Source organism: Phyllobates terribilis, unplaced genomic scaffold, assembly GCF_046119375.1.
Source record: "Phyllobates terribilis strain yellow unplaced genomic scaffold, ASM4611937v1 Scaffold_1__5_contigs__length_1240528914, whole genome shotgun sequence".
In the NCBI taxonomy this organism is placed as follows: domain Eukaryota; kingdom Metazoa; phylum Chordata; class Amphibia; order Anura; family Dendrobatidae; genus Phyllobates; species Phyllobates terribilis.
Window position 1 is genome coordinate 154,385,037 of NW_027362761.1, and position 72,089 is coordinate 154,457,125.

A 72,089-nucleotide genomic window follows, 5' to 3' on the forward strand; every position below is an offset into this window, starting at 1 on the left:
GTCTTGTTAAGCTACAGCGACCTCCACCATTCCTCCAAGGCGCATTAATACTGTCTTGTTAAACCACTCTGAACTCCACATCTCTTCCAAGGGGCATTGAAATGTTGCTTTTATTTAACTCTAACCTCCACGACTCTTCCAACGGGCATTGCATTTCCTCCTAATTTTAGTCCGCTTTTGCTTTTCAATGCATAGGCGAACACTAAGGGAGTCCCACTCCCCAATAATGGGTAGAAGGTTTTTAGTATGCTGTAATCCACATCTGTTTCAAGGGGCATTGCAGTTCCTCATAATTTTTGGAAAGCCTTCCATTCACTGCTTAGGCCAACAGTGTACAGGAGACCCAGTTGCTATCAATGGAAAAAACGGTTTAGTTAAGGCCCTCTGACCTCCATGTCACTTCCAAGGGGCATTGTAGTGCCTCGAAATATTTGGTAGGCATTGCACTCACTGTATGCCCTATAACTGTGTAGCCGAATCGCTCCTTTTGGTACAGAAACATATCCTACAAGACATGTGTGGTTGACTGGCCTGATATTGATGTGAATGGTCCCTGTTCCTCGTGCTCTTTCTCTTTTGCTACCACCTCATCCATCATTCATCACCTGAAGCTTTGTTTTAACGGGAGTCATATTACTGGGATAGTACCAGGAAAACATCCAGAAATTCTCGGAGGAGATAGGATATGCGCCAAAACACTGACCACTTCAGGCCTAGCCGCTACTACACACATGCACTTGCATTCCAAGGAACAGAAAGCTAAGGAGATGGATAGCCTCATGATCATGAATAATTTACTCGTTGTGTAGGAGGCCGACCACTGCTGCTGTCTACCTTCTGAACTTTGTGTTGAAGCCTGATTGACCCAGGACCCACAATCCTCTATGTCTGGAGGACGTGTTGCATCCCAGCGTCCAACTGTGTCCCGGCTTCCACAATATTAACCCAGTGTGAAAGCGTCAGTCAGATGGACCATCCTTGGCCACATTCACTTGTCCACGTGTTTGTGGTTAGGTTGTCCTTCAAATAGGGGCAGGTTGGGACCGTTTATGGACACCCGGCCGCCCCCAGGCGGCTGGGGACCGTGTGTTGGCATCCGGCTGCCGGGCGGCTGGGGACTGAGTATGGATACCAGGCCGCCGACGCAGCTATGACATGGTGGCCGGCGTCTGCCTCCACATGCCTAAAAGGCCCAATTTCAAGTGGAAGCAAGCTAGCAGTATGGTATTGCAGCCTGGGGGTGGGTGTGTGGCAGGTTGCACTCTTACGCTTGCATTCCAAGAAAACAAAGCAGATGCTAACTTCTATCATCATCATTATGCTCCTCACCTTGGCACTCTCAACTCCCCTGATAGAGAAGCCAGGGCCCACCGGAGTAGTCTGGTTATCTGGTGGGCTCGTCCAATGCTGCCCTAAAGCAGGCCAGGCTAAGAAAAGTGTGGGGGAAGTTCACAGGAGAAATAGGGGCGGCTGGGGACCGTTTATGGACACCCGGCCACGCCCAGGCGGCTGGGGACCGTGTGTGGGCACCTGGCCGCGGGGCGGCTGGTGACCGAGTATGGACACCCTGCCGCTGGGCGGCTGGGGACTGAGTATGGATACCAGGCAGCCGACACAGCCATGACATGGTGGCCGGCGTCTGCCTCCACATGCCTAAAAGGACAAATTTCAAGTGCAAGCAAACTAGCAGTATGGTATTGCAGCCTGGGGGTGGGTGGGTGGCAGGCTGCATGCTTGCGCTTGCATTGCAAGGAATGGAGGAGGTACAATTGGACACTGACCTGGGACAAGGACTTACACGGGGATAGCTGCAAGTCTGCATCTTCTGATGCAGAAAGGATCACTTCTGATGGGCACACTTTTAGGCAGTGACCTGGGTGTCAGAGATGCTTCCAGGGGTCTTCCCCATGCTGTTCCCATGTCTTTTCAGCACTGTATGCATGTGTCACACAGCACATGGCCAGATAAGGTTGTAAAATGTTAAAATGACATTTCCCGGTGAATGCATTTGTCACGGTTGAAAGCAATACAAAAGTGCAAAAATGCATAAAAAATGCTACTTGTGAACATAGCCCAAGGTGTGGAGGAGTATTTTTGTTTTTGGTTATATATTTTACTTTATACACAAGTCTTTACCCGGGAAAGGAATTTCCTTAACATATTTCATGTTTTATTGTGCGCCCGTAAAAGTGGTTTAATACTTCTGACCACGTTGTTGACAGCAGTGACCTGGGGGTCAGAAATGCTTCCTGGCGCGATTCCCATGCTGTCCCCATGTCATTTGAACACTGTCACTATCGTTTTGGGCACTTTTTAGGCTTTCTATAGACTGCCGGGGGTGCCGCCGCAAAAATGCTCGGGTCTCCCATAGACTAACATTGGGCTCATTGCTCGGGTCGAGCACCCGAGTATCATGGTGAGCTCGGCCCGAGCTATGAGCACCCGAGCATTTTAGTGCTCGCTCAACACTAGTAATATTGTAGAGTATAAACTAGATTTTAACTGGCCCCGAAGAGGTTTTTTTGGTAAGTGGCAGCACCAAAGTGTGGAGGAATGCAAGCAACCCTGCCTGCTTTGATGAATTTCTGAGTGCAGATTATATTTAAAAACATGAATCTGTCAATGATTTTTGGAAAAAAGCAATCAAGTTATAGACAGTTTAAGAGATGTATGCGACCAGAATGAACACTCATTTCCAGCAGATGTTACCACCTAGCACCTGTCCCTATTCTAAATGCAGCTAACAACAGTATTAATAGGAAGTAGAATAGTGGGTTTTTTCTTTTTTTTTTCTTGGCTGCATCAGCAAGGAGTATATGGCAATAATCCCTGGCTGGATGCATATTATACCCTATCCATAGTGCGATAGCTCACCCGTACACGAATATCAGATAAGGGAGGTAATATTTTAGAATAAAAAATAGATTTTATCTGGCCCCAAAGGAACGTGGAAGCACCAAAGTGTGGAAGAAAGCAAGCAGCCCTGCCTGCTTTGATGAATTTCTGAGTACAGATAATACTTAAAAACATAAAAGTGTCAATGATTTTCAGAAAAAAGCAACAGCGGTATCAATAGGGAATATATACACATTTTTTTTTTTGTTTGGTTGCAGCCGCAAGAAGTATAAAACAATAATCCCTGGCTGGATGCGTGTAATACGCTATCCATAGTGCGTTAGCTCACCAAATTGCAGATTAGAGAGGTAATATTCTAGAATATAGAATCAATTTGAATTGACCTTTCCATTATTAAGGAATGGGTCTCAGGGTCCGACTGGGTCCTGGCTTCCACAATATTCACCCAGTGTGCCGTCAGTGAAATGTAGCATCCCTGGCCACAAGCACTTGTCCACGTGTCTGTGGTTAGGTGGACCTTCCCAGTAACTGCTATGGTGAGGGCATGGGTAATGCTCTGGGACACGTGCTTGTGTAAGGTGGGGATGGCACACTGGGAGAAATAGTGGCAGCTGAGGACCGAGTACCAAGAGATGGCTGCTGACATGAGGTTGCGGAAAGCTTCCATCTCCAAGAGCCTAAAAGGCAACATTTCCAATGCAAGCAGTCTGAAAATGTGGCAGTTTAGTATTGTGGCCTGTGGGTGGGTGACTGCGTATTTGCGCTTGCGTTAAAAGGACTGGGGTAGGGACAACTGAATGCTGCACAGGGATAAAGATGTGGACGTGGTTGCTGACGGTGGTTGCAAGTGTGCAACAATAGGTGGGAGGCATCTTCGCCTGCGTCATGGACAGGGGATTGGTGTGCACGCAGAACAGGCAGTGGTGTCACCAGCAGACACTTTTTCTGGAGCCTGGCATTCGGCCCAACTAGTCAGGAGCTTTGCTGTCATGTGACTGAGCATGTTGGTGGTTGTCAGGCTAATAGTTTTGCTGCCCCTGCTGATGCTGGCATGGCAGATGTTGCAAAAGGCCTTTTTTGGGTTAACTTTGTAGTTTTTTAAAAAGAGCCAGACTCGGCAAGTCTTAACAGTTGCACTGGCAACTTCCTTTGTGTTGGTGTTCTAAAGTACAGTTGCCCACCTTGTGTCTGTGGCCACCCCACTGCTTATTCCTGCCTGTTGAGGTGCTACGGCCCCCTGCCCCTCGGCACTGCTGTTCTCGCTTTGCATGTCACCGTCCCAGGTTGGGTCAGTGACTTCATCGTCCACCACCTCGTCTTCGACGTGCGCACCCTGGTCCTCCTACTGACTTTCTGGCAATTGTGTCTCATCATCTTACACCTCTTGCGACAGTAATTACACTTTCCCACTATCGCCTTCTTGTGACCGTGACTTCTCAAATATTTGGGCTTCGCTACATGCGATCTCCTCATGTCCCTCTTGAAGCGGGCAGAGCGAGAGGCCCGAATCTATAAATGGAAATGTGAACAGCTCTTTGGAGTGTCCAAGTGTGGGATCACTTGTCTCTTGGCACTCGGCACGGTGGGAGGAAGGAGGATGAGGGTGAGGATTATGTGGTCCAGACTCACTGCTACTGAGACTGGACCGTGTAGAAGACAGGGTGGTGGCAGCAAACTGTCTGGAAGCATTATCTTCTATCCAACCAACAACCTTTTCACACTGGTCTTGCTTCAAGAGTGGTGTTCTGCGGCCCCCTAGAAAGTGGGACCGGAAGCTAGGTTGACATGATGTGGGTGTTTGTTGTGCTCCAGCAGCAGACACAGCTTCACCTTACCCACGGCCTTGGCCTTTGCGCGCACCATCAGCATCACGTCCACTTCCCCATTCCTTACCGTGCACCTTGCCAATTTTAAATGGAGTATGATATTTTACAGCTTCCAAAAAATTACAGGATTATTACAGCAGTAATATTTGATCACCTCTGATGACCAAGTTTTTCTGCAATAGCGGTATAGTGATACTACTGGTCATCGGCAATGTCTGGATATATGTTTTGAACACACAACTGGCACACTTTAAATGGAATATAATATTTCACAGCTTCCAAAAAATTACAGGTTAATTACCTCAGTAATATTTGACCACCTGAGATGATGGACAAGTTTCTCTGCTTGCACTATACAGAAATACTATTTAAATCAGCCAAGTCTGGCAAGTATGCTAACAAGCAAATGGACCAGTATACATGGTGTATTATATTGCTTTTCACAAAAATTATCAGGATTAAGAGCAAAAAGAATATTATTAGCCATGATATCTAGTGTTATATATGTGAGTTCCAGCAGCAGAAAGAATGTGCAATGAACCCTATTCTGTACTATACTAGCTCTTCAGAAACTCTGCCTAACTACAGTCATGGCCAAAAGTTTTGAGAATGACACCAAAATTATATTTTCACATGATCTGCTGGCCTCTGGTTTTTATTAGTGTTTGTCTGATATTTATATCACATACAGAAATATAATTGCAATCATATTATGAGTACCAATAGGTTATATTGACTGTTAGAATGAGTTAATGCAGCAAGTCAATATTTACAGTGTTGCCCCTTCTTCCTCAAGACCTCTTTAATTCTCCCTGGCATGCTCTCAATCAACTTTTGGACCAAATCCTGACTGATAGCAGTCCATTCTTGCATAATCAATGCTTGCATTTTGCCAGAATTTGTTGGTTTTTGTTTGTCCACCCGTCTCTTGATGATTGACCACAAGTTCTCAATGGGATTAAGATCTGGGGAGTTTCCAGGCCATGGACCCCAAATCTCTATGTTTTGTTCCATGAGCCATTTAGTTATCACCTTTGCTTTATGGCAAGGTGCTCCATAATACTGGAAAAGGCATTGTTGGGCACCAAACTGCTCTTGGACGGTTGGGAGAAGTTGCTCTTGGAGGACATTCTGGTACCATTCTTTATTCATGGCTGTGTTTTTAGGCAAGACTGCGAGTGAGCCGATTCCCTTGGCTGAGAAGCAACCCCACACATGAATGGCTTCAGGATGCTTTACAGTTGGCATGAGACAAGACTGGTGGTAGCGCTCACCTCTTCTTCTCCGAATAAGCTGTTTTCCAGATGTCCCAAACAATCGAAAAGGGGATTCATCAGAGAAAATGACTTTGCCCCAGTCCTCAGCAGTCCACTCCCTGTACCTTTTGCAGAATATCAGTCAGTCCCTGATGTTTTTTCTGGAGAGAAGTGGCTTCTTTGCTGCCCTCCTTGAAACCAGCCCTTGCTCAAACAGTCTCCGCCTCACAGTGCGTGCAGAAGCACTCACACCAGCCTGCTGCCATTCCTGAGCAAACTCGGCACTGCTGGTAGTCCGATCCCGCAGCTGAAACAGTTTTAAGATACGGTCCTGGCGCTTGCTGGTCTTTCTTGGGCGCCCTGGAGCCTTTTTGACAACAATGGAAGCTCTCTCCTTGAAGTTCTTGATGATGCGATAGATTGTTGACTGAGGTGCAATCTTTGTAGCTGCGATACTCTTCCCTGTTAGGCCATTTTTGTGCAGTGCAATGATGGTTGCACGTGTTTCTTTAGAGATAACCATGGTTAACTGAAGAGAAACAATGATACCAAGAACCAGCCTCCTTTTAAAGTGTCCAGTGATGTCATTCTTACGTAATCATGACTGATTGATCGCCAGCCCTGTCCTCATCAACACCCACACCTGTGTTAATGGATCAATCACTAAAACGATGTTAGCTGCTCCTTTTAAAGCAGGACTGCAGTAATGTTGAAATGTGTTTTGGGGGTTAAAGTTCATTTTCTGGGCAAATATTGACTTTGCAAGTACAGTAATTGCTGTTAAGCTGATCACTCTTTGACATTCAGGAGTATATGCAAATTGCCATTACAAAAAATGAAGCAGTAAACTTCGGAAAAATTACTATTTGTCTCATTCTCAATACTTTTGGCCATGACTGTACTGCTATCACCGGTATTAGTATTCATCAAAATGAGCCCTTACAAGGACTGCTGGTATAGATGAAATAAATAATAGTGGTGTGGAATCCCTGCCTAAATGCAGCTAAAATTCTCTCCCTCACTCAGCAGCAGCAGCTCTTCCTGCTAAGCCTGTTTGAAGGGTAGACTGTGATGAGCATAGGGTCCTGGGTCTTATATAGACCTGATGACGCTATGTGGTCAGTCAATCAATGTAATGCCACTAACAAAATGGCTACGGCATTAGAGTAACTGGCAGGCAATCCCTGCATGGTAATTGGCTGCCTAAAAAGTGTCAAACAAGAAATCTCTGCACGTGTCACATCTGTCTAACAGCCGTGACACATGCCGCCGCAGCGACAATAAAATAAATGCCGAGCACGCTCAGATGCTCGCCGAAAGGGTTAATGAGACATACTCGCTCATCACTAGTCCTGACCTCAATCCCATTGAAAATCTTTGGGGTGAGCTGAAATCTGCCATTCCGGAGAAAATTCCAGCTGAGAAGTGCAAGAAGCTTACAGTATATATGGCTGCAAGAAATGTTTGGAGGCTGTCAGCAATGCCAAAGAGTGTGCATCTAAGTATTAATTAGGGATGCCTTTATTGCTGCAGATGCTGTTTATTCTGTTTTTTCTTTGAAATTGCAACATTGAAGTTTAAAAACAAAGTTTTAATGTTGTATTACTTTGGACCACTAATTAAAAATCCTGAGGATATAACTTTGGTACATTTTCATTTATTTCTGAAGATGCAGAATACAATATAAACTCATCGCTCTCACCCACAAAGCTCTCCACAGTTCTTCACCGCCTTATATCTCCTCTCTCATCTCTGTCTATCGCACTACACGTGCCCTCCGTTCTACAAATGATCTAAGACTAACATCCCCCATAATCCGAACCTCGCACTTCCGGCTCCAAGACTTCTCTCGTGCTGCGCTAGTTCTCTGGAATGCTCTACCCCAGATGATCCGACTGATGCCTAGCCACCACGTCTTCAAGAATGCTTTAAAAACCTATCTCTTTAAAAAAGTCTACCACCTCAACTTCATAAACTAACTTTCCCCTGTTCCCTCCTTCTAAATATTATTTAGAATCTGTTCACTACTATTCATCTGTTTCCACACCCTCCATGAACATGATAACTGCACTCGATACTTGATTATTGCACTTAAACATACTTGCTGATGACCGGATTATGCAGCCTTATATGAAAATCCCTATTATAATTGCTAGACCTGAAATAACAAGCACTTTTCACCTATTGTATCCCCCCATTTCCTTGTAGATTGTAAGCTTGCGAGCAGGGACCTCACTCCTAATGTAACTGTTTAAGCTGTTTTAACTTGTTTTGAATTTGTTGTCTGTATATGTCCCTGCTTAATTGTAAAGTGCTGCGGAATATGTTGGCGCTATATAAATAAAAATTGTTATTATTATTATAGTGTACAGTCTATGAAAAAAATGAAGGGGGTACCAATAATGGTGAGCAGCACTGTATATATCTCTCAATATAAGCCTAGATTGGCTAAAACTGGTAAGTATACCTGTAGATCATATAATAGATAGCCAAAACAATGCCAAAGGCCAGTATAAATGTAGAATAACAGTGTTAAACCTTATATATATATATTTTTATAGTATGGCAATAATGCAAAAATGAGCCGATGGTATTACATTTATATCATAGTATGTATGAACATAAAGTGCCTGTGCATGGGTGTGATGCTAAAGGCAAAACAATTTAATTGTAGAAAAGCTTTAGTGCAAATAATGCCGTCAAATTATAGTTGAGCAAGTGAAGAATATTTGAGATATAATTTCATGTCAATCATTTGCATCCTATTTGGCATGGGATTATAAAACACCCTTCACTGTGCAGATGTGCTGAACACTTAGCTCAGCAGGGGGGAATGAAGCTTCCAAAGGCTGTGAGTGACAGATCTCACACCTTGAGCCAGCTAAGCTCAGAACCAAAGGCTTGATTGCCATGTGTATACCATGCAGTCTAAACTGCTTTGTTTAGTCAGCTATGATTTCATAAGAAGAGTGTGGACTTCTTGTATGTCCTGGTCACACGATTACATTTTCAAGATCTCTAGACCAGACTGAATGCCTTCCAGGGTCTTGATACATTCTAGCATCACAGGGTGGTGAGATACATAGAATAGCTAGTAGGAAACAGATAGCAAGGCTGTGTTTGGTATTAACGCGTAGCAGGGGCCAGGCTGAATCCAATAGTACTAAAGGACCGTCCATTAAGGAGTTAAGACCCATCTTAAGTTTTGAAGTTTTTAGCTGCTAGAAGCAATGGTAAGGGATTTAGGTTCAGCCAAGGTTGCAGAAAGAAGTGACCCAAAGGATAAAAGACCATGTGGTCTCTCTCTCTGATGCATGGGTTCCACTTCGAATGGGGGGGTCACATCAAGTAATGTGCTGTAAAGGACCTAGGACCCAACTTGAAGCCCATGCTCCCTGTGACCCAGCGCACACATGGTCGACACCAGTAATTGACATGATCTGTCTGCTTATATCTTTTGTCCTACCACTCTTGTATTTGCATATCTGACCATTATACAGTTGTGTTTAAAAGTTTACACACTCCGGCAGAATTTTCCCTTTCTTGGCCTTGTTTCACAGAATATGAATGATAACAAAAAAACTTTTTCTCCACTCATGGTTATTGGTTGGGTGAAGCCATTTATTGTCAAACTACTGTGTTTTCTCTTTTTAAATCTTATTGACAACCAAAAACATCCAAATGACCCTGATCAAAAGTTCACATACCCCAGTTCTTAATACCGTGTATTGCCCCTTTTAACATCAATGACAGCTTGAAGTCTTTTGTGCTAGTTGTGGATGAGGTTCTTTATTTTCTCAGATGGTAAAGCTGCCCATTCTTCTTGGCAAAAAGCCTCCAGTTCCTGTAAATTCCTGGGCTGTTTGGCATGAACTGTGCACTTGAGATCTCCCCAGAGTGGCTCCCCGAAAGTTTTGTTGGTCTACCTGACCGTGGTTTGGATTTTACAGAGCCCCTGGTTTTCCATTTATTGGAACGCTTCTGACTGGCATTATCAATAGAGATGAGCGTTGTTCTACTCGAACTGTTCGCCAATCTCAAATTCGAGCTGTTTTGGGCGGTGTTCGAGCCGTTCGGCGAACACGAACAATTTGAGAAAAATTCGGCTGTTCGAGGTTATGTTCGATAACTGTTCGTGCACCAAAATCATAACTGGATTTTTTCTCAGTAATGATGAAAATTAATGTTAATACGCAGTTTGAGTGTACAGCGGGGTGGGGGGAGGGGCAGGGGATGGATCTCTGCAGGAACAATGAAGATCTCCATTTTTTTTTCTCTTTCCCGCATTTGCAGTGGGGAGGTGCAATCTGTCAGCCTATCAGCAGCGCACACACGGAGCGAAGTGCTTTTTTTCACACAAGCAAGGGCATGTGTCATTGGCAGTGTATGTCACATGTCCTTGCCCTATAAGACCAAGCCATTTTCCCCGTCGCCACCATTTTCTCACTGCTGCAGCTGCGTGTTAGACGGCACCGCTGTTGCTGTGTGCGCTATACCTTGTTAATTTCAAGCCAATTTTCGCACAAATATACAGATAGCTTGGGAGTAGGGAATAGTTCTGATTGCAGTCCTTTTAAGGACTAGGTTACAGCATTTCCTACGACTTTTATCAGGGAGGTCTGTGCTCTTAAATAGATAGGTTGTGGGAGTAAAGACTAATTGTAATTGGAGTCCTTTTCAGGACTAGGTTACATGAGTTCCTATCAGTTTTTGCCAGGCAGGTCTGTGCCAGTGCTGTGCAAGTTTTTTTCACAGCATTTGGCTGAATCTAGCAAAGCTAATCCTTTTTGGCCTATTGCAGAGTGTGTTAGTCAGTGGAGTAGCCTATCTGTGTTGCAAGATATAACACCTGTGTATAGAATACCAATTTTTTTACTGCACCTAGTGAAGTAAAATCTTTTGGGCATAGCATCATTCTATTAGTCCATCTATACTGACCTCCATCAGGTTGCAAACTGAATATAATTTTTTTCTGCATCTAGCTCTGAAAAAATATTTGGGCTTCTAGCAGTGTGTGGGACTTGGTCTATTAGTCCATCTATACTGACCTCCATCAGGTTGCAAATTAAAAATTATTTTTTTCTGCATCTAGCTCTGAAAAAATATTTGGGCTTCTAGCAGTGTGTGGGACTTGGTCTATTAGTCCATCTATACTGACCTCCATCAGGTTGCAAATTAAAAATAATTTTTTTCTGCATCTAGCTCTGAAAAAATATTTGGGCTTCTAGCAGTGTGTGGGACTTGGTCTATTAGTCCATCTATACTGACCTCCATCAGGTTGCAAATTAAAAATAATTTTTTTCTTCATTTAGCTCTGAAAAAATATTTGGGCTTCTAGCAGTGTGTGGGACTTGTTCTATTAGTCCTTCTATACTGACCTCCAGCAGGTTGCAAATTGAATATAATTTTTTTCTGCATCTAGCTCTGAAAAAATAGTTGGGCTTCTAGCGGTGTGTGGGACTTGGTCTATTAGTCCATCTATACTGACCTCCATCAGGTTGCAAATTAAAAATAATTTTTTTCTGCATCTAGCTCTGAAAAAATATTTGGGCTTCTAGCAGTGTGTGGGACTTGGTCTATTAGTCCATCTATACTGACCTCCATCAGGTTGCAAATTAAAAATAATTTTTATCTGCATCTACAGTACCTCTGAAAAAATATTTGGGCTTCTAGCAGTGTGTGGGACTATTTGTATTAGTCCATCTATACTGACCTCCATCAGGTTGCAAATTCAAAATAATTTTTTTCTGCATCTAACCCAGCCAATAGTTTTGGCCTAATACCACAGTTTGGCCACTCAGCTCTGCTCGGTTACCATCCATTGTTTTTTTGTGCAAACAACTCCAGAGTTGTGAATTAGTTAACCACCAAAATGAGTGGAAAAAGGCCTGCTGCTGGTGGAAAGGGGAATAGGCGTGTTGGGAAGGGGAAAAAAGGTTGTGTCCGTGGGGTAGGTGTTAAAGCAACAGTAACATCTGCAGAAGAAAGACCATCTTCCAGCCAAACTAAAATGTCTACTTCTTTTAGCGGACAATGTGATAAGATCCCTTTCTTACGGCCACGCCAATCGCTACAAATTCCAGATGAGGCACAAAAACAGCAGGTGCTTCAACGGATATCAAGTGCTCCTTTAAGTGGGCTCTCCTCCACATCAACTTCAACATCACAAATACTCCAGTCCTCAAAGGTGTCACCTAAATCGCACTTGCTTCCTCACAGCTCCCAAATCTCCAGCTGCCCGTCTGAGTATGAGGTAGAACAGATGGTTGAGTCTGCAGAGCTGTTTACTCATACTATAGCCTGGGAATCAGAGGTCGACTCCAGCGCTTCTGTGAATCCAGACGAGGAAATGATCTGCACTGATGCCCAGAATCTTTATGAGTCGGATCCAGGACCAGACGCAGAAGGTTCTGACCATAATGTAGACCCTCATTCCCAAACTGTAACTCTTGTTGGTGGAGACAATGAGGAAGACGATGATAAGACTCAAATACCTGATTGGAGCGACAACTTTAGTTTTTTGTCAGGGCAGGAACAGGTTGGCTCTGAGGACGACGGGTGTGATAACGCACAGGGTGATGATGATGAGGTCGGAGATCCCACTTACTGTCAACCCACAGTCAGCCAAGAGATGAGGTCAGCAGAGGAGGTGGAGGAAGATGCTAGTGACGACGAGGTCAGGTTGCGCCTTCATGGACAGAGACGTAGTACTGGAAGCACGTCAACAACTGCATCCTCAAACACAACTCTGCCTCTCACCACAAGTCGTGGTGGCTCTTCAGGTCGCATGGGTGCTAAGCCTTGCATAGCCTGGGCATTTTTTCAGATCGATAAAGATGACCCAACTCGTGTTATCTGTAACATTTGTCAGCAAAAGCTAAGTAGAGGCCAAAAAATACATAGTTTGAGTACTTCATGCATGAACCGGCACATGGACATGAAGCATAAGTTGCAGTGGGAAGCTCAGTGTGCTACAATGCGGCCTAGCCGGCCGGGCCAATCACCGTCTGCCATATCTTGTGCATCCGCGGCCTCTTCATCCTCTGTGACTGGGGGGACAGCAGTCACACCTGTTTTGGGGCGCAGACCTGCCACCTCTTTACCCGCAACAGCCTGCGTGATTGGCAGGTCATCATTTTCTTTGGAGGTGGTAACACCAGCTGGTGTTGAGCGCTGTCCGACATCGATAGCACCACCTTTGGATCAAGGCAACCTAACATGTCCGCCTGCATCTTCCTCACAGACCGGCAGTTAGCCGGGGACACCCTTATCAACCCCGTCTAAGCACAATAGCCAGCCCTCGGTCCCTCAGATGTGGACAAGTAAAAGATCATTTCCTCCTAGCCATGAGAAAGCTAAGAGGTTGAATTTCACCATCTGCAAGCTCTTGGCTACAGAAATGCTGCCTTTCCGCCTGGTGGACACAGAGGATTTTCGAGACCTTATGTCCGTCGCAGTGCCCCAGTACCAGATGCCCAGTCGGCACTACTTCTCAAAGAAAGGTGTGCCTGCGCTCCACCAGCATGTCGCACACAACATCACCGCTTCTTTGAGAAACTCTGTGTGTGACAGGGTGCATTTCACCACAGACACTTGGACGAGTAGGCATGGACAGGGGCGTTACATGTCGCTGACTGGGCACTGGGTAACTATGGTGACAGGAGGACAAGGGGCTGCTGTCCAAGTCTTGCCGTCCCCACGAGTTGTGCGTCAATCCTCTTTATGTCAAAGTTCCTCCACTGCTTCTGCCTCCTCAACCTCCTCTCGGTCTTCCACCTGCACCCAAAGCCTGTCTGGTCATGCCACAAGCTTTCTAACTGCGCAGAAGGGATCCTGCACACCTCCTTACTATGCTGGCAGTAGGGCTCAACGTCATCAGGCGGTTTTTACATTGAAATGTCTGGGAAATGTGAGTCACACAGCTGAGGAGTTGTGGTCAGCTCTGGAGAACCAATTTCATGAATGGTTGTCTCCACTGGACCTGAAACCAGGGAAGGCCGTGTGCGACAATGCTGCAAACCTGGGTGCGGCCCTTCGCCGGGGCAATGTCACACACGTGCCTTGTATGGCTCACGTGTTGAACCTGGTTGTCCAGCAATTTTTAGCCCACTATCCCAGACTAGATGGCCTTCTGCAGAGGGCACGGTCGCTGTGTGCTCACTTCCGCCGTTCGCATCCCGCAGCTCAGCGACTTACATCTCTACAGAAGTCGTTGGGCCTGCCACTTCACCGGCTAAAATGCGATGTGCCTACCCGGTGGAATTCAACTCTGCACATGTTGCAGCGACTGTGGCAGCACCGACAAGCCCTGGTGCAATACGTTCTGACGTATAGCCTGGGCCAACGAGATTCAGAGGTGGGGCAAATCACGCTGGAGGAGTGGTCTCAGATCAGGGACCTATGCACCCTTCTGCACAGTTTTGAAATGGCGACGAAGATGTTTAGTGCTGACGATGCCATTATCAGCATGACTATTCCGATGATTTAAATGCTGGAGCACATGTTAAACAGAATTCGGAGTCAGGTGGTGGCACAAGAGGAGGTGGAGGAAGTAGAGGAGGAGGAGTTGTATGCGGAAGGGCTAACATCTGCAAGGTCCAGACGGTCGGCAGCACCAAGGCGGCAGGCATGTGAGGGTGGGGGAGATGGTTTTACCAGGGCGCATGGTAGCAGCCAAACTAGTGAGGAAGGTGCAGGAGCCCAGGAAGAAGTGGAGGACGAACTGATGGAAGACTCATCAGATGAGGGAGACCTTGATCACATTTCTGTTGTGCGAGGTTGGGGGGAGAGGACAGAGGAAGGAAGCATGATTGTTACCTCGCCACCAACACAACAGGGACTTGGTGCTCCTGGATGCGCAACACACATGAGTGCCTTCTTGCTGCACTACCTGCAACATGACCCTCGAATTGTGAGAATTAGAAATAATCCTGACTACTGGGTTGCCACACTGTTAGATCCCCGGTACAAAAGTAAATTTGCAGAAATTATTCCTGCCATAGAAAGGGATGCACGCATGCAGGAGTATCAGCAGAGACTGTTGCAGAATCTTACATGTGCTTTTCCACAAAATACCAGTGGTGCACGTAGTGAATCTCACAGTTCCAACTTGCCAACCGTGGGACCGTCAAGTGTTCAGCACTCAAACCGTAACAGAACCACAGTATCTGCTGGTAACATCAATTTTGCGGAATCATTCCACCACTTTTTTAGCCCATCCTTTGCAAGGCCACAGGAGACAAGAAGTCTGACACATAGTCAACGCCTAGAGACGATGGTACAGGAGTATCTCCAAGTAAACATTGAAGCCACGACTGTGTCACTGGACCCTTGCTCTTTTTGGGCTTCCAATCTGGATAAATGGCCGGAGCTAGCCACTTACGCCTTGGAGATCTTGTCATGCCCCGCAGCCAGCGTTCTGTCTGAACGTGTGTTCAGCGCTGCTGGTGGTGTGCTGACAGATAAGCGCACGCGGCTCTCTACTGATAATGTAGACAGACTCACGTTCATAAAGATGAACAAATCATGGATCCGAAACGACTTTTCTACCCCTGTGTCATCCTGGGGAGAGTAAAAGCTTGATGATTGGTTAAAATCACCCTACCAACCGTTTTAAGCTTTCAAATTACTAATCATGTTTACCTGTATCTTGACTGGAAAATAATTTGGGCTTTGTAGCAGTGTGCAGCACTGATCCTATTAGGCCATCTATACTAAAGCTTCACCAGATTTAAAATTAAAAATAATTTTTAGCTGCATCTAGCCCGGAAAATAATTTTGGGGCTCCGAGATGCGCAAGGCACATAAGTGCCTTCTTGCTGCACTACCTGCAGCATGACCCTCATATTGTCAGAATTCGAAGTAATCATGACTACTGGGTTGCCACACTCTTAGATCCCCCAAACTTTTCGATCAACCTTTTCATTTTAATAAAGACCAAAAAAATGGTCATTTTTGAAATTATAAGCATTAGCAGGTTGTTAGAAACTGAAATCAAACAGTTTTCAACTCAAAACTTTATTCTAGGTGATGTTACATTTTCACATAGGACCCCTTGTTCGAAAGGAGCTTCTGAACTCTCTCGTCCATTGAATTTGTCAGGTTTTGGATGCTTTCTGCTTCAATTGTTTTGCATGAGGACAGAATACCCTCCCAGAGCTGTTGCTTAGATGTGAACTGCCTCCCGCCATCATAGACACTCCTTTTAATGATGCTCCAAAGGTTCTGAATGGGGTAGAGGTCAGGGGAGCATGGGGGTCACACCATAAGTTTGTCCCCTTTTATGCCCATATCAGCCAGAGATGCAGATGTTTTATGTGCAGCATGAGATGGTGCATTATCATGCAGAAAAATGATCTTGCTGTGAAATACACGGTTCTTCTTCTTGAACCATGGCAGGAAGTGCTGTTTGAGAAAATCCACATACATTATGGAGTTCATCTTTAGCGCCTTCAGGGATCCTAAAGGGACCGACAATCTCTCTCCCCATGATTCCAGCCCAAAACATTACTCCACCTCCTCCTTTTTGGCGCTGTAGCCGTGTTTGCGTGGGGTGTCCATCAACCAGCCATCCTCCACTCCATCCATCTGGACCATCGAGCGCTGCACGGCACTCATCCGTGAACAAAACAGTTTTGAAATCAGTCTTCATGTAATGTTTGGCCCACTGGAGCCGTTTCTGCTTGTGTGAAGTGGATAGAGGAGGTCGACAGGATGGCACATGCACAGCTGCAAACCTCTGAAGGACCCTGCATCTTGTTGTTCGGGGGACGTTGGAGGCACAAGCAGCTTCAAAAACTTGTCTGCTGCTATGACAAGGCTTTTTTGCCGCTGCTCTTTCAACCTGACGTAATTGCCTGTAGGAAAGAGTCCTCAATTTGCCCTTATCAGCACGCACACGTGTGTACTGTGAATCAGCTACATACTTCTTGATTGCCAAGACACTTCATCCTGATCATCGCACAATGTTGATTGTAGTCATGCCTTGACCTAAACACTCCACAATTTGTTGCTTCTCAGCAGCCGACACATCCTTTTTCTTTCCCATTTTGGCAGAAAATGTAGGCTGCTTAATAATGTGAGAGAGCCTTCTTAAGTAGTCTTGCCTTTCATTGGACACACCTGCCAAACTAATTAGCACAGGTGTCTGCAATTGCTTACAGTGATATAAAGAGCCCTGACACACATCACCATCAATGAGTTTAACTGACAAACAAACAAATTCTTCCCTTATCACTCCTAAACACTTTTTGTATAATAATTTGGAACGCAGTGTACATGTGCTTTTCCACAAAACACCAGTGGTTCACGTAGTGAATCTTACAGTTCTAACTTGCCAACCGTGGTCTGTATGGAGTTGTTCAATAAAGGGCCCAAAATTAAGATAACATAGATGGGAGAGGTCTCTATGAATAGGAATTCCTAAGTATTTGATACCCTGTGAGGGCCAGGCAAAGGGAAAGTTGGACTGGATGGAATCCTATATGGATTTGGGGAGGGAGACATCGAGGGCCTCAGACTTCGCTGCATTGATTTTAAAATTTTACCATGTAACAAAGTGATCTATTTCAGCCATAACAGCATGGATGGATATATGTGATTGAGTGATATATACTAGGACATCATCAGCAAATAGAGAGCACTTGTACTCGGTGCCTCCCACCTCAATCCACCTAATATTGGGGTTATGGCCAATTGATGAGAGCAGGTGCTCCGTCACTAGGATGTATAAGAGAGGGGACAGAGGACATCACTGCCTTGTCCCATTGGTGATTGTGAAAGGTGATGAAAATGTTCTGACGCACCCCCTGGGCCTTGGGACACCCGGAGCCGGACCCTTTTTGGTGGATGCTGGTGGTTGTAGTCTTCGTGGCGGCGACCCAGTTCCGTGGCTCAGGGCGGTCAAACCAGTGGCGGAACTATTTATGTGGTTTTCATGTTTAAATGTCCGACTACGCCACCCGTGGATTGCGGTCAGAGTGAACCGCCGCTACAGGGCAGACCACTGAGGCTGGTGTTGTGGGTGCAGCAGAGCGTAGCATAACTCCCCACGGGAGGAGTATAGCCTCAGGGCAGTGTATGCGGAGGATGGGGGTGATGGTGCAGGGCAGCAGCAGTAACGACACGGAGTCAGTGATGCAGTTCAGGGCCTTTACTCACAGTTCTTATTATCCAGACCACGTCTGCAGGTAACGGCTGCCCACGTCGTACTGAGCTCACCAGGTGAGGGGCTCAGACAACTCCCAGATAACTTTGGAGCACTTCACAGGACCCCCTTTGTGTGTCCTTTGTCTGGCCTTTCTTACCAACACTTCTGTCCGGCTGCCTCGGTCCTCCTCTTGGTAAACTTTCGCCAGTTTCCCTGACCCTATGTGGTGCCTTCCTAGCGGGTGTAGCGAGGGGCTGCGCCACATAAAATGTCAGAGCCTCCGGTTTCTAGCTGAGGGTCGTTTCCTGCCTCCACTAGTTCGGGGACCGGTCTCCCCCTTTGACCTGACCCCTCCACGCAGGTGGATTCGGGCGTGCGGTGGCGACTCGCCCGTCCGCACCCCTGGGATCCCTTCATTCCTCGTTCCTGGAGCCTTCTCCGCTCCTCTTCCTTCCTTCTCCCTCTTCCAGGCCTGGGCCTCTGTTACTAGGCCCGCCTCCGGAGCAGAGCTCATGCAGAGCCCCTGCTCCCTGCCACTTCTGCTCAGACTTCTCTGCACTGAACTAAGATGGTGCCCACCTTTTATACTCCCTTCTCAATGCACCCAGGAACTGCTTCCTCCCTGCTCCTGCACTACAGGGTTCCCCTTCCTCAGTGTTCCCTCCCCCCACTCCAGCCAGGGACAGGGACTGTCGTGCCCATCTCAGGGGCATATTGGTCGCCCTGCCCCACGGCAATGTGGTGTAATGCATGCAGGTGTCGGGTCCTGATCCACACTCCATCCTTACCTGAGAGTGAGATATCACACCTCTGGGTGAGGTGCAATACGTCTGTAGCAACTGAGCCCTCAGGGTGCTACAGTTCCATTTATCTTCAGCCTAGGTGACGTATTGCGATACAGGGCCGTGATTTTGGCTATAAAAGGGTCCCCTAGACCCCTACCCCAAGCTTTTTAAGAGAATCATATATGGCGTGCCAGGAGACTCTATGGAATGCTTTCTCAGCATCCAACGAGAGTATCTAATTACAAATTTTTAACTGCATCTAGCCCAGGAAATACTTTGTGCCTAGTAGCAGTGTCTGCTAGTGAGCGGATTATCCCGGCTGTTAAGCAAGCTGCACCACCTGTAGTTTAGACACTTAATTTTTTCAAAGGAAATGCTTCGGGACCATGGGATACTTAGTGAAGAGCATCAGGAGGCACCCCAAGGCATAGGGGCTGGGACTGGCAGTAGGATGCCTTGCGGTGGACAGCCGAGCTCGATCCTTATAAAAGCTTTTTAACTGCAGCAGCTTTAGTGGACGCTACTGGAGCTGGAATTACCGCGGCTGCTGGCATGAGACTTGCCCTCCAATAGATCCTTGTAAATGGATTTAAAGTGTATTCATTCAAATTAGAGAGACAATTTAAATTAAAAAGCTTAGAGCTGCCTCTACCACAGGGGGGCTCGCTCGACCCACCAGCGGACAGGCACCAGTATTGGGAGAGGGGGGCTGGCCGTCAGGGTTCACCGCGGCTCTGGCACAAACCCGGCGACACGGAGGTGGCACGGGCAGGAGCGGACTGGCCGTGTCGGCTTCTCACTTTTTGGATTTTAGAAGGGCATGACATGCCTATATCTGTGTCTCCCCCTCCTTTTACTCCTCCACCTCTTTTATTTTCGCATGACTATATGTACTTGTCACTTTTCCATGTGTTAGTTATGTCTTCTGAGCAGTTTGTCAGCTTTTGGACACCTTTGAAGGTGTTTTCTATTTGTTTCTATGTGTTTTTGTTTGCCTGCCATTGGTTTTAACGGTGTTCGAAGGTGTTCGACGAACAGTTCGACGAACATTTCGGCGAACACACGGGTGTTCGACGAACCGAACCGAACTCGAACACTACGGGGGTGGCTCAACACTAATTATCAATTCCTTCAATATTTTTTTGTATGCCTTTCCTATGTTATACAGTTCTACTACCTTTTCCCGTACATCAGTTGCCAATTTTTTTGCTTTCCCCATGACTCACAATCCAGAAACGTCAGTGGCTGGATGAAAGATGCAAGAGCATTTCTGGATCCTAGAAACTCACTCAGTTTTTATGCACACACACTGATTACAAGCAAACAGGTCACAGGTGAGGATGTCACTTTTAGTAGCCATTCAAACCCATTTGTGTGAAATTCGGTGCATGTTATCAGGCCAAATCACCAGGGTATATGAACTTTTGATCAGAGTCATTTGGATGTTTTTGGTTGTCATTAATATTTAAAAAGAGAAAACACAGTAGCTTGACCATAAATGGCTTCACCCAACCAATAACCATGAGTGGAGAAAAAGTTTTTTGTTATCATTCATATTCTATGAAACAAGGCCAAAAAAGGAAAAATTCTGCCGGGGTATGTAAACTTTTGAGCACAACTGTATATGTATAACCACTGTGTATGTAGTGTATTGTCTAGTGTGCCCTTAAGGTGGTTAAATATATAATTTAACCTTGGGCTGCTCTTTTATCTTGATGCACAAATCCACGTGTCTCCGCTATCTTGGGGCTGGTTTATGAACTAAGATAATCCTGTTAATGGATCGGGCTTATCTCCAATGAGGAATTGATGGCAGTCCTAGTGGGCTTACAAGGTTCTATTTCACTGGTGCTAGTGAAAGGGGCCTTTTAGCCTGTCAGGGGTGTGAATGAGTGTGGTGCCACGTCAATGACTGCCTGGGCCAAAGCATCTCACTCCTAATGCCTTCTTGGGCCCGTGTGTACAGGGAGTGTCTGTTTAAAACTTGGCCAAGCTGATCTTACCTGTACTCAGGGGTTGCAGAATGTCACATTGGTGCAAGTGGGAAGACCGTATAACGTGATCCTTCTGATGTAATAGTGACTAAAATGCTCGGGTGCTCGATGCTCGGGTCGGGCAAATTTTTGTGCTCGGGTGCTCGACCCGAGCAATGAGCCCAATGTAAGTCTATGGGAAACTCGAGCATTTTTCAAGTGGCTCCCCCCGGCGGTCTGCAAAGTGCCTAAAAATTGCCCAAATCGAAGCATTTCTGACTCCCAGGTCACTGCTGTCAACAACGTTGTCAGAGGTACTATGCCACTTTTACGGACACAAAATAAAAACTATAAAAACTAAACCAAAATGAATTTTCCTGGGAAATATGTTAAGGAACATCCTTTCCAGGGTAATTACTTGTATATAAGGCAAAATAAATATACAAAAACAAAAATGCTTCTCCACACCTTGGGCTATGTTCACACGTAGCCTTTTTGATGCTTCTTTGCACTTTTGCATTGCTTTCAACAAAGACAAATGCATTCACTGTTAAATGTCATTTTAACATTTTACAACCTTTTCTGGCCATGTGGTGTGTGACACATCATCAGACACATCCTGTTTCATTTATGATGGAGGGACTCTGAAAGTCACAAAGCCTTTTTTTATAGGGCCATCAGGCGGCCCTTACTATTCTTAAAGGGCAGCAGTCGGCCCTCACTATTGTTAGAGAGACATCAGCCGGTTATGCTTTGTTGTTCCCATTATTAATGAGTGGGTCTCCTATACTGCAAGGGCTGTGAACAATTTGGAGGCACTCCAATGCCCCTTGGAAGAGACATAGAAGATGGAGAGCCTCCTAAAAACAATGTTGCCATTATTAGTAAGTGGGTCTCCCATAGTGTTTGCCTATGCAGTGAATGCAAAAGTTGCGAAAAAATTGGAGGCACTCTAATGCTCCATGGTAGAGACGTAGAGGTCAGAGAGCATCCTAAAAACAATGTTCCCATTATTAGGAAGTGGGTCTCCCATAGTGTTTGCTTATGCAGTGAGTGCAAAAGTTGCTAAAAATTTGGAGGCACTCCAATGCCCCTTGCAAGACACGTAGAGGAGGTGATATGGTAGATATGGTGGTGAATGATATGGTGATGGAGGATGAGGAGAAGTAGGAGGACAAGAGCAAATAGACAAAATCAGGAAGCGTATACCCATGTCTGGGTGTGAAGACAGAGGTGCCTGGGAATAGAATTAGACGTTCCAAAAAAAGACACTGTTTATGAGTTTATGCTATGCTGCTATCATTCGATGGTGTTGAGAAGTCTGGCCCAATCCAACCCTTGCTAATTTTTATAAGAGTCAGCCTGTCAGCATTTTCAGTTGACAGGCGGATGCGCCTATCGGTTATAATTCCACAGGCGGCACTAAAAACCCGCTCTTATAAAACGCTAGCGGCAGGGCAGGCCAGGACCTCCAAGGCGTAGAGAGCCAGTTCATTCCACGTGTCCAGCTTGGATACCCAGTAATTGTAAGGCACAGAGGAATCACGGAGGACTTTGGTACGGTCGGCAAGGTACTCCCTCATCATCTTCCGAAACTTTGCACTCCTTGTGAGAGTACTCCGCACCTCAGGGCCTATAAGATTGGAGGGTCTGAGAAAACTGTCCCAGAACTTTGACAGTGATCCCCTGCCTCTGCTGGATTGGAGTTGTGTCTCTCTCACTTGTACTCCTTGGTTGTCCAACGAACTGTGACCTATGCCGCCAGCATTTTCAGATGGGAAATTTTTTAATAATTCCGCAACAAGGGCCTTCTGGTACTGCCCAATTTTAGTAGACCTGTCCGTCTTGGGAATAAGAGATCCTAAGTTCTCCTTGTAGCGTGGGTCTAGAACTGTCACCAACCAGTAATGACTGTCACCCAAAATTTTGAGAACACGAGGGTCACGGGAAAGGCTGCGTAACATAAAGTCTGCATGCGTACCAGACAGCTAACAGGCAAGACTTCCGTGTCCTTACCAAGAGGACAAGTGACCATGCTCTCCTCCTCCTCCTTGTCCTCAGGCCATCCACGCTGAACAGACGGTATTACAGTTATGCAGGTAGCACCATTTATAGCGCATGAAACTAGCTCCTCCTCTTCCTCTTCCTTATTGTTACCCAATCCACGTTGGGATGAGATGAGGCTGGGCTGTATGGAATCACCCTGTATGGTTCCAAGCTCCATCTCATCGTGTTCCGCCTGCAATGCATCCTCTTTGATTGTGAGCAGAGAGCATTTCAGAAGACAGAGAAGCGGGATGGTGATGCTAATTATGGCATCATCATCGCTCAACATCTTGGTGGAGTCCTCAAAGCTTTGGAGGATGGTACATATGTCTGACATCCATGTCCACTCCTGAGGTCTTATGTGTGGAGTCTAAACTGAATACTGACGGCCTTGTTGATGCTGGTAGTCAACAACTGCCCTCTTCTGCTCACAAATCCTTTCCAACATCTGCAATATAGAGTTCCAACACGTGGAGACGTCACACACCAGTCGATGAGCCAGAAGCTGCAAATGCTGCTGAAACACAGCAAGGGCAGTGGAAGCTGTAGGTGACTTTCTAAAATGGGCACACAGGCGGCGTACTTTGACAAGCAGATCTGGCAGCTCCAGGTAGGTTTTTAGAAACCGCTGAACCACAATGTTAAAAACATGGGCCAGGCATGGTGCGTGTGTGAGCTCGCCTCGCCTCAGTGTCGCCACCCGGTTCCGACCATTGTCACACACGACCATGCCTGGCTGTAGGTTAAGCAGTGTCAGCCACAGATCTGCCTGCTCTTTCCGATCTGTCCACTACTCTTCAGCATTGTGTGGTTTGTCACGAATAAGAATATTAGCTTCAGCACAGCCTGTTGCCACTTGGCCGAGGCAGTTCTGCAGTGCTTCCAGCTTGCGAATGATTTTGGAAATGGATGCTGAAGAGGAGGAGGAGGTACAGGAGCTGTAGAATGTGTGGGCAACACTGATTGACCTAGGGCCCACAATCCTCGGCGTCGGGAGGACGTGTTCCGTCTCAAGGTGCGACTGGGTCCCGGCTTCCACTATGTTAACCCAGTGTGCCGTCAGCAAGATGTACCGTCCCTGCCCACAAGCACTTGTCCACGTGTCTGCGGTTAGGTAGACTTTCCTTGTAACTGCGTTGGTGAGGGCAAAGCTAATGTTGTGGAACACGTGCTTGTGTAATGCGGGGACGGCACACCGGAAGAAATAGCAGCGGCTGGGGACCGAATACCGAGGGCCATCAGGTTGCGGAAAGCTTCTGTCTCCACGAGCCTAAGAGGCAACTTTTCGAGTGCAAGCAGTCGCGAAATGTGTGAATTTAGTAGTGTGGCCTGTGGCCTGTGGGGCGTTGGCTGCGTATTTGCACTTGGGATCATGCTGGTGGGGGTTAGGCTAGTAGTTTTGCTACCCCTGCTGATGCAGGCCTGGCAAGTGGTGCAAATTACCTTTTTGAGGTTATCGGCAGAGTCTTTAAAAAACAACCAGACTCGGCAAGACCTAACAGTTGTACTGGAAACTTCCGTCGTGTTGATGTTATAGGGAACGGTTGCCCGCCTTCTGTCTGCGGCCACCACACTGCTTTTTCCTGCCTCTTGTGGTGCTACGCCTGCCTCCCCCTGTGAGCTGCTGTCCTCACTCTGTATATCCCCCTGCCAGGTTGGTCAGTTACTATATCATCCACCACCTCTTCTTCCACTTCCACACTCTGGTCCTCCTCCTGACTTTCTGGCAATTGTTTCTCATCATTGTCCACCTCTTGTGATAGTTTCCCACCATCACCTTCGTGTGACCGTGGCTGCTCAAATATTTGGGCATCGCTACATGCGATTTCCTCTTGCCCCGCTTCAAGTGGACCGGGCGAGAGGCCAGAATCTATAAATGGAAAAGTGAACAGCTCTTCGGAGTGTCCAAGTGTGGGATCAGTTGCCTCTGGGCACTCGGCATGGTGGGAGGAAGGAGGATCAGGGTGAAGAATATGCAGTCCAGACTCATGGCTACTGAGACTTGACCATGTGGAAGACAAGGTGGTGGTGGTGGCTAAGTGACTGGAAGCATTATCTGCTATCTAACCAATAACCTTTTGACACTGCTCTGTGTTCAGTAGTGGTGTTCTGCGGTCCCCTATTAATTGGCACAGGAAGTTCGAGTGAGAAGATGTGGGTGTGTGTTGTGGCACAATTTCAGCTTGCCCATGGCCTCGGTCTCGTCCTCTACATGCACCATCCCCATCATGTCCACTTCCCCATCCATTGCCTATTTTAAATGGAGGGCAATATTCTACACGTTCACTACAAATAGCTGGATTTGAACCCCAGTGATATGTGATACGTGTGATGGAAAACCACAGTTTTAAATAGCTGGCCTGTAGGTTACTATTTTTCACAGCGACCTGGTGTCAATAACTTCACTGACACACTGCAACAAAATTTAAATGGAGGCCAGAAATGGCTGAATTTGGAGAGAACTTATATGTGATACGTATGACAGAAAACCACAGTTTTAAATAGCTGGCCTCTAGGTTACTATTTTTCATAGCGACCTGGTGACAAGAAGTTTACTAACACACTGCAACAAAATTTACATGAAGGCCAGAAATGGCTGAATTTGGAGTGAACTTATATGTGATACGTATGACGGAAAACCACAGTTTTAAATAGCTGGCCTGTAGGTTACTATTTTTCACAGTGACTTGGTGTCAATAACTTCATTAACACACTTCAACAAAATTTACATGGAGGCCAGAAATGGCTGAATTTGAAGCGAACTTATATGTGATATGTGTGACGCAAAACCACAGTTTTAAATAGCTGGCCTGTAGGTTATTATTTCTCAAAGCGATCTGGTGTCAATAACTTAACACACTGGAACAAAATTTACATGGAGGCCAGAAATGGCTGAATTTGGAGCAAACTTATGTGTGATCCGTGTGACGGAAAACCATAGTTTTAAATAGCTGGCCTGTGGGTTACTATTTTTAACAGCAAACTGGTGTCAATAACTTTGCTAACACACTGCAACAAAATTTCAATAGAGGCCTGAAATGGCAGAATATTCAGCGCACTTATATGTGATCTGTGTGACGGACAAACCGCAGTTTTAAATAGCTAGTCTGTAGGTAACTACTTTTAACAGCGAACTGGTGTCAATAACTTCGCTAACACACTGCAACAAAATTTCAATGGAGGCCAGAAATGGCGGAATTTTCAGCTCACTTATATGTGATCTGTGTGACGAACAAACAACAATTTTAAATATCTGGACTGTAGGTAACTATTTTTAACAGCGAACTGGTGTCAATAACTTCGCTGACACCCTGCAACAAAATTTTAATGGAGGCCAGAAATGGCAGAATTTTCAGCGCCCAAATATGTGATCCGTGTGATGTGATTCCTACCCATTGGGTTTTCTCACAATGCAGTTGACTGCTTTACAGAAAAACAAAAAAAAACAATTAAACCTGTCCAGATGGTGCTATTGCCAAATTAGAAGTCACAAACAGAATATTACAGCTTATTAAAGTGACAAAAGTAATTTTAATCTCGTTTTTTGCCCTAATGGGCAAAACAGTCACATTGGTGATGTATAGCACGCCGGGCGCCCAAGACAGGAAGTGCCGCGCTTCCCGTTTCCGGACGGTGGAATACAGGGGAAGGAATGGACGCCATAGCAATGTGATGTCAGTGCGCCTGCTTGTGTGCGAGTGCTCCAGGAAAAGACTAGGAATTGCGGCGGTGAATGCACTCTGTGGCTGACGTACAAAAGGAGGGCGTTATCACTAAGAAGATCTGTAAGTGAGGGGAAGGGTGAAAGATGATGATAACACTGAGAATTAAAATACTTTGAAATCAGAGACACGAAGTGCAAAAACATGAAAGTGTATGATCACAAAATTAATTAAATTGACAGGTGTAATTAAATATACTAACTGATTAAATATGTAAGTATGCGTCTAGGAGCAGACATGGTGTGCAACTAGGAAGGACCAGATTGACATAGGGGATATAAATTGATTATAATAATAATAATAAATAACAGTGTATAGAGAAGACAATATATTCAAATATTACAATATATGGTGTATACGAATTAGATGAAATAAGGTGAAAAAAGTAAATTAAAAATAAAACTGAAACATAAAAATAAATAAAAAGAATAAATTGAAAAATAATAAAAAATAAAATGATGTGAAAAGGGAGTGAGAGGAATGTAAGTGAAGGAAGCCAAGAAAAAGTAACACTAGAATGAATTAAAAGTGATACAGATTGGAAAGTGAAAAAGTGCAAAGAAAGTGGGGATGTACCTAACTTACAACAAAAGGCCATGGACTGAGGAAAAAATAAATAAAGGGAAATAATTCTGAGCAAAGGGAAGGTTTCAGACTAATTAGTGTAAACCAATGGTAATAGAATTTGTCAAAGATAGTGGGTAACAGTCCCCTAATTTTCAGGAAAAATCATAAGGTCACTGTTGAAATACGGATAAGAAGCCCCCAAAAGATCACAGCCATATAAAGAGTGAATGAAAATGGAGCATTAAACAGGTAAGTACAGTCACATAAAATCAAATACATTTTTTACTTATCAGAACCTATAATTATATAGTAGGACATATCGTCATTGTGCTATAACATTACACATTCACTATCAAGTGTCCAGATTAAATCCCAGCACCATACCGGTTATGGCAATTTGCATATTAAATTTCCCAGAGGAGCATTGCATGGCGAATAAGCCTCCTTACCTTGATGTGCCAGAGCTGGTGTGTCACTCTCCATAAGGATAAACGTTACCCCTTAGACCTCAGTGCAGAGCCTCTCACCTAGCCAAATCAGTTCTCAAACTTTGCACTGATGAGGGCCAACAGCCCAAAACACCTTGTCTGCAAATTCAGAATCTGATTTGGCTTTTATCCTAAGTCATATTGCACGACTCGTTAAAGGGTGTAACATCCCTGATGGCGTGCTGGCATGGCTTACCACCTCCCACCATGCAAGACCGCCATCTTACCTATCAGTCCAGGCTGCACACTTTGCTCCAGTACCTGCTGTGTCTCTTGTCTGATTGCTTAGGGCAGAGGCACGGTTACTGCCTGATTCTTATAGATACTGTGTGCGCACTCCTAATGCCTCCCCAGCCTATTGCTGTGAGTCACTGGATACTTAAACCCCCTCCACCCAGTAGGAGGTGCCTGAGCAACACTTTCTTACAGTGTGTTCTGTGCAATTGAGTTGCCAGGTCCTGTCCTGTATCTTGTCTATTTCCGTCAACCTGGGGGCTGTATACCCAGGCCTGTTACCTGTATTTGTGACTTCTAGTCTGTTCTGCCACCCTGAGGGCTGTATTCCCAGGCCTGTTACCTGTATCTGTGACTTCTAGTCTGTTTCCGCCACCCTAGGGGCTGAGTTCCCAGGCTCGTTCCTGTATCTTGTTCCTGGTTCAGTTCCTGTCTGAACTGTGTCCTAGCCCATTACCTGTTTGCCACTGTGTCCGAACCTTCCCTTTTCCTGCAGTGTCTGAACCTGCACCTAACTCCAACTCATTGTCTCTGTACTTCTGTTTGTGAGTTTTGTGTCCACTCGCTACTTCATAGTAAGTACCTTGTGTGTATCTGGTTCTTCTTGTCCCGTTTCCCTGCCTCCGTATCTACCTCCTGTGTTCTAACTATCTTTCTGTATTTTCCAGTCTGTTCTATGTGAACAGAGCCCTGTCCTGTCTGCCTGCACCTTCTGCTCTGCTCTATTCTGCTCTGCTTGTCCACTGCATCTGCAGTTTCGCTCTGCTCTGCTTGTCCACTGCATCTGCGGTTTCGCTCTGCTCTGCTTGTCCACCGCACCTGCGGGTTTTGGTCTGCTCTGCTTGTCCACCGCATCTGCGGTTTCACTCAGATCTGCTTGTTCACCGCACCTGCGGTTTCGCTCTGCTCTGCTTGTTCACCGCACCTGCAGTTTCGCTCTGCTCTGCTTGTTCACCGCACCTGCGGTTTCGCTCTGCTCTACTTGTTCACCACACCTGCGGTTTTGCTCTGCTTGTCTACTGCACCTGCGGGTTTTGCTCTGCTCTGCTTGTCTACTGCACCTGCGGGTTTTGCTCTACTCTGCTTGTCTACCGCACCTGCGGGTTTTGCTGTGCTCTGCTTGTCTACCGCACCTGCGGGTTTTGCTCTGCTCTGCTTGTCTACCGCGTCTGCATGTTTTGCTCTGCTCTGCTTGTCTACCGTACCTGCGGCTCCGTTCCTGTATCCCAGTCTGTACTGGTCCCTATCCTGCCTGCGTTCCTACCTGCCAGTACCCACCTGTCTGCATACCAGCCGTGCCTGCCAGTACCCACCTGTCTGCATACCAGCCGTGCCTGCCAATACCCACCTGTATGCATACCATACGTGTGTAGGGGCACTGAACTAAGCGGTGCAAACACACAGGGCAGGTAATTATTACACTGACATGTTTACATTATGATTTGCAACTATTGCATCTATAAAATTCTGTATATGTATCAAGGTCAGAATTGTGACTTATTCAAAATCCCATTTACCTTGTACAAATCTCCCACTTTAACAGCACCAAAGCAACCCCAGACAATCATATTACCTCCAACATGCCTGACAGATGACGTCAGGCACTCTTCCAGCATCTTTTCAGTTGTTCTGTGTATCACAAATGTTCTTCTGTGTGATCCAAACACCTCAAACTTTGATTCGTCTGTCCATAAAACTTTTTTCCAATCATCCTCTGTCCAATGTCTGTGTTCTTTTGCCCATATTAATCTATTCCTTTTATTAGCCAGTCTCAGATATGGCTTTTTCTTTGCCACTTTGCCCTGAAGGCCAGCATCCCAGAGTCACCTCTTCACTGTAGACGTTGACACTGGCGTTTTGCGTGTGCTATTTAATGAAGCTGCCAGTTGAGGAGCTGTGAGGCGTAGATTTCTCAAACTAGAGACTCTAATGTACTTGTCTTGTTGCTCAGTTGTGCAGCGGGGCCTCCCACTTCTCTTTATACTGTGGTTAGAGCCTGTTGTGCTCTCCTCTGAAGGGAGTAATACACACCGTTGTAGGAAATCTTCAGTTTCTTGGCAATTTCTCGCATGGAATAGCCTTCATTTCTAAGAACAGACTGTCGAGTTTCACATGAAAGTTCTCTTTTTCTGGCCATTTTGAGAGTTTCATAGAACAAACAAATGTAATGCTCCTGATTCTCAACTAGCTCAAAGGAAGGTCAATTTTATAGCTTCTCAAATCAGCCAAACCGTTTTCAGCTGGGTTAACATACTTGTGCAAGGGTTTTCTAGGGTTTTCTAAACATCCATTAGCCTTCTTACACAGTTAGCAAACACAATGTACCATTAAAACACTGGAGTGGTGGTTGTTGGAAATGGGCCTTTATACACCTATGTAGATATTGAATAAAAACAAGACGTTTGCAGCTAGAATAGTCATTTACCGCATTAACAATGTATAGAGTGTATTTCTGATTCATTTAATGTTAGCTTCATTGAAAAAAATGTGATAATCTTTCAAAAATAATGACATTTCTAAATGACCCCAAACTTTTGAACGGTAGTGTATACTTTATATTTTTTCATGCACACCTGTGACTCATGACATGTGGCAGGTATATACGGATCTGTGATCCGTTTCTGCTCCCTCTTCTCCCTGCTTATATGTGGTTTGCACTGCACTGATTGTGAGCCTACAGTGGTGGCCAAAAGTATTGGCACCCCTGCAATTCTGTCAGATAATACTCAGTTTCTTCCTGAAAATGATTGCAATCACAAATTCTTTGGTATTATTATCTTCATTTAATTTGCTTGCAAGGAAAAAACACAAAAGAGAATGAAGCAAAAATCAAATCATTGATCATTTCACACAAAACTCCAAAAATGGGCCAGACAAAAGTATTGGCACCCTCAGCCTAATACTTGGTTGCACAACCTTTAGCCAAAATAACTGCGAACAACCGCTTCCGGTAACCATCAATGAGTTTCTTACAATGCTCTGCTGGAATTGTAGACCATTCTTCTTTGGCAAACTGCTCCAGGTCCCTGATATTTGAAGGGTGCCTTCTCCAAACTGCCATTTTGAGATCTCTCCACAGGTGTTCTATGGGATTGCAGGTTTGGACGCATTGCTGGCCACCTTAGAAGTCTCCAGTGCTTTCTCTCAAACCATTTTATAGTGCTTTTGGAAGTGTGTTTTGGGTCATTGTCCTGCTGGAAGACCCATGACCTCTGAGGGAGACCCAGCTTTCTCACACTCGGCCCTACATTATGCTGCAAAATTTGTTAGTAGTCTTCAGACTTCATAATGCCATGCACACGGTCAAGCAGTCCAGTGCCAGAGGCAGCAAAGCAACCCCAAAACATCAGGGAACCTCCGCCATGTTTGACTGTAGGGACCGTGTTCTTTTCTTTTTGAATGCCTCTTTATTTTCCTGTACACTCTATGTTGATGCTTTTTGCCAAAAAGCTCTACTTTTGTCTCATCTGACCAGAGAACATTCTTCCAAAATATTTTAGGCTTTCTCAGGTAAGTTTTGGCAAACTCCAGCCTGGCTTTTTTATGTCTCGGGGTAAGAAGTGGGGTCTTCCTGGGTATCCTACCATACAGTCCCTTTTCATTCAGACGCCGACGGATAGTACGGGTTGACACTGTTGTACCCTCGGCCTGAAGGTCAGCTTGAACTTGTTTAGATGTTAGTCGAGGTTCTTTATCCACCATCCGCACAATCTTGCGTTGAAATCTCTCGTCAATTTTTCTTTTCCGTCCACATCTAGGGAGGTTAGCCACAGTGCCATGGGCTTTAAACTTCTTGATGACACTGCGCAAGGAAGACACAGGAACATTCAGGTCTTTGGAGATGGACTTGTAGCCTTGACATTGCTCATGCTTCCTCACAATTTGGTTTCTCAAGTCCTCAGACAGTTCTTTGGTCTTCTTTCTTTTCTCCATGCTCAATGTGGTACACACAAGGACACAGGACAGAGGTTGAGTCAACTTTAATCCATGTTAACTGGCTGCAAGTGTGATCTAGTTATTGCCAACACCTGTTGGTGCCACAGGTAAGTTACAGGTGCTGTTAATTACATGAATTAGAGAAGCATCACATGATTTTTCAAACAGAGCCAATACTTTTGTCCACCCCCTTTTTTAGGTTTGGTGTGGAATTATATCCAATTTGGCTTTAGGACAATTCTTTTTGTGTTTTTTCATTGAAGACAAATTAAATGAAGATAATAATACTAAAGAATTTGTGATTACAATCATTTTCAGGAAGAAACTGAGTATTATCTGACAGAATTGCAGGGGTGCCAATACTTTTGGCCACCACTGTATATCTGGACCTCATCCTAACTCTATGAGGAATTTTTCTCTTGTTCTGTTGTTCAAATGAAGACAGTCTTTTTATCATGTTTGTATGATGAATGTTTAATAAAATCATGGTTATTTCTAATATTGCATTTGTTTTGATCTTTTTATGACTCTAAATCTGTGCTTTGTACAGTCATGGCCAAAAGTATTGAGAATGAGACAAATAGTAATTTTTCCAAAGTTTACTGCTTCATTTTTTGTAATGGCAATTTGCATATACTCCTGAATGTCAGAGTGATCAGCTTAACAGCAATTACTGTACTTGCAAAGTCAATATTTGCCCAGAAAATGAACTTTAACCCCCAAAACACATTTCAACATCATTGCAGTCCTGCCTTAAAAGGAGCAGCTAACATCGTTTTGGTGATTGATCCATTAACACAGGTGTGGGTGTTGATGAGGACAGGGCTGGCGATCAGTCATGATTAAGTAAGAATGACATCACTGGACACTTTAAAAGGAGGCTGGTTCTTGGTATCATTGTTTCTCTTCAGTTAACCATGGTTATCTCTAAAGAAACACGTGCAGCCATCATTGCACTGCACAAAAATGGCCTAACAGAGAAGAGTATCACAGCTACAAAGATTGCACCTCAGTCAACAATCTATTGCATCATCAAGAACTTCAAGGAGAGAGCTTCCATTGTTGTCAAAAAGGCTGCAGGGTGCCCAAGAAAGACCAGCAAGCGCCAGGACCATATCTTAAAACTGTTTCAGCTGCGGGATCGGACTACCAGCAGTGCCGAGCTTGCTCAGGAATGGCAGCAGGCTGGTGTGAGTGCTTCTGCACGCACTGTGAGGCGGAGACTCTTTGAGCAAGTGCTGGTTTCAAGGAGGGCAGCAAAGAAGCCACTTCTCTCCAGAAAAAACATCAGGGACCGACTGATATTCTGCAAAAGGTACAGGGAGTGGACTGCTGAGGACTGGGGCAAAGTCATTTTCTCTGATGAATCCCCTTTTCGATTGTTTGGGACATCTGGAAAACAGCTTATTCGGAGAAGAAGAGGTGAGCGCTACCACCAGTCTTGTCTCATGCCAACTGTAAAGCATCCTGAAACCATTCATGTGTGGGGTTGCTTCTCAGCCAAGGGAATCGGCTCACTCACAGTGTTGCCTAAAAACACAGCCATGAATAAAGAATGGTACCAGAATGTCCTCCAAGAGCAACTTCTCCCAACCGTCCAAGAGCAGTTTGGCACCCAACAATGCCTTTTCCAGCATGATGGAGCACCTTGCCATAAAGCAAAGGTGATAACTAAATGGCTCATGGAACAAAACATAGAGATTTTGGGTCCATGGCCTGGAAACTCCCCAGATCTTAATCCCATTGAGAACTTGTGGTCAATCATCAAGAGACGGGTGGACAAACAAAAACCAACAAATTCTGGCAAAATGCAAGCATTGATTATGCAAGAATGGACTGCTATCAGTCAGGATTTGGTCCAAAAGTTGATTGAGAGCATGCCAGGGAGAATTACAGAGGTCTTGAAGAAAAAGGGGCAACACTGCAAATATTGACTTGCTGCATTAACTCATTCTAATTGTCAATGTAACCTATTGGTACTCATAATATGATTGCAATTATATTTCTGTATGTGATATAAACATCAGACAAACACTAATAAAAACCAGAGGCCAGCAGATCATGTGAAAATATAATTTTGGTGTCATTCTCAAAACTTTTGGCCATGACTGTAGGAATTATACCTATTAGTGTTGAGCGAGCACTAAAATGCTCGGGTGCTCTAAGGTCGGGCCGAGCTCGCTGTGATACTCGGGTGCTCGACCCGAGCAACGAGCCCAATGTTAGTCTATGGGAGACTCGAGCATTTTTGCGGTGGCACCCCCGGCAGTCTTTAAGTGCCCAAAACGATAGTGATAGTGCTCAAATGACATGGGGACAGCATGGGGATCGCCCCAGGAAGCATTTCTGACTCCCAGGTCACAGCTGTCAACAACGTGGTCAGAGGTATTCAGCCACTTTTACGGGCTCACAATAAAACGTTCAAAAACGAAAGTGAAACTTTTTTCTTGTGAAATATGTTAAGGAACATCCTTTCCAGGGTAAAAACTTGTGTATAAGTTAAAATAAATGACCAAAAACAAAAATACTCCTCCACACCTTCGGCTATGTTCACAAGTAGCATTTTTTATGCGTTTTTGCACTTTTGTATTGCTTTCAACTATGACAAATGCATTCACCGGGAAATGTCATTTTAACATTTTACAACCTTATCTGGCCATGTGCTGTGTGACACATGCATAAAGTGCTGAAAAGACTTGGGAACAGCATGGGGAAGACCCCTGGAAGCATCTCTGACTCCCAGGTCACTGTCTAAAAGTGTGCCCATCATAAGTGATCCTTGCTGCATCAGAAGATGCAGACTTGCAACTATCCCCATGCAAGTTCTAGTCCCAGGGCAGTGTTCAATTGTACCGCCCCGATTCCTTGCAATACAAGCGCAAGTATGCAGCCTGCCACCCACCCACCCCCAGGCTGCAATACCATACTGCTTGATTGCTTGAACTTGAAATTGGGCATTTTAGGCATGTGGAGGCGGAATCTGGCCACCACGTCATGGTTGTGTTGGCGGCCTGGAATCCACACACGGTCCCCAGCCGCCTGGGGGCAGCCGGGTGTCCATAAACGGTCCCCAGCCGCCCCTATTTCCCCTTGGAACATCCCCCCACACACTTTTCTTAGCCCGGCCTGCTTTAGGCAGCATTGGACGAGCCCACCAGAGAACCAGACTCCTCCGGTGGGCCCTGACTTCTCCATTGGTGGAGTTGAGAGTGCCAAGGTGAGGAGCATGATGATGATGACAGAAGTTAGCATCTGCTATGTTTTCTTTTAATGCAAGTGTAAGTGTGCAGCCTGCCACCCACCCACCCCCAGACTGCAATTCCATACTGCTAGCTTGCACTTGAAATGGGGCCTTTTAGTTTGGAGGAGGCCGAAGCTGGCCACTACCTCATGGCTGCTTCGGCAGCGAGGTATCCATACTCAGTCCCCAGCCGCCCCTATTTGTCCTGGTGTGCCTTATACATAAGATTAAGCGCGTATACCAAAACATTACCTGTGCCCTCCCCAGTGCATTTAGTGGGAAGGAGAGCCTATTCCGCTGTAGTGTGTGCATGCCAAACCCCTGTTCATGGTACATGCGAAGATGCCTCCCACCTTGCACCTGTCGTTGCAGACTTGCAACTATCCCCATTCAAGTCCTTGTCCCAGGGCAGTGTTCAATTGTACCTCTCCCATTCCTTGCAATGCAAGCGCAAGTATGCAGCCTGCCACCCACCCACCCCCAGGCTGCAATACCACACTGCTTGCTTGCACTTTAAATTGGGACTTATAGGCATGTGGAGGCGGAATCTGGCCACCACGCCATGGCTGTGTCGGCGGCCTGGTATCCATACCCAGTCCCCAGCTGCCTGGTGGCCGGGTGTCCCCCCTTGCTCCCCAGCCTCCAGGGGGTGGCCGGGTGTCCATACTCGGTCCCCAGCCACCCCTATTTGTCCTGGTAACCTTTCCCACACTTTTCTTAGCCTGGCCTGCTTTAGGGCAGCATTGGCCGAGCCCACCGGACTATCAGACTCCTCCGGTGGGCCCTGGCTTCTCCATCAGGGGAGTTGAGAGTGCCAAGGTGAGGAGCATGATGAGGATGATAGAAGTTAGCATCTGCTTTGTTTTGTTGTAATGCAAGCGCATGTATGTAGTAGCGGCTAGGCCTGAGGTGGTCAGCGTTTTGGCACATATCCTACCTCCTCCGAGGATTGCTGGATGTTTTCCTGCTACTATCCAAGTTCTATGACTCCCGTTAAAACAAAGCTTCAGGTGATAAATGATGGATGAGGTAGTGGCAAAGGAGAAAGAGCAGGAGGAACAGGGACCATTCACATCAATATCAGGCCAGTCAACCAGATATGTCTTGTAGGATATGTTTCTGTAACAAAAGGAGCGGTTCGTCTACACAGTTATAGGGCATACAGTGAGTGCAATGCCTACCAAAAATTTCGAGGCACTCCAATGCCCCTTGGAAATGACATGGAGGTCAGAGGGTGTTAACTAAACCTTTTTTTCCATTTATAGCAACTGGGTCTCCTGTGCACTGTTGGCCTAAGCAGTGAATGGAAGGCTTTCCAAAAATTATGAGGAACTGCAATGCCCCTTACAAGAGCCATGTGTGGCACCCCAGGGGTCTGGTCACCACAGTAATAGAGATATTACGTCGGAGAGCAAGTGGGAGGTTTCCTGGTCAGGATCCCTTAAACATGCAACATCCTCCTGCCCCAGTCCTGGGAGGGGAGAATTCTGCCCTTATAAACTGGATCTGGGGCGGGGTTGAGTGAGTCAGAGAACAGAGAACAGTCAGAGTCAGAGAGAGAGCAAGGGAAAGTAACAGCAAGGAGCTCTGTAGGAGCTAGGAGCTAAAGACCAGGGGCTGGAAGCTGAGCAGAGCTCGCCCTGGCAGAAGACAATAGAAACCTGACACAGGAGTCCGAGGCTATGAGGACTTGTATATCCAGGAGCAGAAACCAGCCGGCAGGGGATTTCAGGTCCTCTGGCCATAGAAGCCCGTAGGCTCAGTCACAAGCAAGGGTCCAGCACCGCCGTCGTGGAGCGGAGGCTAACAGAAGGCCCCAAGTCACCAGCCATACGGGTGAGCACTACACGGTACACTCAGGGACGTGGGCTACTTCTACCCGCTTACAGCAAGGTAGCCAGGAAGAGTGCAGACAGACGGGGAGGCCTACAACTCCACCTGGCCAGGGGAATTTCTGCTTGATCACAGACTGACCAGGCCTCTTATGCTAGCCAGTACTCCCGGGAGGGTCTACCTTATAATCATCAATAAAGACCCTGAACTGCACTGCAAAGACTCTGAGTCATTCCTGCTGCGCTCGTGCACCATCACCCCCATCATCCACACTCACTGCCCTGAGGCTATACTCCTCCTGTGGGGAGTTATCCCATTCTCTGCTTTGCACACAACACCAGCCTCAGCGGTCTGCCTCGCAGCGGTAGTACTCCCTGACCGCAATCCACGGGTGGCGCAGTCGGACAATTAACCTCAAAACCTAAGAAAGACTGCCACTGGTTTGACCAGCCTGTGCCACGGGACCGGGTCACCGCCACGGAGACTACAGACCCCAGAGACCCGGCACCGGGTATCCCACACATGTGTACACACGGCCCAGGGGGCGTGTCACATGGAGTACAGCATATTACAAACATAAGTCCCATTATTGGGGAGTGGGTCTCCCATAGTATTTGCTTATGCCTTGCAAGCAAAGGCTGCCAAAAATTAGGACGGAGCAACTTGCCATGCCCCTTACAAGAGCCATGCAGTACAGCATATTACAAACATAAGTCCCATTATTGGGGAGTGGGTCTCCCATAGTTTTTGCTTATGCCTTGCAAGCAAAAGCTGCCAAAGATTAGGACGGAGCAACTTGCAATGCCCCTTACAAGAGCCATGCAGTACAGCATATTACAAACATAAGTCCCATTATTGGGGAGTGGGTCTCCCATAGTATTTGCTTAGGCTTTCCAAGCAAAAGCTGGCAAAAATTAGGACGGAGCAACTTGCAATGCCCCTTACAAGAGCCATGCAGTACAGCATATTACAAACATAAGTCCCATTATTGGGGAGTGGGTGTCCCATAGTATTTGCTTATGCCTTGCAAGCAAAAGCTGCCAAAAATTAGGACGGAGCAACTTGCAATGCCCCTTACAAGAGCCATGCAGTACAGCATATTACAAACATAAGTCCCATTATTGGGGAGTGGGTCTCCCATAATATTTGCTTATGCTTTCCAAGCAAAAGCTGCCAAAAATTAGAACGGAGCAACTTGCAATGCCCCTTACAAGAACCATGCAGTACAGCATATTACAAACATAAGTCCCATTATTGGGGAGTGGGTGTCCCATAGTATTTGAAAATGCCTTGCAAGCAAAAGCTGCCAAAAATAAGGACGGAGGAACTTGCAATGCTGGCACCCTGGTGGTATAGTGGTGGTGGAGGCTGAGGATAAGGAGAAGAAGATAAAACAGCCAAAACGAGTAAGCGTATACCCATGTGTGGGTGTGAAGCGGTGCATGTGAATACACCTCCCGAAATAACACAGTGGATTTGACTTTATGTTACTCTGCTGTCATTTGGTGGTGATGAGAAGTCTGGCCCAATCCAGCCCTTGTTCATTTTGATAAGGGTCAGCTTGTCAGCATTGTCAGTTGACAGGCGAGTGCGCTTATCAGTTATAATTCCCCCAGCGGCGCTAAAAACACGCTCCGATAACACGCTAGCGGCAGGGCAGGCCAGGCCCTCCAAGGCGTACAGAGCAAGTTCATTCCAAGTGTCCAGCTCGGATTCCAAATAATTAAAAGGCACAGAGGAATCATGGAGGAAGCTGGTACGGTCGGCAAGGTACTCCCTCACCATCTTTTGAAACTTTCCACTCCTTGTGAGAGTACCCCATGCCTCAGGGCCTGTAAGCTGGGCGGGTGTCAGAAAACTGTCCCAGAACGTTGACAGTGTTCCCCTGCCTCTGCTGGATTGGAATTGCATCTCTCTCGCCTGTACGCCTTGGTTGGGCAACGAACTGTGACCTCTGCCGCTAGCATGTTTAGATGGGAATTTTTTTAAGAGTTCTGCAGCAAGGGCCTTCTGGTACTGCCCCATTTTTGTAGACCTCTCCACCTCAGGAATAAGAGAGTGAAAGTTCTCCTTGTAGCGGGGGTCTACAAGTGTCACCAACCAGTAATGACTGTCACCCAACATTTTGACAACGCGAGGGTCACGGTTATGGCAGCGTAACATAAAGTCATCCATGCGTGCCAGACTGGTAACGGGCAAGATTTCCGTGTCCTCACCAAGATGACGACTGACCACGCTCTCCTCCTCCTCCTCCTCTTCCTCCTCCTCCTTGTCCTCAGGCCACCCACGCTGAACCGACGGTATGACACTTGTACAGGTACTACCGTCTATAACGCATGATAGCAGCTCTTTTTCTTCCTCCTCCTCCTCCTCCTCTCCCTCATTGTCCCCCAATGCACTTTGGGATGAGATGAGGCTGGGCTGTGTGTAATCGCCCGCTACGGCTTCTTGATCCATCTCATCATACTCTGGCTGCAATGCCTCCTCTTTAATTCTCTGCAGAGAGCGTTGCAAAAGACAGACAAGTGGGATGCTGACACTATTGATGGCGTCATCACCACTCACCATCTTGGTGGCCTCCTCAAAGTTTGTCAGGATGGTACATATGTCAGACATCCAGGTCCACTCCTGAGGTCTTATGTGTGGAGTCTGACCTGAATATCGACGGCCTTGTTGCAGATGGTACTCCACAACTGCTCTCTTCTGCTCACAAATCCTTTGCAACATGTGGAGGGTAGAGTTCCAACGTGTGGGGACATCACACACCAGTCGGTGTGCCGGAAGCTGCAAACGCTGTTGCAACACAGCAAGGGCAGCGGAAGCTGTAGCCGACTTGCTAAAATGATCTGACAGGCGGCGTACTTTCACGAGCAGATCTGGCAACTCGGGGTACGATTTAAGAAACCGCTGAACCACGAGGTTAAGCACATGAGCCAGGCATGGTACGTGTGTGATCTCACCTCGCCTCAGAGCCGCCACCAGGTTACTGCCATTGTCACACACGACCATGCCGGGATGTAGGTTCAGCGGTCTCAGCCACAGATCTGCCTGCTCTTTCACAGCTGTCCACAACTCACAAGCAGTGTGAGGTTTATCACCTAAGCTTATGAGTTTCAGCACAGCCTGTTGCCGCTTGGCGGAGGCAGTACTGCAATGCTTCCAGCTTATAACTGATGTGGTGATATCTGAGATGGAGGCTGAACATGAGGAGGAGGAGGAGGATGCGCAGGAGCTGTACACTGTGGGGGCAACTCTGACTGACATAGGGCCCGCAATCCTCGGTGTGGGGAGGATGTGTTCCGTCCGAAGGTCCGACTGGTTCCTGGCTTCCACTATGTTTACCCAGTGTGCCGTCAGAGAGATGTACCGTTCCAGGCCACAAGCACTTATCCACGTGTCCGTTGTCAGGTGGACTCTCCCAGTAACTGCGTTGTTGAGGGCACGGCAGATGCTTTGGGACACGTGCTTGTGTAGTGCGGGGATGGCACACCGGGCAAAATAGTGTCAGCTGGGGACCGAGTACCGAGGGACGGCCACCGCCATAAGATTGCGGAAGGATTCGGTCTCCACCAGCCTAAAAGGCAGCATTTCCAACGCAAGCAGTCGTGAAATGTGCGAATTTAGAACTGTGGCCTGTGGGGCGTTAGCTGCGAATTTCCGCTTTCGTTCAAAGTCTGGGATATGGACAATTGAACGCTGCGGTGGGACGTGGACGTTGATGCTGTTTCTTGAGAAACTGCCATAACAAGTGAAGACTGAGAGGAGGGGGCATCTTTACATGCAGTATGGACAGGGGATTGCCTTGCACACACAACAGGGGGTTCTATTGCACGCACAACAGTGGAAGAAGCAGTGGTGACACCCGCTGACACTGGTCGTGGACCCTTGGTTTCACCCCACAAAGTCGGGTGCTTTGCTGCCATGTGCCTGATCATGCTGGTGGTGGTCAGGCTGGTAGTTTTGTCACCCCTGCTGATGCTGGCATGGCAGGTGGAACATATGGCCTTTTTGGAGTTATCAGCAGAGTCTTTAAAAAAATTCCAGACTCTGGAAGACCTACTGCTTGTACTGGCAATGTCCCTCGTGTTGGTGTTACGGGGAACGGTTGCCTGCCTTCTGTCTGCGGCCACCACACTGCTTCTTCCTGCCTGTTGGGGTACTCTGCCTCCCTCCCCCTGTGTGCTGCTGGCCTCACTCTGCATGTCCTCCTTCCACGTTGGGTCAGTTACTAGATCATCCACCACCTCCTCCTCTTCCACTTGTGCACCACGATCCTCCTCCTCACTTCCTGGCAATTGTGTCTCGTCATCGTCCACCTCTTGTGACAGATTGCCAACGTCGACTTCCTGTGGCCGTGGCTGTTCAAATATTTGGGCATCGCAACATGGAATCTCCTCTTCCACCACTTCAAGCTTATCAGGCGAGGGGCCCAAATATGGAAATGGACCAGTGAACAGCTCTTCAGAGTGTCCAAGTGTGGGATCACTTGCTGTCTGACGACACTCGGCATGGTGGGAGGAAGGAGCATCAGGGTGAGGAGGAGTATGTGGTCGAGACTCACGGCTTCTAAGAGTTGACCGTGTGGAAGACAGACCGGAGGTGGTGGTGCCCAGGTAACTGGAAGTATTATCTGCTATCCAATTAATAACCTGTTCACACTGATCAGTTCTCAATACTGGTCTTGTTCTGTGCTTATCTAGTAATTCGGTCAAGAAGTGGGAGCGAGAAGATGTGGCTGTTGGTTGTGGCACATTTTCACCTTTGCCACGGCCCCGTCCTCTGCACGAACCATCACCAGAACGTCCACTTCCACGTCCCTTGCCACGCGCCTTGCCCATTGTAAATGAAGTAAAATAGCTAACACTTGCACTATCAATGGAAAAAGGGTAATAAAGAGTAGATTAGAACCGAGGAAGAGGAAAACCACAGTTATTGTTTACTGGGGTATACCACACTTTTTTAAATAGAGATATTTGCGGCTGAACAGTGAGCGACACACTCAAACTGCTTTTTTTTTTAGATACCAAAGGCCCAAAACTGGATAGTACAGTGATTTGACCCATGGAACTGCGAAACCACACTGGGATGTCGGGCCTACACAAGACTATTTTCAACAGATATATTTTTGTGTCACAACAGTCAGGAGACACTACTGTTTTTCGTTACGGAAAAAACTACCAAAAGCTGAATAATAGAGATTTTTTACCATGGGATGGCAAAACCACAGTTATTGTTTACTGGGGTATACCATACTTTTTTAAATAGAGAGATTTGCGGCTGAACAGTGAGCGACACACTCAAACTGCTTTTTTTTTAGATACCAAAGGCCCAAAACTGGAGAGTACAGCGATTTGACCCGTGGAACTGCGAAACCACACTGGGATGTTGGACCTACACAAGACTATTTTCAACAGATATATTTTTGTGTCACAACAGTCAGGAGACACTACTGTTTTTCTTTACAGAAAAAACTACCAAAAGCTGAATAATAGAGATTTTTTACCATGGGATGGCAAAATCACAGTTATTGTTTACTGGGGTATACCACACTTTTTTAAATAGAGATATTTGCAGCTGAACAGTGAGCGACACACTCAAACTGCTTTTTTTTTAGATACGAAAGGCCCAAAACTGGATAGTACAGCGATTTGACCCGTGGAACTGCGAAACCACACTGGGATGTCGGGCCTACACAAGACTATTTTCAACAGATATATTTTTGTGTCACAACAGTAAAGAGACACTACTGTTTTTCTTTACGGAAAAAACTACCAAAAGCTGAATAATAGAGATTTTTTACCGTGGGATGGCAAAACCACAGTTATTGTTTACTGGGGTATACCACACTTTTTTAAATAGAGATATTTGCGGCTGAACAGTGAGCGACACACTCAAACTGCTTTTTTTTTTAGATACCAAAGGCCCAAAACTGGATAGTACAGTGATTTGACCCATGGAGCTGCGAAACCACACTGGGATGTCGGGCCTACACAAGACTATTTTCAACAGATATATTTTTGTGTCACAACAGTCAGGAGACACTACTGTTTTTCTTTACGGAAAAAACTACCAAAAGCTGAATAATAGAGATTTTTTACCATGGGATGGCAAAACCACAGTTATTGTTTACTGGGGTATACCATACTTTTTTAAATAGAGAGATTTGCGGCTGAACTGTGAGCGACACACTCAAACTGCTTTTTTTTTAGATACCAAAGGCCCAAAACTGGAGAGTACAGCGATTTGACCCGTGGAACTGCGAAACCACACTGGGATGTCGGGCCTACACAAGACTATTTTCAACAGATATATTTTTGTGTCACAACAGTAAGGAGACACTACTGTTTTTCTTTACGGAAAAAACTACCAAAAGCTGAATAATAGAGATTTTTTACCGTGGGATGGCAAAACCACAGTTATTGTTTACTGGGGTATACCACACTTTTTTAAATAGAGATATTTGCGGCTGAACAGTGAGCGACACACTCAAACTGCTTTTTTTTTAGATACCAAAGGCCCAAAACTGGATAGTACAGCGATTTGACCCGTGGAACTGCGAAACCACACTGGGATGTCGGGCCTACACAAGACTATTTTCAACAGATATATTTTTGTGTCACAACAGTCAGGAGACACTACTGTTTTTCTTTACGGAAAAAACTACCAAAAGCTGAATAATAGAGATTTTTTACCGTGGGATGGCAAAACCACAGTTATTGTTTACTGGGGTATACCACACTTTTTTAAAAAGAGATATTTGCGGCTGAACAGTGAGCGACACACTCAAACTGCTTTTTTTTTAGATACCAAAGGCCCAAAACTGGATAGTACAGCGATTTGACCCGTGGAACTGCGAAATCACACTGGGATGTCGGGCCTACACAAGACTATTTTCAAGAGATATATTTTTGTGTCACAACAGTCAGGAGACACTACTGTTTTTCTTTACAGAAAAAAACTACCAAAAGCTGAATAATAGAGATTTTTTACCGTGGGATGGTAAAACCACAGTTATTGTTTACTGGGGTACACCACACTTTTTTAAATAGAGATATTTGCGGCTGAACAGTGAGCGACACACTCAAACTGCTTTTTTTCTAGATACCAAAGGCCCAAAACTGGATAGTACAGCGATTTGACCCGTGGAACTGCGAAACCACACTGGGATGTCGGGCCTACACAAGACTATTTTCAACAGATATATTTTTGCGTCACAACAGTCAGGAGACACTACTGTTTTTCGTTACGGAAAAAACTACCAAAAGCTGAATAATAGAGATTTTTTACCGTGGGATGGCAAAACCACAGTTATTGTTTACTGGGGTATACCATACTTTTTTAAATAGAGAGATTTGCGGCTGAACTGTGAGCGACACACTCAAACTGCTTTTTTTTTTAGATACCAAAGGCCCAAAACTGGAGAGTACAGCGATTTGACCCGTGGAACTGCGAAACCACACTGGGATGTCGGGCCTACACAAGACTAATTTCAACAGATATATTTTTGTGTCACAACAGTCAGGAGACACTACTGTTTTTCTTTACGGAAAAAACTACCAAAAGCTGATTAATAAAGATTTTTTACCGTGGGATGGCAAAACCACAGTTATTGTTTACTGGGGTATACCACACTTTTTTAAATAGAGATATTTGCGGCTGAACAGTGAGCGACACACTCAAACTGCTTTTTTTTTAGATACCAAAGGCCCAAAACTGGATAGTACAGCGATTTGTCCCGTGGAACTGCGAAACAACACTGGGATGTCGGGCCTACACAAGACTATTTTCAACAGATATATTTTTGTGTTACAACAGTCAGGAGACACTACTGTTTTTCTTTACAGAAAAAAAATACCAAAACCTGAATAATAGAGATTTTTTACCGTGGGATGGCAAAACCACAGTGATTGTTTACTGGGGTATACCACACTTTTTTAAATAGAGATATTTGCGGCTGAACAGTGAGCGACACACTCAAACTGCATTTTTTTAGATACCAAAGGCCCAAAACTGGATAGTACAGTGATTTGACCCGTGGAACTGCGAAACCACACTGGGATGTCGGGCCTACACAAGACTATTTTCAACAGATATATTTTTGTGTCACAACAGTCAGGAGACACTACTGTTTTTCTTTACGGAAAAAACGACCAAAAGCTGAATAATAGAGATTTTTTACCGTGGGATGGCAAAATCACAGTTATTGTTTACTGGGGTATACCACACTTTTTTAAATAGAGATATTTGCGGCTGAACAGTGAGCGACACACTCAAACTGCTTTTTTTTTAGATACCAAAGGCCCAAAACTGGATAGTACAGCGATTTGACCCGTGGAACTGCGAAACCACACTGGGATGTCGGGCCTACACAAGACTATTTTCAACAGATATATTTTTGCGTTACAACAGTCAGGAGACACTACTGTTTTTCGTTACGGAAAAAACTACCAAAAGCTGAATAATAGAGATTTTTTACCTTGGGATGGCAAAATCACAGTTATTGTTTACTGGGGTATACCACACTTTTTTAAATAGAGATATTTGCGGCTGAACAGTGAGCGACACAGTCAAACTGCTTTTTTTTTTAGATACCAAAGGCCCAAAACTGGATAGTACAGTGATTTGACCCATGGAACTGCGAAACCACACTGGGATGTCGGGCCTACACAAGACTATTTTCAACAGATATATTTTTGTGTCACAACAGTCAGGAGACACTACTGTTTTTCTTTACAGAAAAAACTACCAAAAGCTGAATAATAGAGATTTTTTACCGTGGGATGGCAAAACCACAGTTATTGTTTACTGGGGTATACCACAATTTTTTAAATAGAGATATTTGCGGCTGAACAGTGAGCGACACACTCAAACTGCTTTTTTTTTAGATACCAAAGGCCCAAAACTGGATAGTACAGCGATTTGACCCGTGGAACTGCGAAACCACACTGGGATGTCGGGCCTACACAAGACTATTTTCAACAGATATATCTTTGCGTTACAACAGTCAGGAGACACTACTGTTTTTCGTTACGGAAAAAACTACCAAAAGCTGAATAATAGAGATTTTTTACCGTGGGATGGCAAAACCACAGTTATTGTTTACTGGGGTATACCATACTTTTTTAAATAGAGAGATTTGCGGCTGAACTGTGAGCGACACACTCAAACTGCTTTTTTTTTAGATACCAAAGGCCCAAAACTGGAGAGTACAGCGATTTGACCCGTGGAACTGCGAAACCACACTGGGATGTCGGGCCTACACAAGACTATTTTCAACAGATATATTTTTGTGTCACAACAGTCAGGAGACACTACTGTTTTTCTTTACGGAAAAAACTACCAAAAGCTGAATAATAAAGATTTTTTACCGTGGGATGGCAAAACCACAGTTATTGTTTACTGGGGTATACCACACTTTTTTAAATAGAGATATTTGCGGCTGAACAGTGAGCGACACACTCAAACTGCTTTTTTTTTAGATACCAAAGGCCCAAAACTGGAGAGTACAGCGATTTGACCCGTGGAACTGCGAAACCACACTGGGATGTCGGGCCTACACAAGACTATTTTCAACAGATATATTTTTGTGTCACAACAGTCAGGAGACACTACTGTTTTTCTTTACGGAAAAAACTACCAAAAGCTGAATAATAGAGATTTTTTACCATGGGATGGCAAAACCACAGTTATTGTTTACTGGGGTATACCACACTTTTTTAAATAGAGATATTTGCGGCTGAACAGTGAGCGACACACTCAAACTGCTTTTTTTTTAGATACCAAAGGCCCAAAACTGGATAGTACAGCGATTTGACCCGTGGAACTGCGAAACAACACTGGGATGTCGGGCCTACACAAGACTATTTTCAACAGATATATTTTTGTGTTACAACAGTCAGGAGACACTACTGTTTTTCTTTACAGAAAAAAACTACCAAAAGCTGAATTACAGAGATTTTTTACCGTGGGATGGCAAAACCACAGTTATTGTTTACTGGGGTATACCACACTTTTTTAAATAGAGATATTTGCGGCTGAACAGTGAGCGACACACTCAAACTGCTTTTTTTTAGATACCAAAGGCCCAAAACTGGATAGTACAGCGATTTGACCCGTGGAACTGCGAAACCACACTGGGATGTCGGGCCTACACAAGACTATTTTCAACAGATATATTTTTGTGTCACAACAGTCAGGAGACACTACTGTTTTTCTTTACGGAAAAAACTACCAAAAGCTGAATAATAGAGATTTTTTACCGTGGGATGGCAGAATCACAGTTATTGTTTACTGGGGTATACCACACTTTTTTAAATAGAGATATTTGCGGCTGAACAGTGAGCGACACACTCAAACTGCTTTTTTTCTTATATACCAAAGGCCCAAAACTGGATAGTACAGTGATTTGACCCATGGAACTGTGAAACCACACTGGGATGTTGGGCCTACACAAGACTATTTTCAACAGATATATTTTTGTGTCACAACAGTCAGGAGACACTACTGTTTTTCGTTACGGAAAAAACTACCAAAAGCTGAATAATAGAGATTTTTTACCATGGGATGGCAAAACCACAGTTATTGTTTACTGGGGTATGCCATACTTTTTTAAATAGAGAGATTTGCGGCTGAACTGTGAGCGACACACTCAAACTGCTTTTTTTTTAGATACCAAAGGCCCAAAACTGGATAGTACAGCGATTTGACCCGTGGAACTGCGAAACCACACTTGGATGTTGGGCCTACACAAGACTATTTTCAACAGATATATTTTTGTGTCACAACAGTCAGGAGACACTACTGTTTTTCTTTACGGAAAAAACTACCAAAAGCTGAATAATAGAGATTTTTTACCGTGGGATGGCAAAACCACAGTTATTGTTTACTGGGGTATACCACACTTTTTTAAATAGAGATATTTGCGGCTGAACAGTGAGCGACACACTCAAACTGCTTTTTTTTTAGATACCAAAGGCCCAAAACTGGATAGTACAGCGATTTGACCCGTGGAACTGCGAAACCACACTGGGATGTCGGGCCTACACAAGACTATTTTCAACAGATATATTTTTGTGTCACAACAGTCAGGAGACACTATTGTTTTTCTTTACGGAAAAAACTACCAAAAGCTGAATAATAGAGATTTTTTACCGTGGGATGGCAAAACCACAGTTATTGTTTACTGGGGTATGCCACACTTTTTTAAATAGAGATATTTGCGGCTGAACAGTGAGCGACACACTCAAACTGCTTTTTTTTAGATACCAAAGGCCCAAAACTGGATAGTACAGCGATTTGACCCGTGGAACTGCGAAGCCACACTGGGATGTCGGGCCTACACAAGACTATTTTCCACAGATATATTTTTGCGTCACAACAGTAAGGAGACACTACTGTTTTTCTTTACGGAAAAACTACCAAAAGCTGAATAATAGAGATTTTTTACCGTGGGATGGCAAAACCACAGTTATTGTTTACTGGGGTATGCCACACTTTTTTAAATAGCGATATTTGCGGCTGAACAGTGAGCGACACACTCAAACTGCTTTTTTTTTAGATACCAAAGTCCAAAAACTGGATAGTACAGCGATCTGACCCGTGGAACTGCGAAACCACACTGGGATGTCGGGCCTACACAAGACTATTTTCAACAGATATATTTTTGTGTCACAACAGTCAGGAGACACTACTGTTTTTCTTTACGGAAAAAACTACCAAAAGCTGAATAATAGAGATATTTTACCGTGGGATGGCAAAACCACAGTTATTGTTTACTGGGGTATACCACACTTTTTTAAATAGAGATATTTGCGGCTGAGCAGTGAGCGACACACTCAAACTGCTTTTTTTTTAGATACCAAAGGCCCAAAACTGGATAGTACAGCGATTTGACCCGTGGAACTGCGAAACCACACTGGGATGTCGGGCCTACACAAGACTATTTTCAACAGATATATATTTGTGTCACAACAGTCAGGAGACACTACTGTTTTTCTTTACGGAAAAAACTACCAAAAGCTGAATAATAGAGATTTTTTACCGTGGGATGGCAAAACCACAGTTATTGTTTACTGGGGAATGCCACACTTTTTTAAATAGAGATATTTGCGGCTGAACAGTGAGCGACACACTCAAACTGCTTTTTTTTTGGATACCAAAGGCCCAAAACTGGATAGTGCAGCGATTTGACCCGTGGAACTGCGAAACCACATTGGGATGTCGGGCCTACACAAGACTATTTTCAACAGATATATTTTTGTGTCACATCAGTCAGGAGACACTACTGTTTTTCTTTACGGAAAAAACTACCAAAAGCTGAATAATAGAGATTTTTTACCGTGGGATGGCAAAACCACAGTTATTGTTTACTGGGGTATGCCACACTTTTTTAAATAGAGATATTTGCGGCTGAACAGTGAGCGACACACTCAAACTGCTTTTTTTTAGATACCAAAGGCCCAAAACTGGATAGTACAGCGATTTGACCCGTGGAACTGCGAAACCACACTGGGATGTCGGGCCTACACAAGACTATTTTCCACAGATATATTTTTGCGTCACAACAGTAAGGAGACACTACTGTTTTTCTTTACGGAAAAACTACCAAAAGCTGAATAATAGAGATTTTTTACCGTGGGATGGCAAAACCACAGTTATTGTTTACTGGGGTATACCACACTTTTTTAAATAGAGATATTTGCGGCTGAACAGTGAGCGACACACTCAAACTGCTTTTTTTTTAGATACCAAAGGCCCAAAACTGAATAGTACAGCGTTTTTGACCCGTGGAACTGCGAAACCACACTGGGATGTCGGGCCTACACAAGACTATTTTCAACAGATATATTTTTGTGTCACAACAGTCAGGAGACACTACTGTTTTTCTTTACGGAAAAAACTACCAAAAGCTGAATAATAGAGATTTTTTACCGTGGGATGGCAAAACCACAGTTATTGTTTACTGGGGTATGCCACACTTTTTTAAATAGAGATATTTGCGGCTGAACAGTGAGCGACACACTCAAACTGCTTTTTTTTAGATACCAAAGGCCCAAAACTGGATAGTACAGCGATTTGACCCGTGGAACTGCGAAGCCACACTGGGATGTCGGGCCTACAGAAGACTATTTTCCACAGATATATTTTTGCGTCACAACAGTAAGGAAACACTACTGTTTTTCTTTACGGAAAAACTATCAAAAGCTGAATAATAGAGATTTTTTACCGTGGGATGGCAAAACCACAGTTATTGTTTACTGGGGTATGCCACACTTTTTTAAATAGCGATATTTGCGTCTGAACAGTGAGCGACACACTCAAACTGCTTTTTTTTAGATACCAAAGTCCAAAAACTGGGTAGTGCAGCGATCTGTCCCGTGGAACTGCGAAACCACACTGGGATGTCGGGCCTACACAAGACTATTTTCAACAGATATATTTTTGTGTCACAACAGTCAGGAGACACTACTGTTTTTCTTTACGGAAAAAACTACCAAAAGCTGAATAATAGAGATTTTTTACCGTGGGATGGCAAAACCACAGTTATAGTTTACTTGGGTATACCATACTTTTTTAAATAGAGATATTTGCGGCTGAACAGTGAGCGACACACTCAAACTGCTTTTTTTAGATACCAAAGGCCCAAAACTGGATAGTACAGCGATTTGACCCGTGGAACTGCGAAACCACACTGGGATGTCGGGCCTACACAAGACTATTTTCAACAGATATATTTTTGTGTCACAACAGTCAGGAGACACTACTGTTTTTCTTTATGGAAAAAACTACCAAAAGCTGAATAATAGAGATTTTTTACCGTGGGATGGCAAAGCCACAGTTATTGTTTACTTGGGTATACCACACTTTTTTAAATAGAGATATTTGCGGCTGAACAGTGAGCGACACACTCAAACTGCTTTTATTTTAGATACCAAAGGCCCAAAACTGGATAGTACAGCGATTTGACCCGTGGAACTGCTAAACCACACTGGGATGTCGGGCCTACACAAGACTATTTTCATCAGATATATTTTTGTGTCACAACAGTCAGGAGACACTACTGTTTTTCTTTACGGAAAAAACTACCAAAAGCTGAATAATAGAGATTTTTTACCGTGGGATGGCAAAACAACAGTTATTGTTTACTGGGGTATACCACACTTTTTTAAATAGAGATATTTGCGGCTGAACAGTGAGCGACACACTCAAACTGCGGTTTTTTTTAGATACCAAAGGCCCAAAACTGGATAGTACAGCGATTTGACCCGTGGAACTGCGAAACCACACTGGGATGTCGGGCCTACACAAGACTATTTTCAACAGATATATTTTTGTGTCACAACAGTCAGAAGACACTGCTGTTTTTCTTTATGAAAAAAAACTACCAAAAGCTGAATAATAGAGATTTTTTACCGTGGGATGGCAAAACCACAGTTATTGTTTACTGGGGTATACCACACTTTTTTAAACACAGATATTTGCGGCTGAACAGTGAGCTACACACTCAAACTGCTTTTTTTTTAGATACCAAAGGCCCAAAACTGGATAGTACAGCGATTTGACCCGTGGAACTGCGAAACCACACTGGGATGTCGGGCCTACACAAGACTATTTTCAACAGATATATTTTTGTGTCACAACAGTCAGGAGACACTACTGTTTTTCTTTACGGAAAAAACTACCAAAAGCTGAATAATAGAGATATTTTACCGTGGGATGGCAAAACCACAGTTATTGTTTACTGGGGTATACCACACTTTTTTAAATAGAGATATTTGCGGCTGAGCAGTGAGCGACACACTCAAACTGCTTTTTTTTTAGATACCAAAGGCCCAAAACTGGATAGTACAGCGATTTGACCCGTGGAACTGCGAAACCACACTGGGATGTCGGGCCTACACAAGACTATTTTCAACAGATATATATTTGTGTCACAACAGTCAGGAGACACTACTGTTTTTCTTTACGGAAAAAACTACCAAAAGCTGAATAATAGAGATTTTTTACCGTGGGATGGCAAAACCACAGTTATTGTTTACTGGGGAATGCCACACTTTTTTAAATAGAGATATTTGCGGCTGAACAGTGAGCGACACACTCAAACTGCTTTTTTTTTGGATACCAAAGGCCCAAAACTGGATAGTACAGCGATTTGACCCGTGGAACTGCGAAACCACACTGGGATGTCGGGCCTACACAAGACTATTTTCAACAGATATATTTTTGTGTCACATCAGTCAGGAGACACTACTGTTTTTCTTTACGGAAAAAACTACCAAAAGCTGAATAATAGAGATTTTTTACCGTGGGATGGCAAAACCACAGTTATTGTTTACTGGGGTATGCCACACTTTTTTAAATAGAGATATTTGCGGCTGAACAGTGAGCGACACACTCAAACTGCTTTTTTTTAGATACCAAAGGCCCAAAACTGGATAGTACAGCGATTTGACCCGTGGAACTGCGAAACCACACTGGGATGTCGGGCCTACACAAGACTATTTTCCACAGATATATTTTTGCGTCACAACAGTAAGGAGACACTACTGTTTTTCTTTACGGAAAAACTACCAAAAGCTGAATAATAGAGATTTTTTACCGTGGGATGGCAAAACCACAGTTATTGTTTACTGGGGTATACCACACTTTTTTAAATAGAGATATTTGCGGCTGAACAGTGAGCGACACACTCAAACTGCTTTTTTTTAGATACCAAAGTCCAAAAACTGGATAGTACAGCGATCTGTCCCGTGGAACTGCGAAACCACACTGGGATGTCGGGCCTACACAAGACTATTTTCAACAGATATATTTTTGTGTCACAAAAGTCAGGAGACACTACTGTTTTTCTTTACGGAAAAAACTACCAAAAGCTGAATAACAGAGATATTTTACCGTGGGATTGCAAAACCACAGTTATTGTTTACTGGGGTATACCACACTTTTTTAAATAGAGATATTTGCGGCTGAGCAGTGAGCGACACACTCAAACTGCTTTTTTTTTAGATACCAAAGGCCCAAAACTGGATAGTACAGCGATTTGACCCGTGGAACTGCGAAACCACACTGGGATGTCGGGCCTACACAAGACTATTTTCAACAGATATATATTTGTGTCACAACAGTCAGGAGACACTACTGTTTTTCTTTACGGAAAAAACTACCAAAAGCTGAATAATAGAGATTTTTTACCTTGGGATGGCAAAACCACAGTTATTGTTTACTGGGGAATGCCACACTTTTTTAAATAGAGATATTTGCGGCTGAACAGTGAGCGACACACTCAAACTGCTTTTTTTTTGGATACCAAAGGCCCAAAACTGGATAGTACAGCGATTTGACCCGTGGAACTGCGAAACCACACTGGGATGTCGGGCCTACACAAGACTATTTTCAACAGATATATTTTTGTGTCACAACAGTCATGAGACACTACTGTTTTTCTTTACGGAAAAAACTACCAAAAGCTGAATAATAGAGATTTTTTACCGTGGGATGGCAAAACCACAGTTATTGTTTACTGGGGTATGCCACACTTTTTTAAATAGAGATATTTGCGGCTGAACAGTGAGCGACACACTCAAACTGCTTTTTTTTAGATACCAAAGGCCCAAAACTGGATAGTACAGCGATTTGACCCGTGGAACTGCGAAACCACACTGGGATGTCGGGCCTACACAAGACTATTTTCCACAGATATATTTTTGCGTCACAACAGTAAGGAGACACTACTGTTTTTCTTTACGGAAAAACTACCAAAAGCTGAATAATAGAGATTTTTTACCGTGGGATGGCAAAACCACAGTTATTGTTTACTGGGGTATGCCACACTTTTTTAAATAGCGATATTTGAGGCTGAACAGTGAGCGACACACTCAAACTGCTTTTTTTTTAGATACCAAAGTCCAAAAACTGGATAGTACAGCGATTTGACCCGTGGAACTGCGAAACCACACTGGGATGTCGGGCCTACACAAGACTATTTTCAACAGATATATTTTTGTGTCACAACAGTCAGGAGACACTACTGTTTTTCTTTACGGAAAAAACTACCAAAAGCTGAATAATAGAGATATTTTACCGTGGGATGGCAAAACCACAGTTATTGTTTACTGGGGTATACCACACTTTTTTAAATAGAGATATTTGCGGCTGAGCAGTGAGCGACACACTCAAACTGCTTTTTTTTCAGATACCAAAGGCCCAAAACTGGATAGTACAGCGATTTGACCTGTGGAACTGCGAAACCACACTGGGATGTCGGGCCTACACAAGACTATTTTTAACAGATATATTTTTTGTGTCACAACAGTCAGGAGACACTACTGTTTTTCTTTACGTAAAAAACTACCAAAAGCTGAATAATAGAGATTTTTTACCGTGGGATGGCAAAACCACAGTTATTGTTTACTGGGGAATGCCACACTTTTTTAAATAGAGATATTTGCGGCTGAACAGTGAGCGACACACTCAAACTGCTTTTTTTTTGGATACCAAAGGCCCAAAACTGGATAGTACAGCGATTTGACCCGTGGAACTGCGAAACCACACTGGGATGTCGGGCCTACACAAGACTATTTTCAACAGATATATTTTTGTGTCACAACAGTCAGGAGACACTACTGTTTTTCTTTACGGAAAAAACTACCAAAAGCTGAATAATAGAGATTTTTTACCGTGGGATGGCAAAACCACAGTTATTGTTTACTGGGGTATACCACACTTTTTTAAATAGAGATATTTGCGGCTGAACAGTGAGCGACACACTCAAACTGCGGTTTTTTTTAGATACCAAAGGCCCAAAACTGGATAGTACAGCGATTTGACCCGTGGAACTGCGAAACCACACTGGGATGTCGGGCCTACACAAGACTATTTTCAACAGATATATTTTTGTGTCACAACAGTCAGGAGACACTACTGTTTTTCTTTATGGAAAAAACTACCAAAAGCTGAATAATAGAGATTTTTTACCGTGGGATGGCAAAGCCACAGTTATTGTTTACTTGGGTATACCACACTTTTTTAAATAGAGATATTTGCGGCTGAACAGTGAGCGACACACTCAAACTGCTTTTATTTTAGATACCAAAGGCCCAAAACTGGATAGTACAGCGATTTGACCCGTGGAACTGCTAAACCACACTGGGATGTCGGGCCTACACAAGACTATTTTCATCAGATATATTTTTGTGTCACAACAGTCAGGAGACACTACTGTTTTTCTTTACGGAAAAAACTACCAAAAGCTGAATAATAGAGATTTTTTACCGTGGGATGGCAAAACAACAGTTATTGTTTCCTGGGGTATACCACACTTTTTTAATTAGAGATATTTGCGGCTGAACAGTGAGCGACACACTCAAACTGCGGTTTTTTTTAGATACCAAAGGCCCAAAACTGGATAGTACAGCGATTTGACCCGTGGAACTGCGAAACCACACTGGGATGTCGGGCCTACACAAGACTATTTTCAACAGATATATTTTTGTGTCACAACAGTCAGGAGACACTGCTGTTTTTCTTTATGGAAAAAACTACCAAAAGCTGAATAATAGAGATTTTTTACCGTGGGATGGCAAAACCACAGTTATTGTTTACTGGGGTATACCACACTTTTTTAAATACAGATATTTGCGGCTGAACAGTGAGCTACACACTCAAACTGCTTTTTTTTTAGATACCAAAGGCCCAAAACTGGATAGTACAGCGATTTGACCCGTGGAACTGCGAAACCACACTGGGATGTCGGGCCTACACAAGACTATTTTCAACAGATATATTTTTGTGTCACAACAGTCAGGAGACACTACTGTTTTTCTTTACGGAAAAAACTACCAAAAGCTGAATAATAGAGATTTTTACCGTGGGATGGCAAAACCACAGTTATTGTTTACTGGGGTATGCCACACTTTTTTAAATAGAGATATTTGCGGCTGAACAGTGAGCGACACACTCAAACTGCTTTTTTTTTAGATACCAAAGGCCCAAAACTGGATAGTACAGCGATTTGACCCGTGGAACTGCGAAACCACACTGGGATGTCGGGCCTACACAAGACTATTTTCAACAGATATATTTTTGTGTCACAACAGTCAGGAGACACTACTGTTTTTCTTTACGGAAAAAACTACCAAAAGCTGAATAATAGAGATTTTTTACCGTGGGATGGCAAAACCACAGTTATTGTTTACTGGGGTATGCCACACTTTTTTAAATAGAGATATTTGCGGCTGAACAGTGAGCGACACACTCAAACTGCTTTTTTTTTAGATACCAAAGGCCCAAAACTGGATAGTACAGCGATTTGACCCGTGGAACTGCGAAACCACACTGGGATGTCGGGCCTACACAAGACTATTTTCAACAGATATATTTTTGTGTCACAACAGTCTGGAGACACTACTGATTTTCTTTACGGAAAAAACTACCAAAAGCTGAATAATAGAGATTTTTTACCGTGGGTTGGGAAAACCACAATTATTGTTTACTGGGGTATGCTACACTTTTTTAAATAGAGATATTTGCGGCTGAACAGTGAGCGACACACTCAAACTGCTTTTTTTTTAGATACCAAAGGCCCAAAACTGGATAGTACAGCGATTTGACCCGTGGAACTGCGAAACCACACTGGGATGTCGGGCCTACACAAGACTGTTTTCAACAGATGTATTTTTGTGTCACAACAGTCAGGAGACACTACTGTTTTTCTTTACGCAAAAAACTACCAAAAGCTGAATAATAGAGATTTTTTACCGTGGGATGGCAAAACCACAGTTATTGTTTACTGGGGTATACCACACTTTTTTAAATAGAGATATTTGCGGCTGAACAGTGAGCGACACACTCAAACTGCTTTTGTTTTTAGATACCAAAGGCCCAAAACCGGATAGTACAGCGATTTGACCCGTGGAACTGCGAAACCACACTGGGATGTCGGGCCTACACAAGACTATTTTCAACAGATATATTTTTGTGTCACAACAGTCAGGAGACACTACTGTTTTTCTTTACGGAAAAAACTACCAAAAGCTGAATAATAGAGATTTTTTACCGTGGGGTGGCAAAACCACAGTTATTGTTTACTGGGGTATGCCACACTTTTTTAGATAGAGATATTTGCGGCTGAACAGTGAGCGACACACTCAAACTGCTTTTTTTTTAGATACCAAAGGCCCAAAACTGGATAGTACAGCGATTTGACCCGTGGAACTGCGAAACCACACTGGGATGTCGGGCCTACACAAGACTATTTTCCACAGATATATTTTTGTGTCACAACAGTCAGGAGACACTACTGTTTTTCTTTACGGAAAAAACTACCAAAAGCTGAATAATAGAGATTTTTACCGTGGGATGGCAAAACCACAGTTATTGTTTACTGGGGTATGCCACACTTTTTTAAATAGAGATATTTGCGGCTGAACAGTGAGCGACACACTCAAACTGCTTTTTTTTTAGATACCAAAGGCCCAAAACTGGATAGTACAGCGATTTGACCCGTGGAACTGCGAAACCACACTGGGATGTCGGGCCTACACAAGACTATTTTCAACAGATTTATTTTTGTGTCACAACAGTCAGGAGACACTACTGTTTTTCTTTACGGAAAAAATTACCAAAAGCTGAATAATAGAGATTTTTTACCGTGGGATGGCAAAACCACAGTTATTGTTTACTGGGGTATACCACACTTTTTTAAATAGAGATATTTGCGGCTGAACAGTGAACTACACACTCAAACTGCTTTTTTTTTAGATACCAAAGGCCCAAAACTGGATAGTACAGCGATTTGACCCGTGGAACTGCGAAACCACACTGGGATGTCGGGCCTACACAAGACTATTTTCAACAGATATATTTTTGTGTCACAACAGTCAGGAGACACTACTGTTTTTCTTTATGGAAAAAACTACCAAAAGCTGAATAATAGAGATTTTTTACCGTGGGATGGCAAAACCACAGTTATTGTTTACTGGGGTATGCCACACTTTTTTAAATAGAGATATTTGCGGCTGAACAGTGAGCGACACACTCAAACTGCTTTTTTTTTAGATACCAAAGGCCCAAAACTGGATAGTACAGCGATTTGACCCGTGGAACTGCGAAACCACACTGGGATGTCGGGCCTACACAAGACTATTTTCAACAGATATATTTTTGTGTCACAACAGTCAGGAGACACTACTGTTTTTCTTTACGGAAAAAACTACCAAAAGCTGAATAATAGAGATTTTTTACCGTGGGATGGCAAAACCACAGTTATTGTTTACTGGGGTATGCCACACTTTTTTAAATAGAGATATTTGCGGCTGAACAGTGAGCGACACACTCAAACTGCTTTTTTTTTAGATACCAAAGGCCCAAAACTGGATAGTACAGCGATTTGACCCGTGGAACTGCGAAACCACACTGGGATGTCGGGCCTACACAAGACTATTTTCAACAGATATATTTTTGTGTCACAACAGTCTGGAGACACTACTGTTTTTCTTTACGGAAAAAACTACCAAAAGCTGAATAATAGAGATTTTTTACCGTGGGTTGGGAAAACCACAATTATTGTTTACTGGGGTATGCTACACTTTTTTAAATAGAGATATTTGCGGCTGAACAGTGAGCGACACACTCAAACTGCTTTTTTTTTAGATACCAAAGGCCCAAAACTGGATAGTACAGCGATTTGACCCGTGGAACTGCGAAACCACACTGGGATGTCGGGCCTACACAAGACTGTTTTCAACAGATGGATTTTTGTGTCACAACAGTCAGGAGACACTACTGTTTTTCTTTACGCAAAAAACTACCAAAAGCTGAATAATAGAGATTTTTTACCGTGGGATGGCAAAACCACAGTTATTGTTTACTGGGGTATACCACACTTTTTTAAATAGAGATATTTGCGGCTGAACAGTGAGCGACACACTCAAACTGCTTTTGTTTTTAGATACCAAAGGCCCAAAACCGGATAGTACAGCGATTTGACCCGTGGAACTGCGAAACCACACTGGGATGTCGGGCCTACACAAGACTATTTTCAACAGATATATTTTTGTGTCACAACAGTCAGGAGACACTACTGTTTTTCTTTACGGAAAAAACTACCAAAAGCTGAATAATAGAGATTTTTTACCGTGGGGTGGCAAAACCACAGTTATTGTTTACTGGGGTATGCCACACTTTTTTAGATAGAGATATTTGCGGCTGAACAGTGAGCGACACACTCAAACTGCTTTTTTTTTAGATACCAAAGGCCCAAAACTGGATAGTACAGCGATTTGACCCGTGGAACTGCGAAACCACACTGGGATGTCGGGCCTACACAAGACTATTTTCCACAGATATATTTTTGTGTCACAACAGTCAGGAGACACTACTGTTTTTCTTTACGGAAAAAACTACCAAAAGCTGAATAATAGAGATTTTTACCGTGGGATGGCAAAACCACAGTTATTGTTTACTGGGGTATGCCACACTTTTTTAAATAGAGATATTTGCGGCTGAACAGTGAGCGACACACTCAAACTGCTTTTTTTTTAGATACCAAAGGCCCAAAACTGGATAGTACAGCGATTTGACCCGTGGAACTGTGAAACCACACTGGGATGTCGGGCCTACACAAGACTATTTTCAACAGATTTATTTTTGTGTCACAACAGTCAGGAGACACTACTGTTTTTCTTTACGGAAAAAATTACCAAAAGCTGAATAATAGAGATTTTTTACCGTGGGATGGCAAAACCACAGTTATTGTTTACTGGGGTATACCACACTTTTTTAAATAGAGATATTTGCGGCTGAACAGTGAACTACACACTCAAACTGCTTTTTTTTTAGATACCAAAGGCCCAAAACTGGATAGTACAGCGATTTGACCCGTGGAACTGCGAAACCACACTGGGATGTCGGGCCTACACAAGACTATTTTCAACAGATATATTTTTGTGTCACAACAGTCAGGAGACACTACTGTTTTTCTTTATGGAAAAAACTACCAAAAGCTGAATAATAGAGATTTTTTACCGTGGGATGGCAAAACCACAGTTATTGTTTACTGGGGTATGCCACACTTTTTTAAATAGAGATATTTGCGGCTGAACAGTGAGCGACACACTCAAACTGCTTTTTTTTTAGATACCAAAGGCCCAAAACTGGATAGTACAGCGATTTGACCCGTGGAACTGCGAAACCACACTGGGATGTCGGGCCTACACAAGACTATTTTCAACAGATATATTTTTGTGTCACAACAGTCAGGAGACACTACTGTTTTTCTTTACGGAAAAAACTACCAAAAGCTGAATAATAGAGATTTTTTACCGTGGGATGGCAAAACCACAGTTATTGTTTACTGGGGTATGCCACACTTTTTTAAATAGAGATATTTGCGGCTGAACAGTGAGCGACACACTCAAACTGCTTTTTTTTTAGATACCAAAGGCCCAAAACTGGATAGTACAGCGATTTGACCCGTGGAACTGCGAAACCACACTGGGATGTCGGGCCTACACAAGACTATTTTCAACAGATATATTTTTGTGTCACAACAGTCTGGAGACACTACTGTTTTTCTTTACGGAAAAAACTACCAAAAGCTGAATAATAGAGATTTTTTACCGTGGGTTGGGAAAACCACAATTATTGTTTACTGGGGTATGCTACACTTTTTTAAATAGAGATATTTGCGGCTGAACAGTGAGCGACACAGTCAAACTGCTTTTTTTTTAGATACCAAAGGCCCAAAACTGGATAGTACAGCGATTTGACCCGTGGAACTGCGAAACCACACTGGGATGTCGGGCCTACACAAGACTGTTTTCAACAGATATATTTTTGTGTCACAACAGTCAGGAGACACTACTGTTTTTCTTTACGCAAAAAACTACCAAAAGCTGAATAATAGAGATTTTTTACCGTGGGATGGCAAAACCACAGTTATTGTTTACTGGGGTATATCACACTTTTTTAAATAGAGATATTTGCGGCTGAACAGTGAGCGACACACTCAAACTGCTTTTGTTTTTAGATACCAAAGGCCCAAAACCGGATAGTACAGCGATTTGACCCGTGGAACTGCGAAACCACACTGGGATGTCGGGCCTACACAAGACTATTTTCAACAGATATATTTTTGTGTCACAACAGTCAGGAGACACTACTGTTTTTCTTTACGGAAAAAACTACCAAAAGCTGAATAATAGAGATTTTTTACCGTGGGGTGGCAAAACCACAGTTATTGTTTACTGGGGTATGCCACACTTTTTTAGATAGAGATATTTGCGGCTGAACAGTGAGCGACACACTCAAACTGCTTTTTTTTTAGATACCAAAGGCCCAAAACTGGATAGTACAGCGATTTGACCCGTGGAACTGCGAAACCACACTGGGATGTCGGGCCTACACAAGACTATTTTCAACAGATATATTTTTGTGTCACAACAGTCAGGAGACACTACTGCTTTACTTTACGGAAAAAACTGCCAAAAGCTGAATAATAGAGATTTTTTACCGTGGGATGGCAAAACAACAGTTATTGTTTACTGGGGTATACCACACTTTTTTAATTAGAGATATTTGCGGCTGAACAGTGAGCGACACACTCAAACTGCGGTTTTTTTTAGATACCAAAGGCCCAAAACTGGATAGCACAGCGATTTGACCCGTGGAACTGCGAAACCACACTGGGATGTCGGGCCTACACAAGACTATTTTCAAAAGATATATTTTTGTGTCACAACAGTCAGGAGACACTGCTGTTTTTCTTTATGGAAAAAACTACCAAAAGCTGAATAATAGAGATTTTTTACCGTGGGATGACAAAACCACAGTTATTGTTTACTGGGGTATACCACACTTTTTTAAATACAGATATTTGCGGCTGAACAGTGAGCTACACACTCAAACTGCTTTTTTTTTAGATACCAAAGGCCCAAAACTGGATAGTACAGCGATTTGACCCGTGGAACTGCGAAACCACACTGGGATGTCGGGCCTACACAAGACTATTTTCAACAGATATATTTTTGTGTCACAACAGTCAGGAGACACTACTGTTTTTCTTTACGGAAAAAACTACCAAAAGCTGAATAATAGAGATTTTTACCGTGGGATGGCAAAACCACAGTTATTGTTTACTGGGGTATGCCACACTTTTTTAAATAGAGATATTTGCGGCTGAACAGTGAGCGACACACTCAAACTGCTTTTTTTTAGATACCAAAGGCCCAAAACTGGATAGTACAGCGATTTGACCCGTGGAACTGCGAAACCACACTGGGATGTCGGGCCTACACAAGACTATTTTCAACAGATATATTTTTGTGTCACAACAGTCAGGAGACACTACTGTTTTTCTTTATGGAAAAAACTACCAAAAGCTGAATAATAGAGATTTTTTACCGTGGGATGGCAAAACCACAGTTATTGTTTACTGGGGTATGCCACACTTTTTTAAATAGAGATATTTGCGGCTGAACAGTGAGCGACACACTCAAACTGCTTTTTTTTTAGATACCAAAGGCCCAAAACTGGATAGCCCAGCGATTTGACCCGTGGAACTGCGAAACCACACTGGGATGTCGGGCCTACACAAGACTATTTTCAACAGATATATTTTTGTGTCACAACAGTCAGGAGACACTACTGTTTTTCTTTACGGAAAAAACTACCAAAAGCTGAATAATAGAGATTTTTTACCGTGGGATGGCAAAACCACAGTTATTGTTTACTGGGGTATGCCACACTTTTTTAAATAGAGATATTTGCGGCTGAACAGTGAGCGACACACTCAAACTGCTTTTTTTTTAGATACCAAAGGCCCAAAACTGGATAGTACAGCGATTTGACCCGTGGAACTGCGAAACCACACTGGGATGTCGGGCCTACACAAGACTATTTTCAACAGATATATTTTTGTGTCACAACAGTCTGGAGACACTACTGTTTTTCTTTACGGAAAAAACTACCAAAAGCTGAATAATAGAGATTTTTTACCGTGGGTTGGGAAAACCACAATTATTGTTTACTGGGGTATGCTACACTTTTTTAAATAGAGATATTTGCGGCTGAACAGTGAGCGACACAGTCAAACTGCTTTTTTTTTAGATACCAAAGGCCCAAAACTGGATAGTACAGCGATTTGACCCGTGGAACTGCGAAACCACACTGGGATGTCGGGCCTACACAAGACTGTTTTCAACAGATATATTTTTGTGTCACAACAGTCAGGAGACACTACTGTTTTTCTTTACGCAAAAAACTACCAAAAGCTGAATAATAGAGATTTTTTACCGTGGGATGGCAAAACCACAGTTATTGTTTACTGGGGTATATCACACTTTTTTAAATAGAGATATTTGCGGCTGAACAGTGAGCGACACACTCAAACTGCTTTTGTTTTTAGATACCAAAGGCCCAAAACCGGATAGTACAGCGATTTGACCCGTGGAACTGCGAAACCACACTGGGATGTCGGGCCTACACAAGACTATTTTCAACAGATATATTTTTGTGTCACAACAGTCAGGAGACACTACTGTTTTTCTTTACGGAAAAAACTACCAAAAGCTGAATAATAGAGATTTTTTACCGTGGGGTGGCAAAACCACAGTTATTGTTTACTGGGGTATGCCACACTTTTTTAGATAGAGATATTTGCGGCTGAACAGTGAGCGACACACTCAAACTGCTTTTTTTTTAGATACCAAAGGCCCAAAACTGGATAGTACAGCGATTTGACCCGTGGAACTGCGAAACCACACTGGGATGTCGGGCCTACACAAGACTATTTTCAACAGATATATTTTTGTGTCACAACAGTCAGGAGACACTACTGCTTTACTTTACGGAAAAAACTGCCAAAAGCTGAATAATAGAGATTTTTTACCGTGGGATGGCAAAACAACAGTTATTGTTTACTGGGGTATGCCACACTTTTTTAATTAGAGATATTTGCGGCTGAACAGTGAGCGACACACTCAAACTGCGGTTTTTTTTAGATACCAAAGGCCCAAAACTGGATAGCACAGCGATTTGACCCGTGGAACTGCGAAACCACACTGGGATGTCGGGCCTACACAAGACTATTTTCAAAAGATATATTTTTGTGTCACAACAGTCAGGAGACACTGCTGTTTTTCTTTATGGAAAAAACTACCAAAAGCTGAATAATAGAGATTTTTTACCGTGGGATGGCAAAACCACAGTTATTGTTTACTGGGGTATACCACACTTTTTTAAATACAGATATTTGCGGCTGAACAGTGAGCTACACACTCAAACTGCTTTTTTTTTAGATACCAAAGGCCCAAAACTGGATAGTACAGCGATTTGACCCATGGAACTGCGAAACCACACTGGGATGTCGGGCCTACACAAGACTATTTTCAACAGATATATTTTTGTGTCACAACAGTCAGGAGACACTACTGTTTTTCTTTACGGAAAAAACTACCAAAAGCTGAATAATAGAGATTTTTACCGTGGGATGGCAAAACCACAGTTATTGTTTACTGGGGTATGCCACACTTTTTTAAATAGAGATATTTGCGGCTGAACAGTGAGCGACACACTCAAACTGCTTTTTTTTTAGATACCAAAGGCCCAAAACTGGATAGTACAGCGATTTGACCCGTGGAACTGCGAAACCACACTGGGATGTCGGGCCTACACAAGACTATTTTCAACAGATATATTTTTGTGTCACAACAGTCAGGAGACACTACTGCTTTACTTTACGGAAAAAACTGCCAAAAGCTGAATAATAGAGATTTTTTACCGTGGGATGGCAAAACAACAGTTATTGTTTACTGGGGTATACCACACTTTTTTAATTAGAGATATTTGCGGCTGAACAGTGAGCGACACACTCAAACTGCGGTTTTTTTTAGATACCAAAGGCCCAAAACTGGATAGCACAGCGATTTGACCCGTGGAACTGCGAAACCACACTGGGATGTCGGGCCTACACAAGACTATTTTCAAAAGATATATTTTTGTGTCACAACAGTCAGGAGACACTGCTGTTTTTCTTTATGGAAAAAACTACCAAAAGCTGAATAATAGAGATTTTTTACCGTGGGATGGCAAAACCACAGTTATTGTTTACTGGGGTATACCACACTTTTTTAAATACAGATATTTGCGGCTGAACAGTGAGCTACACACTCAAACTGCTTTTTTTTTAGATACCAAAGGCCCAAAACTGGATAGTACAGCGATTTGACCCGTGGAACTGCGAAACCACACTGGGATGTCGGGCCTACACAAGACTATTTTCAACAGATATATTTTTGTGTCACAACAGTCAGGAGACACTACTGTTTTTCTTTACGGAAAAAACTACCAAAAGCTGAATAATAGAGATTTTTACCGTGGGATGGCAAAACCACAGTTATTGTTTACTGGGGTATGCCACACTTTTTTAAATAGAGATATTTGCGGCTGAACAGTGAGCGACACACTCAAACTGCTTTTTTTTTAGATACCAAAGGCCCAAAACTGGATAGTACAGCGATTTGACCCGTGGAACTGCGAAACCACACTGGGATGTCGGGCCTACACAAGACTATTTTCAACAGATATATTTTTGTGTCACAACAGTCAGGAGACACTACTGTTTTTCTTTATGGAAAAAACTACCAAAAGCTGAATAATAGAGATTTTTTACCGTGGGATGGCAAAACCACAGTTATTGTTTACTGGGGTATGCCACACTTTTTTAAATAGAGATATTTGCGGCTGAACAGTGAGCGACACACTCAAACTGCTTTTTTTTTAGATACCAAAGGCCCAAAACTGGATAGTACAGCGATTTGACCCGTGGAACTGCGAAACCACACTGGGATGTCGGGCCTACACAAGACTATTTTCAACAGATATATTTTTGTGTCACAACAGTCAGGAGACACTACTGTTTTTCTTTACGGAAAAAACTACCAAAAGCTGAATAATAGAGATTTTTTACCGTGGGATGGCAAAACCACAGTTATTGTTTACTGGGGTATGCCACACTTTTTTAAATAGAGATATTTGCGGCTGAACAGTGAGCGACACACTCAAACTGCTTTTTTTTTAGATACCAAAGGCCCAAAACTGGATAGTACAGCGATTTGACCCGTGGAACTGCGAAACCACACTGGGATGTCGGGCCTACACAAGACTATTTTCAACAGATATATTTTTGTGTCACAACAGTCTGGAGACACTACTGTTTTTCTTTACGGAAAAAACTACCAAAAGCTGAATAATAGAGATTTTTTACCGTGGGTTGGGAAAACCACAATTATTGTTTACTGGGGTATGCTACACTTTTTTAAATAGAGATATTTGCGGCTGAACAGTGAGCGACACAGTCAAACTGCTTTTTTTTTAGATACCAAAGGCCCAAAACTGGATAGTACAGCGATTTGACCCGTGGAACTGCGAAACCACACTGGGATGTCGGGCCTACACAAGACTGTTTTCAACAGATATATTTTTGTGTCACAACAGTCAGGAGACACTACTGTTTTTCTTTACGCAAAAAACTACCAAAAGCTGAATAATAGAGATTTTTTACCGTGGGATGGCAAAACCACAGTTATTGTTTACTGGGGTATATCACACTTTTTTAAATAGAGATATTTGCGGCTGAACAGTGAGCGACACACTCAAACTGCTTTTGTTTTTAGATACCAAAGGCCCAAAACCGGATAGTACAGCGATTTGACCCGTGGAACTGCGAAACCACACTGGGATGTCGGGCCTACACAAGACTATTTTCAACAGATATATTTTTGTGTCACAACAGTCAGGAGACACTACTGTTTTTCTTTACGGAAAAAACTACCAAAAGCTGAATAATAGAGATTTTTTACCGTGGGGTGGCAAAACCACAGTTATTGTTTACTGGGGTATGCCACACTTTTTTAGATAGAGATATTTGCGGCTGAACAGTGAGCGACACACTCAAACTGCTTTTTTTTTAGATACCAAAGGCCCAAAACTGGATAGTACAGCGATTTGACCCGTGGAACTGCGAAACCACACTGGGATGTCGGGCCTACACAAGACTATTTTCAACAGATATATTTTTGTGTCACAACAGTCAGGAGACACTACTGCTTTACTTTACGGAAAAAACTGCCAAAAGCTGAATAATAGAGATTTTTTACCGTGGGATGGCAAAACAACAGTTATTGTTTACTGGGGTATGCCACACTTTTTTAATTAGAGATATTTGCGGCTGAACAGTGAGCGACACACTCAAACTGCAGTTTTTTTTAGATACCAAAGGCCCAAAACTGGATAGCACAGCGATTTGACCCGTGGAACTGCGAAACCACACTGGGATGTCGGGCCTACACAAGACTATTTTCAAAAGATATATTTTTGAGTCACAACAGTCAGGAGACACTGCTGTTTTTCTTTATGGAAAAAACTACCAAAAGCTGAATAATAGAGATTTTTTACCGTGGGATGGCAAAACCACAGTTATTGTTTACTGGGGTATACCACACTTTTTTAAATACAGATATTTGCGGCTGAACAGTGAGCTACACACTCAAACTGCTTTTTTTTTAGATACCAAAGGCCCAAAACTGGATAGTACAGCGATTTGACCCGTGGAACTGCGAAACCACACTGGGATGTCGGGCCTACACAAGACTATTTTCAACAGATATATTTTTGTGTCACAACAGTCAGGAGACACTACTGTTTTTCTTTACGGAAAAAACTACCAAAAGCTGAATAATAGAGATTTTTACCGTGGGATGGCAAAACCACAGTTATTGTTTACTGGGGTATGCCACACTTTTTTAAATAGAGATATTTGCGGCTGAACAGTGAGCGACACACTCAAACTGCTTTTTTTTTAGATACCAAAGGCCCAAAACTGGATAGTACAGCGATTTGACCCGTGGAACTGCGAAACCACACTGGGATGTCGGGCCTACACAAGACTATTTTCAACAGATTTGTTTTTGTGTCACAACAGTCAGGAGACACTACTGTTTTTCTTTACTTAAAAAATTACCAAAAGCTGAATAATAGAGATTTTTTTACCGTGGGATGGCAAAACCACAGTTATTGTTTACTGGGGTATACCACACTTTTTTAAATAGAGATATTTGCGGCTGAACAGTGAACTACACACTCAAACTGCTTTTTTTTTAGATACCAAAGGCCCAAAACTGGATAGTACAGCGATTTGACCCGTGGAACTGCGAAACCACACTGGGATGTCGGGCCTACACAAGACTATTTTCAACAGATATATTTTTGTGTCACAACAGTCAGGAGACACTACTGTTTTTCTTTATGGAAAAAACTACCAAAAGCTGAATAATAGAGATTTTTTACCGTGGGATGGCAAAACCACAGTTATTGTTTACTGGGGTATGCCACACTTTTTTAAATAGAGATATTTGCGGCTGAACAGTGAGCGACACACTCAAACTGCTTTTTTTTTAGATACCAAGGCCCAAAACTGGATAGTACAGCGATTTGACCCGTGGAACTGCGAAACCACACTGGGATGTCGGGCCTACACAAGACTATTTTCAACAGATATATTTTTGTGTCACAACAGTCAGGAGACACTACTGTTTTTCTTTACGGAAAAAAATACCAAAAGCTGAATAATAGAGATTTTTTACCGTGGGATGGCAAAACCACAGTTATTGTTTACTGGGGTATGCCACACTTTTTTAAATAGAGATATTTGCGGCTGAACAGTGAGCGACACACTCAAACTGCTTTTTTTTTAAGATACCAAAGGCCCAAAACTGGATAGTACAGCGATTTGACCCGTGGAACTGCGAAACCACACTGGGATGTCGGGCCTACACAAGACTATTTTCAACAGATATATTTTTGTGTCACAACAGTCTGGAGACACTACTGTTTTTCTTTACGGAAAAAACTACCAAAAGCTGAATAATAGAGATTTTTTACCGTGGGTTGGGAAAACCACAATTATTGTTTACTGGGGTATGCTACACTTTTTTAAATAGAGATATTTGCGGCTGAACAGTGAGCGACACACTCAAACTGCTTTTTTTTTAGATACCAAAGGCCCAAAACTGGATAGTACAGCGATTTGACCCGTGGAACTGCGAAACCACACTGGGATGTCGGGCCTACACAAGACTGTTTTCAACAGATATATTTTTGTGTCACAACAGTCAGGAGACACTACTGTTTTTCTTTACGCAAAAAACTACCAAAAGCTGAATAATAGAGATTTTTTACCGTGGGATGGCAAAACCACAGTTATTGTTTACTGGGGTATACCACACTTTTTTAAATAGAGATATTTGCGGCTGAACAGTGAGCGACACACTCAAACTGCTTTTGTTTTTAGATACCAAAGGCCCAAAACCGGATAGTACAGCGATTTGACCCGTGGAACTGCGAAACCACACTGGGATGTCGGGCCTACACAAGACTATTTTCAACAGATATATTTTTGTGTCACAACAGTCAGGAGACACTACTGTTTTTCTTTACGGAAAAAACTACCAAAAGCTGAATAATAGAGATTTTTTACCGTGGGGTGGCAAAACCACAGTTATTGTTTACTGGGGTATGCCACACTTTTTTAGATAGAGATATTTGCGGCTGAACAGTGAGCGACACACTCAAACTGCTTTTTTTTTAGATACCAAAGGCCCAAAACTGGATAGTACAGCGATTTGACCCGTGGAACTGCGAAACCACACTGGGATGTCGGGCCTACACAAGACTATTTTCAACAGATATATTTTTGTGTCACAACAGTCAAGAGACACTACTGTTTTTCTTTACGGAAAAAACTACCAAAAGCTGAATAATAGAGATTTTTACCGTGGGATGGCAAAACCACAGTTATTGTTTACTGGGGTATGCCACACTTTTTTAAATAGAGATATTTGCGGCTGAACAGTGAGCGACACACTCAAACTGCTTTTTTTTTAGATACCAAAGGCCCAAAACTGGATAGTACAGCGATTTGACCCGTGGAACTGCGAAACCACACTGGGATGTCGGGCCTACACAAGACTATTTTCAACAGATTTATTTTTGTGTCACAACAGTCAGGAGACACTACTGTTTTTCTTTACGGAAAAAATTACCAAAAGCTGAATAATAGAGATTTTTTACCGTGGGATGGCAAAACCACAGTTATTGTTTACTGGGGTATACCACACTTTTTTAAATAGAGATATTTGCGGCTGAACAGTGAACTACACACTCAAACTGCTTTTTTTTTAGATACCAAAGGCCCAAAACTGGATAGTACAGCGATTTGACCCGTGGAACTGCGAAACCACACTGGGATGTCGGGCCTACACAAGACTATTTTCAACAGATATATTTTTGTGTCACAACAGTCAGGAGACACTACTGTTTTTCTTTATGGAAAAAACTACCAAAAGCTGAATAATAGAGATTTTTTACCGTGGGATGGCAAAACCACAGTTATTGTTTACTGGGGTATGCCACACTTTTTTAAATAGAGATATTTGCGGCTGAACAGTGAGCGACACACTCAAACTGCTTTTTTTTTAGATACCAAAGGCCCAAAACTGGATAGTACAGCGATTTGACCCGTGGAACTGCGAAACCACACTGGGATGTCGGGCCTACACAAGACTATTTTCAACAGATATATTTTTGTGTCACAACAGTCAGGAGACACTACTGTTTTTCTTTACGGAAAAAACTACCAAAAGCTGAATAATAGAGATTTTTTACCGTGGGATGGCAAAACCACAGTTATTGTTTACTGGGGTATGCCACACTTTTTTAAATAGAGATATTTGCGGCTGAACAGTGAGCGACACACTCAAACTGCTTTTTTTTTAGATACCAAAGGCCCAAAACTGGATAGTACAGCGATTTGACCCGTGGAACTGCGAAACCACACTGGGATGTCGGGCCTACACAAGACTATTTTCAACAGATATATTTTTGTGTCACAACAGTCTGGAGACACTACTGTTTTTCTTTACGGAAAAAACTACCAAAACCTGAATAATAGAGATTTTTTACCGTGGGTTGGGAAAACCACAATTATTGTTTACTGGGGTATGCTACACTTTTTTAAATAGAGATATTTGCGGCTGAACAGTGAGCGACACACTCAAACTGCTTTTTTTTTAGATACCAAAGGCCCAAAACTGGATAGTACAGCGATTTGACCCGTGGAACTGCGAAACCACACTGGGATGTCGGGCCTACACAAGACTGTTTTCAACAGATATATTTTTGTGTCACAACAGTCAGGAGACACTACTGTTTTTCTTTACGCAAAAAACTACCAAAAGCTGAATAATAGAGATTTTTTACCGTGGGATGGCAAAACCACAGTTATTGTTTACTGGGGTATATCACACTTTTTTAAATAGAGATATTTGCGGCTGAACAGTGAGCGACACACTCAAGCTGCTTTTGTTTTTAGATACCAAAGGCCCAAAACCGGATAGTACAGCGATTTGACCCGTGGAACTGCGAAACCACACTGGGATGTCGGGCCTACACAAGACTATTTTCAACAGATATATTTTTGTGTCACAACAGTCAGGAGACACTACTGTTTTTCTTTACGGAAAAAACTACCAAAAGCTGAATAATAGAGATTTTTTACCGTGGGGTGGCAAAACCACAGTTATTGTTTACTGGGGTATGCCACACTTTTTTAGATAGAGATATTTGCGGCTGAACAGTGAGCGACACACTCAAACTGCTTTTTTTTTAGATACCAAAGGCCCAAAACTGGATAGTACAGCGTTTTTGACCCGTGGAACTGCGAAACCACACTGGGAAGTCGGGCCTACACAAGACTATTTTCAACGGATATATTTTTGTGTCACGACAGTCAGGAGACACTACTGTTTTTCTTTACGGAAAAAACTGCCAAAAGCTGAATAATAGAGATTTTTTACCGTGGGATGGCAAAACCACAGTTATTGTTTACTTGGGTATACCACACTTTTTTAAATAGAGATATTTGCGGCTGAACAGTGAGCGACACACTCAAACTGCGGTTTTTTTTAGATACCAAAGGCCCAAAACTGGATAGTACAGCGATTTGACCCGTGGAACTGCGAAACCACACTGGGATGTCGGGCCTACACAAGACTATTTTCAAAAGATATATTTTTGTGTCACAACAGTCAGGAGACACTGCTGTTTTTCTTTATGGAAAAAACTACC